Below are 72,089 nucleotides of genomic sequence, written 5' to 3'. Positions count from 1 at the left end.
CGTGTTGGTCATCTGATACGGAAATACCACGGCGTATTGAAACAAAGAGATCCGGCGGGCGGATCACCAAGGACTCACCAAAAGAGACCCGCGGACGAACCTGTGAGGCGAATCTCCATAAACACTCAATCCGCCATTAGAACGGCTGGGCCGATCCGGCAATAAAGACCATTAATGAGCTATCAATTAGCTAACCGCCAACTTAAAGGTAACCAGTAACCGCCATTAATGGAACATTAATGGAGACTTTCTAGTTACTGAAAGTTACAACTTCATGACTATATATAGCCTATGTCTCAGGCTATCAAGGGACACATTCACTTACCCTTTGTCAATTCAGTTTGCTCTCTTGTTCTTCCTTACTGACTTTGGCATCGGAGCTTCCTCCCGTCGAACCCAACGACGCCCCCACAGAGACGGAAGTTAATCGGAAATTCTCCACAAGTCATCAATTGGTGCGGTGACGGTTACTGGTTACCTTTAAGTTGGCGGTTAGCTAATTGATAGCTCATTAATGGTCTTTATTGCCGGATCGGCCCAGCCGTTCTAATGGCGGATTGAGTGTTTATGGAGATTCGCCTCACAGGTTCCCCCTTCGGGTCTCTTTTGGTGAGTCCTTGGTGATCCGCCCGCCGGATCTCTTTGTTTCAATACGCCGTGGTATTCCCGTATCAGGTGACCAACACGTGGCGTTCTTAGGCGAATTTCTCTTTTGATCCTTGGGATAATATCACAATGTTATCAATATCACACATTTATAGTTGGTTTTAAAAACCTATTACACACATATAGTTGACATTAAAAACCTATTACACGCATAAAGGTGGCCCATTCGGACCTCCTACACACAAAATCACCAATCTGTCATCATAGACATATGAGGTGACATATATAACGAACTAATACGCTTTTCTTTTTTCTATAGCACTCACATGCGACCTCGTTTGTCAAAGATGACAGATCAACGATTTTGTGTGAAAGATGTCTGAATGAGCCAATTTTAGGTGTGTGATAGATTTTTAATATCAACTATAGGTGTGTAATAAGTTTTTAAAACCAACTATAAGTGTGTGATAAATTATTTAAAAAATTTAGGGTGCCAATAGGCAAAACATGCCAACTTTAAAGGTGTAAATATGCATTAAGCCTTAAAGGTCGTTTCCTAAATCACATGACTAATGATTTGTTCAACATTTTTATTAACCAAAAAACTATCAGCGTAGTTTGGATCTTGTAACAACCTCATCCAATATTATGTAGATAGTATAGGATTTGATCCAAATTTAATATATTGGAACTTACAACTTTAAAATATATCTGCATTTATTAAATTTACATCTTACTAATAAGCCTCACTCATCGTCATCCCTTAGGACCATTCCTTACGCAGACCTTCTATCCCGACGTCATTCATTCTGCATCGAGTCGTTACATACCCACTAGCTTCCACCTGGTTCATCCCCGAACCATACATCATACATGGAGAATCGGTTCTGATACCAATTATAACATCCTGACCCAATATCATTGGAGCTCACAGCTTTAAAACGCGTCTAATCAATACCATTGGGCCTCACAACTTTAAAACGTATCTCTATGTATTAGATTCCCACCTTACTAATAAGCTTAATCTCTCTCTCCATCTCCGATGTGAAATTTAGTTTCTTCGTGCCCCATTGTCATTGCTTAGGACCGCTCCTTGCACAGATCTTCACCCAGGCGCCACCCTCTCAGGACCGGGTCGTTATAGGCCCGCCAGCTTCCACCTGGTTCGTCCCCAAACCACACGTCGTACATGGAGAGTCGGCTTTGATACCAATTGTAACCCATGGCTAATATCATGTAGATATTGTCCACTTTGTCCCAAATCCAACACATTGGTTTCACGACTTTAAAACGTGTCTGCATGTATTGGATTCTTATCTTATTAATAAGCTTTGGCCACTCTTTCTACATTTCCAATGTGAAATTCAATTCATTCCTGCATTCATCGTCATCACTTAGCCATCCACCTTGAATTAACTTACTGAATTAAGCATTGAAAAAAGGAAAGTTCGACCTCTCTCACCGTTCGTTTATTCCATTCAGATGTTTTAAGTCCAACCTGGTCGTTGCATTCTGAAAATTAACCGACATCAATTATAAATATAGAATAGATCTTAGAGTGGAATAAGGAAAAGCTAAATAGAAATTTCCATTAAAGTTGTTTTCAAGTTGAAAGAGCAATTAAGAATCTAATATAATTGTCTGGATTGATAATCCTGGGCAAAGGACAATTAATAGTGAGTAGTCATGTCTATCAATTGTCCATCTCCATTGAAAACCATACATACCTTTGCCTTATTTTATGCAAACATCTTTACTACTGTTTTTGTAATTTTTCTAAATTCCAACTTTCCATGTCTCATACCTATTCTTGTCTACCATTAAAACTAAGATATGACATACCATATTCTTAACAATTACTAGCATTTTAATAATTTATATATAATTGTAACAAATTATTTTGGGCAATTAAATATAAATATTAATTCTTCGGTTTTAACTATTCTTTATTTTGTTTCATAAAAAAAAAAAAAAAAAAAAAAAAACTTTGCTTGTTTGACATTGGCGATTCAAACATAAGCCTTGACATCATTTCTTAACATCCTTTTAATAAAATTTATAAACGGTTTAAAGTTAATCACTTGCTAATTATTTATTCATTATAATTATGTCACGCATTCTAAATAAAGGTTGTTAATCCAGTAAACTATCCCTTCCCTTTCGATTAGTTATTTTAATTATACTTTGGAATATGATAGAATAAGATATTTTTAGATGACTCAGTTTTTTTAAAATCGGATTGAGGAATCAGATTGATTATTGGATCAGTAATGATTGACTCGGATGTAATTATTGAACCGAAAGATGTCATAAAAAAAATATAAATAAATATATACAATAAAATTCTTTCTAATTAAATATAAAAATTCATATATTAAAAAATAATAATTAGTTTGATATAATAGTTAAGATTAAAATTAAATTCAAACAAAATTCAACACCATATAGCGGGTAACTTCAAATGTGATTTACAGTAGAAGTACGGATCACTACGACCTTCGTATTGCCGGTAACACTTCAACTACTTCGAAAATTAATTAGAAGAGGAAACAATTGATCCACGGACTAAAAATAGTTGTAGTTTTGTGTGTGTGTGAGAGGGAGAGGCATCATAGGGTTTTAGAGAGAGGCAATCTTTATATATATTAGGGTTAGACAACTTACTGTGTATTTATATGGCATAACCTCTCTATCTCTCTTTCTGATGAGTAAATCTGAGCAATATCAATACAGAGGAATAACAGAAGAAGGAAGAAGATGATTGCCTCTAAAATATTCCCTTTATTTCATCATAATGAACAGAGACACGCACACAACAATATAAGGCCGCAGCCACCATAACAGAAAAAAAAACAAATACCCAATTAACAAAGGACACAAAGAGTAATGGTACTATTTAGAGGCAAATAACAGAAACTACAAACTTAATAACAAATAACTAGGATAGTCCTCAATACTCCCCCTCAAGCTAGCGAGGTAGACGAAGGAGAAGCTCCCATCTTGTGAATATGCTTGAGGTGAGTCTTAATAGGAAGAGCCTTGGTTAGAAGATCTGCAATTTGGTCTGAGGAAGAGACATGTGTGGGAATAATATTGCCTGCCTTGACTTGATCACGCATATAGTGACAGTCGATTTCAATGTGCTTCGTGCGCTCATGAAGAACTGGATTAGCAGCAATACACAAGGCGGCTTGATTGTCACAATGTAGAGTTGTAGGCGCCAAGTGTTTGATACCGAGGTCTTTAAGAAGCGCAGATAGCCAGGTTACCTCACATGTTGTCAGTGCCATTGCACGATATTCTGCTTCAACAGAGGATCGAGCAACAACAGATTGTTTCTTAGCTTTCCAGGAGACCGGTGAGTGACCAAGAAAAATACAGAAACCAGTAGTTGACCTCCTTGTAGTTGGACAACTTGCCTAATCACTATCACAGTAAGTTGTTAATTTAGCTACAGAAGAGGAAGCCAACAAGATTCCCTGAGAAATAGTTCCAAGTAAGTATCGCACAACACGCTTTGCAGCTTGAAGATGAGTGGTTCGTGGCTGATGTAAAAACTGAGTAAGTAACTGAACAGGGAAGGCAATGTCTGGCCTGGTGATAGTTAAGTAAATCAGTTTGCCAAGCAACCGCTGATAAGAGGTGGGATCGGCTAAAACATCGCCTTTGTCAGCAGAGAGTTTGTGCTGACTGTCCAGTGGCAGCTGCAATGGCTTGCAATGTTGCATACCAAATTCTTTGACAATATCATAGGCATATTTCTTTTGAGAAACAAAAAATCCAGAATTAGATCTGTCAATCTCAAGACTAAGAAAGTACCTCAAGGAACCGAGATCTTTCATATGAAAAACAATTGAGAGCATGGACTTGAGATGTTCTATAGAATGAAAGGAATTCCCTGCAATAAGCAGGTCATCAACGTACACAAGGATCACAGTTATAGTTGTTGCAGTTTGAAGGACAAATAAACTATAATTAGATTTAGATTGAAGGTAGCCCAAAGAGACAAGAGTGGTAGATAGCTTGCAAAACCATTGTCTTGGTGCCTGTTTAAGGCCATACAAGGACTTCTTAAGTCTGCATACTTGAGGTGAATTAGCCTTAAGAGAGGACTCTGCCCAATCAGTTTGAATTCGACATCCATAGTGGTTGTAACCCCGTGGCATTTTCATGTAGACATTTTCATTCAGTTCACCATGTAAAAACGCATTGGTAACATCCATTTGAAAACAAACCCAGTCTTCCATAGTTGCAACAGCCAGGATAGTCCTCACAGTTGTCATTTTGGCAACCGGAGCAAATGTCTTTGTGTAATCTTCACCATATTTCTGTCGGCAGCCCAAAATGACAAGTCGGGATTTATATCGTTCTACCGTGCCATCAGGATTATATTTGGTCTTATATAACCATTTACAACCAATAGCAACTTTCCCATGAGGTAACTCTGTAACTTCCCAAGTATCATTAAGCTCTAAGGCATTGAGCTCAGTGTTCATAGCCTCGACCCAATGTGAATGTTTGACAGCATCTTTAAAGTGAATTGGATCAGAATGAGAGGTAATAGAAGCAAGGAAACAAGTAAAATAGGGATGAACAGTAGCATCTGCCATATGGGAAACATGAGAGGTGGAAAAATCTTTGAGCCAAAAAGGGGCAACATGATGTCTAGTAGATCTGTGCACGGGAAGGGAAGGCATTATTTGAGTGGAAATAGGAGAATTAGGAGATGTTGGACTAGATAATGATGAAGGAGAGGGAGAGGTAGGTTCTGGTGAAGAACTAGCATCAGGAGAAGATAACGATGGTGATGTAGGGGATTGAGGACATGAGGATGTTGAAGTGTCATGATCAACAGGAGAAAATAAAGATAGTTCATCAAAGAGATCAGAATGTGGGGTGTGTGATTGAAAAGAAGGCAGCGGATGCATATAAGATTTAGCAGATTCAGGATAAAAAGGAAATATATGCTTATGAAACAAGACATCTCGAGAAACAAAAATTTGATTAGTAGTGAGGTTTAACAGTCTGTAGCCTTTTTGTGTGGGTGGATAACCCAAGAAGACACATGGGACTCCCCGAGAAGAAAGTTTATCAGAAGGAAAGGTAGGATTATAGGCAAATGCAAGACAACCAAAGACCTTAAGATGATCATAAGAGGCAGATTGTTGATATAACATTTCATAGGGTGTTTTATTTTGAATAATAGGAGATGGCAACCTATTGATAATGTGTACAGCTGTAAGAACACAATCGCCCAAAAAAGATAAAGGAAGGCTTGCCTGGAAGCGAAGTGCTCGAGCAATTTCAAGAATATGCTGATGCTTTCGTTCCACACGAGCATTTTGTTGGGACCTTTTGACACAAGAAGTTTGATGTATGATGCCATGTGTGGAAAAGAAGTTTTGACAATGAACAGCATCAAACTCTAGTGCATTATCAGATCTCAGGTACTTGACAAGTTTAGTGAAATGAGTTTTGACATAGTTCACAAAAGTTTCCAACACAGATAATGACTCAGACTTCTGCTTTAGCAAGTAAACCCAAGTATTCCTAGAATGATCATCAAATATGGTCAAGAAATATCTGTATTTGTCCCTGGTCAACACTTTATATGGTCCCCAAATATCAATGTGGATAAGGTCAAATGGTGCAAGAGCATGAGATTGACTCAATTGGAATGGTTGTTTTGTGAATTTGGACAAAGGACAAGTTATGCACATTTTGACTAGTTGTGAAATGTGAGGTTTTACACAAGGGATGTATTGTAATTTTCCCAAAGGTGCATGACCCAGTCGATGATGCCACATTTCTAAGGCAGTGTGTGTAGTCTCAACATCAACAGCTAAGCATATATGTCTATCCACAGCATGTAACCATTCAGCAGGCCAGGGTGTAGTGAGATGATTAATCAAATAGTATAAGCCATTTTTGGCTCTGCCCACTCCCATCAGTTTCTTTCTAATAGAATCAATAATTATGCCATAGGAAGGATAGAAAGATACCTCACACTTATTGTCAGTAATTAGTTTCTGCACAGACAAAAGATTGTGCTTGAAATGAGGCACGTATAGCACATTTTGTAGTTTCAATCCAGTGGGCAAGATGACACTTCCTATGTGAGAGATTGTTGTTGTATGACCATTAGGGAGATGAACAGGAGGTGTGGTAGGGGATAAAATGGGTTGTATGAGATTTTGAAGCAAAGGGGTCATGTGGTCTGAGGCTCCAGAGTCCAAAATCCATTCAGTTGGTGAAACAATTACAGATTGACAAGATATCATTCCAGAGAAATGATGTTCAATCTCCTCGTCTGTTTCAAATCCGCGTTGTTATTGACACTGGAGCTGTGGCATCAGTCTTGCCAATTGATTCAGCTGCTGAGGAGTGAAAAGAAGCCATGCTGAGGCATCTTCATTTTTCTGGCTTTGGACAGTTGCAGCCAGCTTAGGTGTAAATTGAGTTTTTGAATCGGAAGACCCAGAGTTCCATCTCGGCGAGAATGAACAATTTGTATTTTGGTTCGAAGCATTTTGATTTCGAGGTTTGTTTTTGGATTTGGAGTGCCACTTTGGATATCCGACTATTGTCCAGCATCTATCAATGCCATGTCCCTTCCCCCACATGTTGTGCAAACCTGAGATTTGTCTGATTGCACCTTACTAAACATTGCAGACATTTCTGCATCAAATTTCTGAGGATTGAGGACCTTTCTCTGAGCTTCTTCCTGTTGCAGTGCTGCAGATGCAACTTCCACTGTAGGCAATGGAGTTTGCAAAAGGAGTTGGCTTCGCTGGGCATTATAGGTATCACTTAATCCGTTCAGAAATTGAAAAAGTTTCGCCTCTTCTCTCTGTAAATCTATTGCACTGAGCAAGTTTTTTACTTCTTCTGAGGGATCAGTCACAACAGGCAACAAATTTATAGAATCTAATTCTTCCCACAAAGTTCGCATGGCAGTGTAATACTCATTAACAGATAGGTGATTTTGTTTTTCCTCAAACAACTCTTTACTGAGTTTATATTTTCTAGATCCATTGGTAAGAGAAAACCTTTTTTCTAGGTTTTTCCAGATTTCAGAGGCAGAGTTCATAAACATCACAGACTTTTTAATGGTCGGAGAAACATTAAACGTTAACCAGGCAATTACCATGTTGTCGCAGGTGTCCCACATCTCTGCTTTGGTTTCATCGTCAGTTGGTTTCTTCACTGTGCCATTAGTAAATCCAAGCTTGCGTTTTGAAGCAAGATTAATTTCCATATTTCGACGCCATGCTCGGTAGTCAGATGAACCTTGCAGCTTATCAACATAAATTGTGTTTGTACCATCAGATGGATGCAAAAAGAGAGGATTTAACATCTCTTGGTAGGTGATTTTGGTGTTAGCCATGGTGAGAACTAACAGAGCAAGAGAAAAAGAAGAAGAAAGACAAGAAGAAAAAAAGGAAGTATATGAGAACAGAGATTCAGATCTAAGATTGATGATGGGAAAAAATGAAGCAACAGCAAATTTCTTATTCCCCTTCGTATTGCCTGTGCTCTAATACCATGATGAGTAAATCTGAGCAATATCAATACAGAGGAATAACAGAAGAAGGAAGAAGATGATTGCCTCTAAAATATTCCCTTTATTTCATCATAATGAACAGAGACACGCACACAACAATATAAGGCCGCAGCCACTATAACAGACAAAAAAACAAATACCCAATTAACAAAGGACACGGAGAGTAATGGTACTATTTAGAGGCAAATAACAAAAACACTAAAAACTTAATAACAAATAACTAGGATAGTCATCAATACTTTCGGGTCTGTTTGATTCCATCTATGGGCAAGGGCATTTATTCGACCCAAACCTGACTAATTCCAAGATCTCTCACTCGCATGTAATAGAACGCAACCCAAGTTCTTTCTTAATCTCATTTAATACTTGCAAATAGTTCGTGCAACCGACATACACTCAAGAACACTAGTGTTATATACTCGTTGAAGATATATAGCATCTCGATGAGCATGTTTTAAAGTAAATGATATATACTCATTAGAGATATATATCCTTTTGATTTGAATATGTATAGTGACAAGTGGTACGCCTTATCCCAGAATTCATCTCACATTCATATGTGATACTTTGATCTCTATTACAATTTTCTATTTTCAAAAGTATTTACATATGTATAAGTGTCCGGATAATGATAAACTTAAATATTTAGGCGTGATCAAATGTAATTTTTTTCTCACTTATATTGTTCTTTCCATCATGATCCAATTCGCTTAAATGGTCGGCTTCTTTTATGGTCCACATTATCTCATGACCTTTAGAAATTTCTTCCAAAATAAGTTAAATTAGATCATACTTCCAGAAAAAGTTCATGGTCTTAAGGATAATGTAATCAAGAAATCATAGTTTAATGATATGAGCCTCACACTAGAAAAAGTTGAGATGCATTATACTTCATGTTTTTTCATCTCATGGTCGTTAAGAACACATGGTATGAAAAATATATGTTATATGTTATAGTAGAGGGTAACTTCTCTTTCTATCTCGTACGCATAGGAATCAGTGCATGTCTTTGTGGGCAATCCCTATTCCATAACCAGTTCATTCGAACCATTTTTTTCATATTTTTTCCGGTGCGGACAAACCTTCAATCAATAGGATTTTTCTAAATTTGGTCCGGTGCAGTCTAAAAACCGAACCGGACCAAATTGGATCGAACCGAATTACCTGTATTTGTTAGGATCCAATCAAACTAAATTATAATTTGGTCCGAAGCAAACCGAATTATTTTAGAGTGGTTTATGTTTGGACCGAACATAGCATTAAAGACCTATTGCTACTTCAATGCGTATTTCATATTAATATTTCACATATTTTTATTTTTAACACTAGATATCTTTTTATTATATTAATATAAAAATAGGGGAAAAAATGAATTTGAAGACGATATGACGAGAAATTAAGTGTAAGCCTTGAGGTGGAAAATTTGGCAGTTTGTAATACATCTTTGCTGCAGCCTGCTCAAACTTTTTTAGAGCAGCTTCATTTTCTTCTAAACTCGTCTGGAGATGAGATCCTCAATTTAGGCTGCATTTCATTTTGAAACATTAAAGAGTTCCATTTATGTAACAACGAAATAATGACATAATAAATATTATGTGTCGTTCACTTTGCGACGTTTTATGAAAACGTAGTGGAAATTTCTGAAATTGAAAATAAATAATATAAACAAGTCACGACGCTAAAAAATGTAAGCGTTGGAAACATGACGACGCTTGTATGCGGTATGTCGTCGGATTAAATTTACCGACACAATGTTGTATGTGTCGTTAAAATTAACGACACGCGATTTAACGACATTTGTGACGACACTTTGAAAAGCGTGGGTAAGCATTTAGGGACGCCGAAAAGCGTCGTTAAACATTAAATTTTTGCGTCGTAATAGACCCTTTTTTTTTGTAGTGAACTCATGTTGGGTAATTGTAATGTGAAATCAACATGAACATCAATATCAGCTATTCTAACTCAACAGGGGGAAGGCGGAGGCAAGACGCGACCGCAGAATGATCGGTCGGATTCGTATGTGGTATGACTAAGAAAAGAATAGGATTCCAAAATAATGAATTCGTATTTGGGAGTGAGATAGCTCCCTCAACTTGTATAAAATGTTTAGTTAACTCTCTAAATTTGTGTAAAATGTAATCAACTGATCACTCAGTTAATTAATTGATCACTCAGTTTTCTTTTGGATATATATTTACTTAATTAATTTAAAACCCTAAAACTAAAAGTAATATATTGTATTTCGGTTCATTTTGTTCGGATTTAGACCGAACCGAACCGAATTAAAAACCAAACTATCTTAAAAATGAGAACCGAACCAAAACAAAATACAATTCGGTCTGTTATGATTTGGTTGTTTCGGTCTTTGGGTTTTCTATGTTATGGTGTTCTATCTTTTTGTTTAAAATGGAGAGCATTTCTTATCAGGAAACACCATATGGAAGTCTTAGTTCAACACAATAATTTTCACCTAGCCAGTGATTGACCAAGTGAATTTGGCCTATCACCGTTAGATTTAAGCTTATTAAAATCCTATGGTGGAAATTAAAATCATCGTAAGGTTTAGATTCACACCTCCTAGATCTAATGGTAACTGACCAAATTCACTTGGTCAGTCACTAAGCAGGTGAAAACCACTGCTTAGTTCAGATGTTCCAAAACATCTAACTTCAGTCTACAACATAGAGACTACTTCCGGCTTTGAAAACACGGTATCTCAAGTTATTAACTTGTTATCGTTAATACCATACAACTCCCTTATATGTCTATATGTTATATCACACATATATATTTACGTCTTGCATTTTAAATGAAACTAATTTCATTCTTTATGCAAGGCGGCTGACGTTTATTGCTCTAGTTCTCGTTTTACTAAAAAAAATCTTCATCTTTACTGCTTTTGTCACTGTTATGATAAAATAAGGGTAAATGCTTGCATGAGTGAGCTACTTCTCTATTTCACATGCATAAGAATATATAACAACAAATATCAATATATACTATTCGCACTCGTATATTGAAAAAGTTTCCAAAAACTTTATGGACAATTATACTTTTACAAGTACATGAAGAAAGGAAACATGTTTAGATCCTACGCAAACCGTGGATCTAATATGTTTCACATAAACATATCTCTTGATAGGTTTAGTAAGGGGATTAGGTAACATATCATGACTAGAAACATATTTCCCACTAACTTCTTTACGTGCAATTAACAAAATGATATTTGCTATATAGGTTCTTTGTCTTTACATGGAACTATGATTTTTGGCAAATTGAAAAGTAGATTGACTACCACAATTTCTCACTACTGGAGTATTAAAGGTAGTAAGATTTAGATGGTTCATGAATCATTGAGTCATGTTACCTCTTGTGCTGCACATAATTATGACACATACTCCACTTTCACGGTGGAAAATTCTACACATGTTTGTTTCTTGTTACTCCATAATATTGCCTCATTTCCTAGTAATAAAATTTAGCATGACATGGACTTCCTCTTATTCAGGTCTCCCTCCCAATCAGTGTCTGTGTATCCTTTCAGTTAGAGGCTTTTGGCTTGATAACATAGAGAATATTCCACAATCTTTTTGAGATACCTTAGTATTCTCTTAATAGCTGACCAATATGCTTGTTTAGGGTTGACTTATATCTACTTACCATTCAAACATTGTGACAAAAATCGAGTCTTATACATAGTATCGTATACATTAGACTGCTTATGACACTTGCATATGGAACCCTTTTCATAAAGGCCTTTTTCTTGTGGTGTTTGGGGGGACACAAGGTAGTAGTAAGGATCAAATCCTTTGACATAAGGTTATCAATGCGTTTGTAGTTTCGCATAATATGTCGGTCAAGAATCCTATTGACATAAGTTTATTGTTACAGTGCCAAAAAGTTCTTTGAACGATTTCTCAAAATCTTAACTCCGAGAATATACATTGCTTCTCCCACATATCTTTCATTTCAAACTTGAGCTTAACCAAGCTTTGACTTGGTTCACATATTCAACGTCGTTTCCTATAATAAGGTTATCATCTGCATGTAGTGAGAATATGACAAATTATCTATTAGAGCTCTTTACACAGACATAATGGTCTTCTTCAATTAACTTAAAGTTACTCGATATCATTTCATTGTGAAATCGAATGTAAATTGTCTCGGATACTGTTTCAGACTATAAATTGATTTAATCAATTTACAAACCTTTTGTTCACAGCCTTACCTATAAGTTGTTCGGTATATATTTCTTCGTCCAATTATCTATTGGCATTGACTAATGTAGTCTTCATATCCATTTGATGCAGCTCTAGTTTTAAACTTGCTAATATAGCTAGGATCAGTCTTATCAATATAAACCTTACAACAAGAGAGAAGGTTTCCTCAAACTCAATTCGTTTTTGTTGAGTATAACCTTTAGTGACCAGACAAGCTTTGTATCTTTCGATACTTCCATCCACCTTTCTATTAACTTTGAGAACCCATTTGTTCCTAACATTTTTGCATCCTTCTAGTAGATCAAGCAACGGTTAAACATGGTTTGATCTCATTAGAATTAGGAATCACATTCCACTTATGGTTGGATCTAGATCCATCATCGCTTTTTGAGGTATTGAATCTTGCTCTTGTTCCTCAAAATTTCTCCTATTCGTATGAGGAGATCCGTTTGATTCTAGTTCCTCAAATAAAGTGAGGTCCTGGTCCACTTCTCCTAATTTTGGAAACTCGTCCTAAAGAAAGACAATTTCACGTGATTCTATTTCTGTCACATATCTATCTTCTTTTTCTCCCACTAAGACATCCTTTTGATACATCTAAGTGTCTTATAAAGATACAATTTTTACCTTTTGGACCAAAATTTTCCAAATTTACTTAAGGTATCATGGGCGAACAAAGTAAAACCCCAAGGGTTGAGCATAGTTAAATCACTTATGCAGATTTACATGAAGCAGCCAGGGGGCTTAAGGTTGAAGGAAAATAATACCACATATGCTTGTGGAAGAAATCTTTATATAGGCTAAAGCACTCGTCGATGCAATGGTATAAGAAGTTTGATTCTTTTATATTGTTACCCAAGATAGTCTTATGATAGTTGTGTCTATCTAAAGAAGGTTGAAGATTTCTTCATCTATCGATTACTATATGTTAATGATATGCTGATTACTTGCAAAGATAATTTGGAATTTGTAAGGTGAACTATTGAATGGTGAATTTGAGATGAAAGATTTTGGTGGAACCAAGAGAATCTTAGGTATATAGATTGTCAGGGACAGGGAAGTTAGGAAGTTATACCGTAGCCAAGAAAAATATATTGAGAAAGTCCTTGAACAGTTTGGCAATGACGAACACAAAATCGATGTCTACTCCATTGGCAGCTCATTTCAAACTTTATGCTAAATTGTCACCACATACTCAAGAAGGTAAGTACATGGCATGTATCCTCTAATGTAACGCGATTAGTACCATGGTGTATGCTATAATATGTATTCATTCAGATCTGGCTCAAGCGGTTAGTAAACATGTAACATCTACTAAGTTCGAGTTGTGTAATGACTTGGTAGGACATAGGTCCTGTTTGGCAAATAGCTGTTAGCGGTTAGCTATTAGCTGATTACATAATCTGTTAGTTGATTACCTTTTTTGTTAGTTGATTTGACTAGCTAATTACATAAATTTGTTTGATAAAACTTAGTTGATTACTAATAATTGTTTGTATAAAATGACAAATAAGGATAAGGTAAAACCTTTATTTGAGGTCAAGAGTAGTAGTTAGGGGTAAAAATGTCCTTCAAAACAGATAGAACAATAAACTAATTAAAAAAACTCATAAGCTCATCTTTTTTAAAATTAGCGTTTTGAACCAAATGAGTTCTTTCAAACATCTCTTCATCAAACACAACTATTAAAAGTTGGACTAGTTAAAACATCTAATCAACCCTTTCAAGTGAGTTAAAACTCTAATTTTATCTCAAAAAAACTATTTACCAAACAGGGTCCTAGAACACGATAATTACGGACTAAATGTTAGGTGGAAAGAATGAAGTTTAAGTTGGGTTAAGAGTTAAAAAGCCAGATATCATTAGAGCTAGGTCTAAACTTATTTCTTTTTTAACACAAACATAAGCCTTGGCTTGACATCATTTCTTATCCTCCAATAATTAGCATGATTATCTAAAGGGACAATTACAAAACTAGCACCTTTTAAGGTGTTAGTTTTCTTTTCTAACTCCTTTTGAAAAACTCACCAAAATTAACACATTTCAACAAGTAACTTCCAAGTTTACCCTCATCTTCTTCCTTAACATAACTATGTCTTTGTCTTTCCTCCTCTATCTCTTTCTCACGCTTTCTCTCTTTAAAGAACAGAATAATCTACAGAATGACTTGAATACTACAACAATCAATCCAACCCACAGTTTATATAACAAAATTTCTACAATCATATAAGTTTTTCATTGGGTTTTAGTTTTATTGAAAAGATTTAAAGCTTAGTCCATTCATCGTTATGGTGAACGGCGAACGGAAGAGGAGGAAGAAGCGACCATTTTTTTCCGGCAATCTCGTCCCAATATATATTGTTTCTCTTCCCTTTTCATGTTTTTTCCGGTCGTGCGAATCCAAAAAACAGTGGCATTGTTATCTGAAAATGGATTTGAGTTGGAATATCAATTTCAGATTTTTTTCCCGGACAGTGTTGATATCTGTAGATATTTGTAGATATCTGTAGATATTTGTAGATATTTGTCGATATGTGTAGATATCTGTAGATATGTGTAGATATTTGTCGATATGTGTCGATATCTGCAGATATCAACAACACATATCTACAGATATCTACACATATCTACACATATCTACACATATCTATAAATATCTACAAATATCGACAAATATCTACAGATATCGACACTGTCGGGGAAAAAATATGAAATTGATATTCCAACTCAAATCCATTTTCAGATAACAATGCCACTGTTTTTTGGATTCGCACGACCAGGAAAAACATGAAAAGGGAAGAGAAACAATATATATTGGGACGAGATTGCCGGAAAAAAATGGTCGCTTCTTCCTCCTCTTCCGTTCGCCGTTCACCATAATGATGAATGGACTAAACTTTAAATCTTTTCAATAAAACTAAAACCCAATGAAAAACTTATATGATTGTAGAAATTTTGTTATGTAAACTGTGGGTTGGATTGATTGTTGTAGTATTCAAGTCGTTCTGTAGATTATTCTGTTCTTTAGAGAGAGAAAGCGTGAGAAAGAGATAGAGGAGGAAAGACAAAGACACAGTTATGTTAAGGAAGAAGATGATGGTAAACTTGAAAGTTATTTGTTGAAATGTGTTAGTTTTGGTGAGTTTTTCAAAAGGAGTTAGAAAAGAAAACTAACCCCCTAAAATGTGTTAGTTTTATAATTCTCCCTTATCTAAATGGTTTCTAAAGTTAATCAATGGCTAATTATATATTCGTTATAATTATGTCACACATTCTAGATACGTTAATCCACTAAACTATCCCTTTCATCTCTTATTTTAATTACTTTGGAATATGATAGAATAATTTATTTTTTTGGAGGGTGACTCATTGTTTGTTTTTCTCTTACTTCCAAATAGAAAGATTCCACATTTTAAAGTCGTCTACAAACCATTAATTAATTGATTTCATATTACTGAAACTGTTAAATAACATTTTAAAATAACCAATCTCAATCTGTTTTAGCTATCTAAACTATATATCCGCATGAGTACTATTCAAATTCTCAAGTTTATTTAAATAATTAATTATAACTGTTCGTTAAGGCATTACAAATTATTAGCACTTTGTTATATAATACATGAAAAAAGAATCTGCTAATTAATAAGTACCACAAAAAGTCACTAAAAAAATTGGGCAACAAACCAATAGCTAATGTTTGAGGGATTAAAATAGTTAAAGTCACTATTTTAATTATTAAGCATCCCGTTTTCTATATCATTTGAAGAATCTTCAATTTACATTTGGACATATGCATTGTGATTCCACGTAATAATTAAAATAGTGGAGCCTTCAATAATACGTGTGGATCCATGTTACACATGACAAATATATGTATAGAAAGTCATTCATTCGACATTAAGAACCGAGTGCTTCTATTAATTTCTCCAAATACAAGAGTTTCATGACAAATTATAACTCGCTTCATATATGTAGCACTGGATTCTATCCAAAGAATCTACGATGATTATATTGTCTTTTGATACTGATCTATCAACCTCAAACCGCACGTCTCTAAATTTTTTCTCTGCAATCATATTAACGTAACTTTGATTGCAATCAAGATGGAGAAAATTTGGAAGAGAATTTCAACTTGAAGGAGAAGAGAAAGAAATCTCAGCAATAAAAAAGCAAAATGAGAAAAGAAATAAACCGGTGATCGGAAGAGAATGAAATCGGTAATCGGAATCGAAAGAAATCACGATTTGAAGAGGAAGAACTCATTGGTCAGAAGAGAAAATGCAACAAAAAAAACATGAAGAGACGCGTTGGTGCTGAAGGAAGGAGAAACGTTGTTGGTGCAACAAATTAAGCGAGTTGGATTAGAGTTAATTAAGAGTTAAGAGAGTTGAAATTACAATTAAGTGTTGATTAGAATTATTGACACATAGATCTGGGACATCCAAATAGGGACAACCGATTTTAATCCAATTTCGAGTAAATATATAAAAATTGTACGATACTCTTCGCTTTTGTAATAGGCAGGACATTAAGATTATGATGAATTCAAGATTCACTAATAAACAGTGTTTAAGAATTTCTAATAAGTTATGGTATGCTTACTTTGTTTTTTACCAGGGGAAGATCCAGAGGAGGCGAGGAGGGTCGGCCGACCTCCGACCTTCCGAAACACCCTTGAGGAACAGTGGTTCAACCCGAGCAGCCCCCAAGATAGTTAAAATTAATACTTATAATATAGAACGTGATTATATAACATAAAATTAAGTTTGCATAGTTGGTCTTAGTGGTAATTAAAGGAATCTCCACGTCTAATTAGTCTCATGTTCAAATCTCCCTCTTGTTATTTTTTAGGAAAAATTACACAGAAATTCATGTTTTAACAACTATTTACAATATGTCAAGTCATAATTTTGGATTATGTCAAATCAGTACTTTTAATATATTTTAAGGATTAGAATTTATAAATTAGAAGTATAGAATATATTTTCTAGGGTTTATGATTTATGAATTGGAGTTTAGAATTTTTAAACTATGATGTAAAATCATAATATATAGAGAATAATGACATATTAAGAATTAAATTTGATGATATGCCTTAGTTATTAGTTATAATTTTGTACTTAATTATGATATTCATATATTTGACCCTATTTTTTTATCTCATTTTCATTTTTTCCCTTAAACCTCATTCTCCTTTATTATTTTTAATTGTATTTTTTTAGTTTAAATTGACTATTTGTATTAGTAATATTAATTTATAGGGATAAAGTATAGAAATATATCTAGCGTGTACATGCATGAGTAATTTTACCCCTAATGAGTGATAAAATACAGTATATTTTTTTTATTTTTTCACGTTTAATCATATATTTGTGATCTATTACTAATGGATGATAAAATAACACACATATGTGAACTGTAGATGACAAGATTCATGATCGAGAAGACAATTTGATCAATAATTTCTCCAATTGACCAAACTTATCAACGTTAGGGGCATATTGCTCTTGGCTGGCAACGTTCAGGGTAAAATTGCACTATTTTAGACGTTAAGGATAAAATTGTTCATAGGTGTAAACGTTAGGGTATTTTTGTACCTTATGCTTACTTTATACTGAAACTCAGTTGTTTGCACCTTAACATTTCCAATTAAGATCAAATTTACTCTTACATTATCAAAATTTGAAAATTTTGATTTGATTACTATGAATCAAAGTCTTAAGTCGTTATTAAGAAAAAAAATATTCATGCAGTGGAGCCCCACCGGACTTTGAGCTTTGGCTCCACCATTGTTTTTGATAAAGTATTATTTTGTTTTTTTCACCATTGGATAAAAACAACACACGATCATCTAAAGGTGAAAAACAAAATGATGCTTACTTTGTCAAAGCAAAGTACGCATAGAAGGCATTGTAAGTTATAAGTGTTAAGTTAGTATTTTTTAGGTTTTTTGTACATGAAAAAAGTTTAAAATTTTATACATAATTTTTATGAAAATTTCGACATTTATCATTAAACAATGAATGCTCAAACTACCCAAATCCTTTTAAAATGTCCATGAGGATTAGTATAGTTCAATCATTATGAATCCACAATGACATTATAAGAAATATATCAACGTAAGCCAAACAGTTCCAACGTAAACTCACATTCATAAGTTCTACTAGCAACTCTGACTCTGTTAAGGTCATAAATTCTAACATAGACCAAAGAGCTCCAAATTTGATGGTCAATTTTTCAAAAGCTTATAAAAAGATTTTTACTCTTTAACTTAGGGACACCATTAAACATATAGTAAGCAGTCAATAAAATTTCTCTCCACCAATGAAAAGTAGCATTAAACTAAACATAATACTAACAACGAATTTTGGCATTGTCTTATTTTTTTCTCTTAGCCTTTCTATTCATCTCAGGTGAATATGGTAGAATCATATTCCATGTATAATTCCATTTGAATTATAAAAATTAATAAACATGCTAGAATCATATTTTGTCTCTATCCCTACGAAGTCTCTTGATTTTTCTACTCCACTGATTTCCTATTTCAACAACAAATAACTTAAACATATGATGAACATAACTTTTGTTTTTATTTGTTTAACAATTTAATTATTTAATTATGTATTTTTTTATCAATTTATAGGTCCATAAATTGAATAATTAAATTGTTAACCATGTTACATCATATAGGTTCTCATGTTTCTACAAAAGTGGTTAACTCTCGAGGCACATCTAAATATGTGGGACACTTCAATATAAACACTTACAATAAGTTGTAAGTTTTTCATGTATAATTTTTTACGCTTTCTATATCCTTTGCCGACTAAAAATAAGATTTTAAAAGTTTTTTTATCACAGTTAAAAAAAAAAAAAAAGTTTTTTTATCTAAATGTGACAAATTCACATTTGACCAAGTCAAACAAATCATATGGTAAAAGGCACAGAATCCCTTTTCATAAGATAGACTGAAAAAATAAAATAAAAAGGAAAATACACTACTTGAATAAAGTCTTTCTGTAAACAACGAGTAATGCATCATTAACCTTTGAGCTTCTAGAAGTAGCACTCCTCTTGATTTCAGGTCTGAGTTTCTCTGATCCAGTTAACCAAATCTGGCATTCCATGAAATTGAATTAAAAGTCCGTACATCCCGCAATGTGAATAACCTATATAAATTTCAAGCCTACACATAAATCATGTAATTGGTAAATGTGGTTGCAATATGATATAAAATTAACAGAAAAGAGAAGTTGTAAGTGATATAATTAACAGTCAACGAAATTCTAGTATACTCCATATATAATATATAAAACATAGACCTAGTCTAAATTCTCTTTCAGATTAAATTGTTCATGTATAAATAAAATCTACTTCCATTTAAGGTCAAACCAGTTTTTCTCTAAAGAAATTTAAAAAAAAAAAAAAAAAAAAATTAAGTAGGAGAAGGCAACTCCTTTTGTATGGCCCACGTACCAAGATTCCAACAACAAGTCACATTCCTAACAATCATTCTGAAGTAGGTTTTCTATATATATATTCTTCATCTTCTCTCTTTTCTGATCTCTATATATTCATTCATCTTCTTTTCTTGCTTGGTTTTAATGGAAGATTCAATGAATGATGACAGAATATCAGGAAATGAAGAGAGTGGATGGACTTCTTATTTTGATGATTTCTTTGTTAACACTACTCAAAATAATGTTAATGTCGAAAATTATAGCTCTTTTTCTTCTGATGCTGCTTCTCTGGTTATGAACAATTCTGATGCTAATCACCGAATTAGTGTTGATAATTATAATTTTATTACTCTCAAGAAGAGAAAAACCAGAGGACCTCATCATAATTTCCCTGATGATGCTTTGGAGGACACTGCTACTTCTCCTGTTAATAGTCCTAAGGTCAGCTATATTCTTTTTTTCTTTAATTGACAATTCATTTTATTAATTTTTTTAAATGTCAACTCTATTAAATTTTGTTTCTTGATTTTGTCAACCTTATAGGTTTATGATCAGTTGAATAAGAACAGAAAACAGAGAGATCATGCCTTCAACATTAATTCTGAGGTTGTTAATTAAATTAGAGATTATAGTTTCATTTGATCATAGATTTGTTCTGACATTTATATATAATTTTGCAGGAAAAAGTAAATATGGGTTCGAGCAGAAGTGAAGATGATGATGATAATGTGGGTTTAATTATTGGAAGAGAAAGGGAGAGCAGTGAACTCCAGAAAAGGGGTCTTTGTTTAGTTCCTTTGTCTATGGTAGCCAATTATTTTGCTTGATTAATAAATAATATAAATATTACCCTCTTCTTCATTCATTTCTCTCCTTCTATCCATATATATATATATATATATATATGAACATATAAATGCTTAATTTTCTTTTTATTAACCCCTATGGATCGGTAAATTAAGGGGCTTTACATTTAGAATAAATTAAAAAATAATAATAATGGAGGGATCAACATGATTCATGACAAGATAACGGGGCTGCAACATTTGAGCATTCGTACCTACACCTATATGGCTATATTCTATATACTAGTATATCAAAATATGAGGAAGCATTCAATGTTTTAGCCAAGATAATATTTCCACATTTTGCATCAAGTGTATGTTGAATGTTTGTAGTATGAAATTTTATTTTTTTTTGTTGCTTCAAAATGTTAACTTTTTACTTAGTGATAATTAATATAAATTGTTTATTAATATTAGTGAAGCTATTAGCCTAGTGGTTGAGAGTTTACCTATATCTTGGAAGGTCATGGGTTCGATTCACATCCGGATATGGTCTTTCCTCTTTTATAATGTAAGTGCATTGTACGCAAATTTTTAAAATATTAGTGATAATATAAATTATTTAATAATTTGCCAACTAGTTTAAACTTTTGGCTTACTTACATATTTGATACCACAATTTGTAGAGTTGTAATCATGATAACAATTTTTATCAACAAACAGAAAGAAGTAATGATAACACTTATTAATTAAACATCAACACAAAATAAAATGAGTCACTTTAAAATTAAAGCTTACTTTTGTTCGGGAATATATAGAAATAATAAACAAAAATAATTTAAGGCTACATTTTAATTGATTGAAATAGAATATATATTAAGCAAATAAAATATGTATTTTTCAAGGAATATTAAGAACTATTTCAAAATTTGATTGATGGGATGAGATAAAATGGGACAAGTAGTTTTGTCTACAATTTTACATAAGTGTAATTTTGTATTTACTTTAAAATTTTAATTATTACCATCAATTATTCAAATATTCAATACGATAGTAAAAACATATAAAACGGTAAAAATTTGAAAATCAGAAGAAAATTTTTATGAAAAAAGGGAAAATGCAAAAAAAATGTGGAAATAGTAAAAACGCAAAAACCACGAAAATTGGAAAAAATTAAAAACTTAAAAATGGAAAAATGTGAAAAATGAAAAAACAAATGTGCTAATTTTTTTTTTTTTAAGAGGAATTGCATTAATGAGTCAAAGATCGACAAAAGTTCAATACAGATAAAGGAAAAGAGCTCGATAAACTATCAAAGAAAGAAGGACTGGCGTATTGTGTAGCCGCCCGAGCAATAGCATGGGCTAAGCTGTTCGCCTGTCTTTTGATGTAGATGACTGAGAAGCCAATATTGAGATTAGTAAAGGATCGACATTGCTTGGACAAATCCCCAAACTCGGAATCGTCGGGCTTTGGCGAGTAAATTGCTTGATAGGTGAGCATAGAATCTGTCTCAAAAATAACATCAGTAAAACCCGCCTGATGGACCCAAACCATGGCCTATAGCAGTGCCCACATCTCACCATCTCGCGCTGCCATTAAACCTTCAGAAGTAGCAGCCCGTCCTGCGATGAAAGTCCCATCCGCATTTCTGATAGCCGCTCCGCAACCCGATAAGCCGAGAATGGTAAAGCTGCTAAAGTCAGTGCAACACGACAGCTTCTGTGCCGGGGGACGATGCCAGGCTGATAAGCAAGGGCTGGGTTGGGTAAACGGCGCCACACACCGCCTGGTTTGAGCTTGCTGCCAATCTCCGAGAATCTGCAGACCGCCATTAACAATTGTCGTAGCAGGGACGTTAGTATGCCGCCAAAGGCGATCATTCCTCGACCGCCACCAAGACCAAAGGACAACACAAAATTTCTCCCTACTCCTTTCATCGGCCATCCTATAGAATTTGAAGAACAGGTCTGCGAAATTATCAGCATCAGCATCAGCAGCAATACGGTTTAGATCTCCACGCAGTCCCGCCACTCGCCAGACTTCCTGGACTTTGGGGCATAGCCAAAATAGGTGCCAGACATCCTCGACGTCCTGAGCACACATGACACACTCCTCCGCAATGTCCACCCCTCGCATACGAACCCGAACCCGAGTAGGAATGCAGTTCGGACAAGGCGCCAGCAGAAGTGTCGAATTTTATACGGTACTGAGGCGTCCCAGATAGCTTGCCATAATCCCTCCATTCGCAGCTCATAGTTGTCAACCAGAACTCCCGTAGCCAGTCCATACGCGCTTTTGACAGAATATATTCCATTCAGAGTTCCATGCCAAATGAGTTTGTCGACTTGACCAGCTACGCGGACTGCAGAACGGCATATTGCTGCAATATCCGTTTCAGAGAACAGCTCCTGTAGTAGTTCCTGATCCCACTCCAACGAGTTTGGAATAAAAAGGTCACTAACCTTCAGGTTTTCCAGTCCTTCCACAACATGGGTAGAAATTTTCTGATTCTGATCATCCCTCAGCCAAGGATCTGTCCACGCATTAATTAACTGTCCATCTCCAATCTTCCATCTAACCCCTTTTTCTAGCAAAATCTGAGAGCTCCAGATACTCCGCCAAATATAGCTAGGAGAATGACCCAGCCTAGCTTTTAAAAAATCCCTATCAGGATAGTATTTAGCTTTGAAGACCCTGCTGACCAGAGAATCTGGGGATGACTGAAAACGCCACCCTTATTTACCCAATAATGCTAAATTGAAGGCAGTAAGATCGCGGAAGCCCAGGCCTCCATCATCTTTGGAAACACACAGCTTATCCCATGACATCCAATTTATGCCCCTTGACCCATCTTTTTTGTTGCCCCACCAGAATGAGTTAAGCATTCGCTGCAGCTCCTCAGCTGATGAAATAGGAAGAAGAAAGACGCTCATGTAGTACACAAGGATAGCCTGACCCACAGTACGTATCAGAGTTGCCTTCCCAGCCTTAGATAATGGTTTATCTCTCCAACCTTGAACTTTCTTCCACAGCTTATCTTTTAGATGAGCAAAAATAGCCCTCTTCTTTCGACCTACCAGTGACGGAAGCCTCAGATATCTCCCAGTATTCAGAGGTTGCCAGACACCCAATATGTTTGTAATACTATCCGCTAGCATTGTGTCGACATTACTACTACAAATGTGTTAATTGTTAACTATTAATTTTTAGGATAAATTCCAAAAACAACCCCTGTAGTTTGATGTTGTTCCCAAAAAACTCATGTGGTTTGTTTTTACAAAAAAAAAAGGACTGTGGTTTGCGCCGTTAACCAAAAAACGGAAAATGGCTTAACGGTGTTAAAATGCTGACGTGGCATAGGGATAAGGTTGGAAATTCGATTTTTTTTATTTTTTATTTTTTCTTTTTCTTTTTTCTTTTTCTTTTTCTTCTTCTTCCTCTCCTCCTTCTTCTTCTCTCTCCTCCTTCATCTTCTTCCTTCTCCCTTCTCCCTTCTTCTTATTCCTTCTTCTTCTTCTTCCTTCTCTCCTCCTCTTTCTTCCTTCTCTCCTCCTCCTTCTTTCTTCTTCATTTTTCTTCTTCCTCCTTCTTCTTCTTCTTTTTTTCTATTCTTTTTTTTTTAAATTCCCTTACTCGAAGAAATCTGGAATTTTCCCGAAATCTGGAAATTTTCCAGATTTCATACGGAAATCTGAAATTTCCGTCGGAAATCTGGAAATTTCCAGATTTCTGGAATTTTCCAGATTTCCGAAGAAATCTGGAAATTTCCGAAACTTAAAAAAAAAGAAAAAAAAGGAAGAAGAAGAGGGATGAAGAAGAAGAAGAATGGAGGAGGGGAGAAGAAGGAAGAAGAAGAAGAAGGAAGAAGAAGAAGAAGAAGAAGGGAAGAAAAAGGAGGAGAAGAAGGAGGAGGAGGAGGAGGAGGAGAAGAAGAAGAAGAAGAAGAAGAAGAAGGAGGAAAAGGAAAAGAAGAAAAATAAAAAGAAAAATTTAAAAAATTTCAGAAATTTAAAAAAAGAAGAAGAAGAAGAAGAAGAAGAAGAAGAAGAAGAAGAAGAATTAAAAAATAAATAAATTTTTTTTTCTAACTCTACCCCTTGCCACGTCAGCATTTATAACGGTGTTAAGCCCTTTTCCGTTTTTCGGGTAACGGCGTAAACCACAGTCCTTTTTTTTTGTAAAAAAAAACCACATGAGTTTTTTTGGAACAACATCAAACCACAGGGGTTGTTTTTGGAATTTACCCTAATTTTTAAGTTGGATATATAGTATAAAGTTTGCAAGCCTGAATATTTATTGGTGACAACTATTTGACTAAATAGCTCTTGTAATATATTGAATTTTTTTTTGGCGTAACTCACATCCAAAATGTAAATATTAAGAGTGGATATTGTGTAACATTTACGGAGTTTTTCTTGTGGGGTTTCAGAAACGTAAAGGAAAAAGGAGATTTTATTTCTTTTTTTGTTCGTGTTTGTTTTCCTAATACAATCATTTCCTTTTGCTGCTTTTGAGTTTTGGGTTTATCCCAAACTCTTCAAATCTCATTACCTAATCCTCTAAGGTTTTTCATTCCTTTTTTCTTCCTTTACTATCATATACATCTATCATCCTCATAAAATTCTACTTAGTTTCTATTCGGTTGATAACATTAAAAAACTATCTCTATATTGGAACAGGAATCCCCTAATTGGTATTTGATCCACTTTGTTATTTCTTGAGGTCGAAGTTTCTTATTAGCATGATGACATTCTATTCGGACAACCAAAGTATATTCAAGCATATAGTTATCAAATCGAGATTCGACTCGTGAATCGAAATCTCATTTTATAAATCGTGACTCGTGAATCGAATCGAATCGTAAGATTCGGGTTCCAATCTTAATATTATAAAAAATAAAATATTTACCATATTGAACTTAGAATATTAGTCTAGAAATGCAATTTTAATTTAAAAGTCATATAAAGTAATTACTTAAAATTCAAATTCAAATCTAATGTAATTCTAAATAGAATTAATTCACAAATTATTCACCATCGTCCACGGATGTAAGTGTACTTTGTAAGTTCTTGACGTCCACTATGGAAAAGAAAGAAGAAAGTTTGGAAAGAAAATAAAGAAAGGTGGAAAATGGTCATATTTGTGTATGTAAATGGAATTTGGAAAGTTGTGTGAGTTTTAACTTTCAATATAATTATTTGACTTTGAATTTGAATTGTTGAGTTTTATAATTTTTTGTTCATTTACTTTAATTTTTCTTGGTTGTATCGGGGTGACACAAAAGTCATTCATGAATCTTATATTAATGGAACGGTAGAGATTCCAAAAGACTTGATTGCTGCCATTTTTTACTTCACATTCGAGAGAATCGTTAGAATCGGACGATTCGGCCCATTCACCATCGAATCGTCCGATTCACCACCGAATCGTCCGATTCACCACCGATTCTGGATATTTTTGATTCTATCTAGAAATGGAACCGACTCGACTCGAATCGTACGATTCGAATCGTGAATTGATTCTAACAACCATGTATTCAAGACTTTCTTCATCAGACCGATATGGAATTGAGTACCGTAAGATCATGATATATTTATCCATGACAAGACTTGACATTACATTTTCTGTTAACAAACTTTGTCAATTTATGCATCAATCCATTACTGTTCACTAGCAAGTTATTAAATATGTGTTACATTATCTCAAAGCCATGACGAATTATGGTGTGTTCTTGTTTAAAGTTTCGACGTTCTCTCACAATGGTTACTCAAATGCTAACTAAGAAAGTTGTTAGGTAAAAAACAACAACTTGTTATTGATCGTTCTAGCTTGGAAAATGAGTATAAAGTTCTTGTGATTGTTGAATTTCTCTAGTTACAATCTTTATTGTGTTATATTAGTCTGCCATTACTTAACCGGTTATATTATGATGTGATAATATTGATGTCGTCTATCTCTCTGAAAACCCTATATTCTAGACTTCGAAAAAACAAATTGATCTTCACTTTCATTACATACGCAATTTGGTTCAAAAGGGTACCGTGGATTGGTGGTTTCTTAAAATAGAAAATCAATTGGCTAACATTTTTACTAAAAGGTGTTTGTTTACTTTTTTTTCTCTTTGCCTTTTTATTTGAAAATTGAGATTTTTAGGTGTTTGGTTAAGGATCTTCTTTTTGTCTTTATACATGAAAAGTAGTTTTTTACAAAAGTAGAGAATCTCTGCTTTTCGGAAAAGCAATTTTCTCTAACAGCAAACAACAACAACAAACAGTAGATAAACCAAACGGTCCTAAGCTAGTTTGAATTTCATCTCTTTCATAATCCCAACTAATCTGAATTTCATTTCTCTTTTATAATTCCAAATTTTTTGGTCTTTCTAGATCATAGAATTTAATTATGATACAGGATTTTGTAACACAATTTGGCTCACTAAATGATTTGAGAAATAGATAGAAGTTGAGGTCGTTTTTCTAGGGATTAGTGAAGAATACATTGATGAAGTTTAAAAAAGGGATGAAATTTGAGTAGAAGGGATCTACTTTAGAAAAAAAAAAAGAGATATGTTTTTTATTTTATTTTTTGCTTTAAAATGCAACCTTTGTCATTGATGTTGATTTAGGGAATATCGGTTTTTTTTTTGTTTTGTTTTGAAGAGACAAATGAGATTCAAATTAGCAATTACAAGAGAGTTGAGGAAGGACCGCAGCACCACCACATACAAGGAAAGGAACGTGGAATATGAAAAATAACATTTAAATTTAGATTCTTTTTAGTTATCTTTTTAGTACGTGTCATAATTTCATTGGTTGTGGCATACCACCTGAGAAATCTAAGGTGGGATGTCTAGCATATAATAAATTTTCTCCATGACATAACCTTTGATACCTGACATATACACTTAGCAATTATGTTAAAAAAAATCATATAGACTTAATATGTTGATATATAAGGAATTAATTTTTTTTCTTATTTATTCACATATTAAGTAAATAAGGAAAAAATAAATTAAAAAATTATCATGTGTATATATCACGTGTAAAAAAATGTGTTATGTGCCAATAATTAACAAATCAGCTAACTTTTCATCCAAAACGGATTAAATATCACGTATGGATTAAATAACATCGTAGGGAGCAAAGGATAAGATTTTGGATACTACTAGAGACAAATATGCCTTTATTACACCTATAATTTTAAATTTTTAGATCAATTAATTACTTGTTAAGTTATGGTATTCGAGTTTTTTTAGACCTAGAGCTAGAGGATTCAAATCCTAACTGTGAATTTATCATTTAAATTTCAACTTGATCTTCTGAGTTTGTAACAAGCACAATGAATACTTATATTTTTTTACTTGAAAGCGTGGTGAGTGGGAGGGAGGGAGATAGACATCCCAACTATGTTGGTACTGTGTTATCGGACCCAAACCAATATTATTAAGATTAAAAACAAATGAGTTACAAATTATCAAAGCGGAAAAAAGAAGGAAAAGAATCAAGCAAAACGATAAACACATTGTTTGCTCAAGTTACAAAAATAAGCTGAAGCACAAAAGTCAGCAACTGTATCCCATCAAATCATTTCTGAACTTGTTCGACCAAAATTCGCCAAAAGGTCTGCAACCTGATTACCATCTCTGTAGATATGTGTAACAATAAACGTCATGGAGGAGAGCTGGTGTAGACATTGAATCCAATCCGCGCGGATTGACTTGGGAACTAATTTGGAGTGATTAGGCATCAACCCAACCACGTAAGTCGAGTCACTTTCTAACCATAACTGTTGTCAACCGTTATTAAATGCCACTTTAATTGCATGAATTGCTGCTGAGTTCCGCAATGTATGAGAAGGAGAGCTGAATCGGAAAAGCAAATGCCCATAAAAACAAACTGTGTTATGATTGGAATACACCCCCGCAACCCGCAGAACCTGGGCTACCCATCACGGAAGTGTCTGTATTTATTTTAGTCCATTCTAAAGGGGGAGGTTCCCAACATACCTGAATTGTTCGTGGAGCTAAGTGCGGCCGTCTATGAATTCCAAGTTCCTGAATAATATGAAGTTCCACCTCTGAGTTCCACAATCCGCCCGTAGCTAGACTATCTGCCTCACGAATGGAGCCTCAGAGAGGCCGCAGCGCAAGCACTACACAATCGACCGACACAATTTTCCGTCGGTGATACTGATTTTTCATATAGTGAAGGAATAGACAAGGTGGTCATTTTCAAAGAGTGCTTGGTTACAGGACTGCCAGATTACCCAAACGACATTTACAATTGTCGAGGCCCAAAGTGCTACAATCTGAGGGCTAAAACCTTGTTTCAAGGCTGCGCTTACCAGTACCGTGAGTGACAAATCGCTGCAGATCCTTCGGCCAGAAAGCATTTCTATCCCATTCCAGATTTGATGCGAAAATCGATAGGCGATGAACAAGTGATTGGCAGTTTCTTGTGAATTTCCGCAGAGGCCACACTTGGAAACAATCGATAAACCTCGACGACACATTCGATCATGCATAGGAAGATAGCCGAGGAATTCACGCCAGCAAACTATTGAATGCGAGGGAGGAATGGTATTCTGCTAGATAATCAGAAAAAAAAGGTAAGAATCAATTGTCTCTAAAATTATTTAAAAAGTTAATTTTTGCTTTCATTGTAGGAAACATCTCAAATTTTCCATAAAGGAATTCTAACTCTATTTTATTTTATTTTTCTAAGGAATTCTTTCACTAATTTTTGTCGGTATTTATTTGGAAAATTTATATTAAGTTTTCTATCATAAAAGTATAATAATTGAATTAAAACTTCTACAAATAAAAGTAAAATTGAACTTTTTGATATGATGAAGGTACAATTAAACTTCCCCGTGAACCTTAGGGCAAATTTGACCCTAGTAATTTATAAAATATATAATTCATGATTATTGTTTTAAGTTTGTATTAATTAAAGAGAAATATTCCAACTAAATTGATCATATGCAATGTTTCAAAGCTTATATTAAAAAAGAATAAGCTAATTAAACACGAATAAGGTAACATTTATCAAAAATACCTACCAAATACAGAATATTTTCAAGGGTCAGAAGTACATGTTCCACCCAATTAATATTCCAAACCACGATTATATATTGTAATAGAATAGTATGATGTTTTTAATAGAAAGGAATGATCCAACATTCACTGTAAATCTAATACCAAAAAGTGTTCATTTATATTATTTAAATCCATGGAAACTTTATACTATATTAATAGGCTGAAAAGGCAATAACAAATGATAGAAATTAGAACATGAAATAGGGTCAGCAACAGCAAGCACATGGATAAAGATACACAGCAATCCTAATTTATCCATGCCTGCCCATTTCGGTATTTTATGCTATCCTCCCTTCCTCAAGTTTTAATTTTTTTTTTTAACACCGCTATCAATTTCTAACTCAAAAACACGATTTAATAGAAATGTTTCATCTGATTACATGATCTGTTGGAAATAGTTATTGTTTTTGTTGGATTTACATATCATATAATCAAGTGAAATATCATTTACATAATATAGTTATAATTACGGTTGCACAGGGATTTTTCTCTATGCAAATGGAAAAAAAATAAGTGTTTAAAAAATCTTCGTGTGACTGTTTAAACGTTCAAAATAGAAAATCTTCAACCCAACACTCTGAACCAACTCATTAATAGATCTCATAGCTTGTTGGAAAATGATGAAATTCCTAGTCTTCCAAAGCACCGAACAAGTTACCACAAAAACAATATTGTGACAACACTTCATTTTTCACATTGCACAAAAACTTTTCATGAAAGAACAAAATATATTGACATTGATTATCATATGATTCGAGAAATGCTTCAAAATGGTTTAAAAATATTGATGCCTATATCCTCAAGTTTATAAAAAAAATAAATAAATTTTACTAAAAAAAATTCTAATTATAGAATTTGAGTTAATGAGTGAAGAACCTTACAGAGATCCAAGCAAAAATGGAGACTATTTTTCATGTTGAAATATTTTTTTTTTAAGTTGTGCGCAATGCACTTATATTAAACAAAAGAAAATTACATTAAAGAGAAAAAAAAACCCTCAACCCGTCTTGCCCATGTGATTCGAACTCATGACCTCTACTCATATTAGGTTTAAATTCCAAACAAAATTGAAAAGGTTCGTCATGCGACAAATGATCCAAAGTGGTTTAATGATATTGATGCCTATATTCTCCATTCTATATGAAAATGAAATTTTACTTAAGGAATTAGCATTTGAAATTTGAGTAAATAAAAAATAAGTAATGAATGAATGACATTTTTTTTTTTTCATTTCATAATAGGCTTAAATTCGAGAAATAGTCCACTTCGCTTATATCTTTAGTTCTATATGAAAAAAAATTAAATTTCACTACAAATAAATGCTATTTAAAAAATTTAGTAAATGAAAATTATGCAATGAATAACAAATTTTCCCTGGTTTCAGGTAAATTCCTAATATAATATAGGGAATCGAAAGTTCCTAATAAAACATAAACTAAAAAAAAATACATTGCGCATCCAAAAAAACCGAAAGTTCCTAATAAAACAAAAAGTAAAATAGTGCGCATCCAGGGAATCGAACCCTGGTCAGTACCGTGGGAGGGTACTATGATACCACTACACCAGATGCGCTTGCTTGGGTTTTATACTCTATTCATATTTAATGTCTTATAATTCAAAAACGTTGGCATCCTTACTCCACAATCAACAATTTATGATCATTTATTTCAATTTATCATGCAAAAACAAATTATTTGGCTCTTTATTGCTTTATAATAATTGAGTTTGTCCTTTCAATTTTTACTGAACAAATTATGTTTGCACGTATGTATATCATTTACGTTAAGCTGTACATGTTCACGCATAATTCATCACTCAACAATACTACCTCCTCTAGTTTAAACATATAATTAAAACCTTTTGAACTTATAATTAAACAATTAAATTTTTAGGATTGAGTTTTTTATTATTTATTTTTTTATAAATTTACTTCTGAATCTTAATTTTCATATACATTAAGCTCTCATTAAAAGGTCCGTCTTATATTTTTAGAGACCATATGCTAAATTTGTATTAAGCTCCTAATATTTAATATAATTTTATAAAAGAAAATATTTATTTATTAGAATTTTCAATTAAAGAATCAAAATTCACCCACTCTTCAATATCAAAACAAATCATTTATTCATTAAAGTTTTCAACTTAGGATGCAACTAATAACTTTTTGGGACTCTCGTAATTTTGAGGCCTTAGCCATGTGCAAAGGGGTTTTTTGCACGTGCTTATCTACTACCCTGTGTTTTTTTCTACAATCCTGTTTTTTTTAAGGAAAAGGGAAATTTTATTAAGAACGTCTCATTAGAGTATGCGCTACACGATTCGCTGATTGACTAACAAAACTAATACGACAGTTAATGATATCCGAACAAAGAGATTTACAATCAGCGAGAATAAAATCAAATACAGAATCTATCTCATCTATACTATGAAACACATTAAAAAAATGTTTGAGAATCAAATTCCAATATAATATCTTTGAAAATCTAAGTCTTGATCTTTAATTTTCACACACATTAAGCCCTTATTAAGGGCTAAGCCGTTAACGAGGGACTTAATGTGTGTAAAAATTAAAAATCATAAATTTAATTTGAAAAAATCAATGATCAAAAGCTCAATTCATAAATTCTAAAAGTTTAAGAATAATTATATGTTTAGGCTATTAAATATATATTCTATGTTTAGGCTATTAAATATATATTACCCCACTCGTCTCATCTCATGAATAACTTATGTACAAATTTTAGCTTATAGTTTTCTACTATAGTCCCTAAAATTTGATGAATATATGATACCAAAAAGAATTAATCTACTTTATAAAAATATTAATAACAAATATATGTTTGGTAGAAGCATATTGAGAAAGAAAATAATCTCTAATCTACTATATTTACTTGCTGAAAAATATTGTATTTTGCAAAATATTGAATAAGGAAAAAAAATTGTAATCGAAAATATTGAGTAAGAAAAAAACTTGTTGAAAAATAAAATATTTTCCAACGTTTGGCTACAACACAAACATAAAGAAATGGTGGGTGATTAAAGGTAAAAAGAAATAAAATAGGGTTTAAGAAACTTTAAAAAATGTTTTATTCTTTTAAAAAAAAATGTTATTACGACAAAATTCCCGTAAACAATCAAAGCCTAAAAAGATGAACTAATATAGATTTTCCTTTTATATTTTCTTTAATCATTGAAGCAAGATGATATAGACGGCAGCGCAAGCCACACTGTTACTCTCTTCTTCTATCCCTTGTGCAATCTTTGTTTGTTTGTTCTTTTTGGCGTCTCGTTTTCTTTTTCTTGGTTTGGTTGTAATAAATGTAAAACTCTTTCCCTTAATTAAACAGTTTTGAGTGGAATTTTTTTTTTGAAGTGTAAGCTAGTTCATGTAGTATTGTTTATAATTTCAGACGAGACATATTCTTCTTATAAGAATTCGCTTATTCTTATATTAAAGATTACATACTAGAAGCATGCTGCTCTGTTACATTGAACTTTTATGACAATTGAACATTATTCAATCTGAATTATGAGGTTGGAAGACTAAATCCCTTGACCATTCTGACTAATTTTGAGCAAGTGCACATGCACCATCCAACTACCAATTCTCCTCCTGATAACAAATAATGCAAAATGTATTGGGTCCATGAGCATATGCAATGTAAAAGTTTATCTTTTTTCTTCTCCAAAAGATTAGTGAAACATGCTATCCAATTTCCTTACATTATTAACATTATCTTTTTGAATGAAGAAAGTATACCCCAGTAAGTATCATTGGAAGACACGTCTAGTGTTGTTTCTCGGGAAGTTTTTCTAACAACTCTGGTATCACCTCAAATAGATCACCAACAAGCCCATAATCAGCTACCTGCACCCAAATAGTTTATCCTTTCAGGAAACATTCAATTGCAAACAAAACAAGTGCCAATCTATTAAGTTCGTCTTACAAGTGATACACTCACATTTTAACAAGAAAAAAAAATACTTCTTTCCTTATAACTCAATCCTATATGTGATTTGGATGTTATAATGATTATTAATACAAGTACAGCATCCAAGAAGAAGACCAACATAGAAAGTGTTCACCTGGGATTCTTTAACCTTCTGCTCTGAATTACTTTTCAAGGGAAATTCATTAAAAATTTAATATGTGGAACCAATGTTTGAGAATTCATGCACAACTTATAATATGTAGATATGGAATGAGAGATGCATCCAGCAGGTTATAGAATTGATGGAGGTTCTTATATCTCTACCAGCAGCCATAAAAGGTTGTTTATCGTGGTCTAATATTTAAAAAATAAATAAGGGGTTAAGGTGCAAAAATACCCCTAACGTTTTGGGTTAGGAGCAATTTTACCCCTAACGTCTAAAATGGTGCAATTTTACCCCTAACGTTAGTAGCCAAGTGCAATTTTACCCCTAACGTTAATAAATTGGGTCAATTTGAGAAATAATTCATCAAACTGTCTTCTCGATCGTGAATCTTGTTATCTACACTTCATACGTGTGCCATTTTATCAATAACAAATCACAAACATTCGTTGGGATGTGAAAAAAAATAAAAATAATAAAAAAATACTATCTTTTTGTACGGATTAGACAAAAAAAAATTCAAAAAATCCATCGAATTTATAAATATTAATCTCAAATTCTATTATTAAATTGTAAAAAATATGAAATCCTTTTTTTAAGAACGAATTATTATGCAATTGGTACAGAATAATGAATAAATATCTGTGTTTTATAATAGTGTATGAAATTAACCTAATTTATCAACGTTAGGGGTAAAATTGCTCTTGGCTTCCAACGTTAGGGGGTAAAATTGCACCATTTTAGACGTTAAGGGTAAAATTGCTCCTGACCCAAAATGTTAGGGGTATTTTTGCACCTTAACCCATAAATAAGGCTTCAACTTCCATTATGCAACAGCTGTTATCCTATGAATACAGAGAGCAGCACTAAATGGTTTTTTTTACAAACATGGTCATGTCAAGGAGTAAGAGAGAGATTATCAATCACCACCTGGAATATAGGTGCATCTGCGTCTTTATTTACAGCAACAATGACTCTGGAATCTCTCATGCCAGCTATGTGTTGAATGGCTCCTGAAACACCAAAAGCCATGTACAATTCTGGGGCAACAATTTTACCAGTCTGACCAACCTGACAAGTGACAAGAGAAGTTTTTACATTCTAACCAGGGAAATAAGGTAGACATGCTGGAAATAGCCCAAATTGCAAATTATGATATGGCCTGCACAAGTGGCTTCATGGGTTTATCCAAATTTGTGCCAAAGGTTCTTCAACTAGGTCTCACTGAGAGACATATATATGGGGGTTTTTTCCTTTTTTTCTTTTGACAGCACAATACTTGTTCAAATGTGAAATTCTTCATGAAAGGTTTGGTACAGAGACATCCATTACAATTCAGAATGTTTAATGAACTATCGTTATGCTATTAACAAGTGGAAACAATAAATGACTCATGCTGCAGTTCCATGCCAACAAAAAGAATTCTGATATTGAAGTTATATTGATATGCATGGATTGACAAGAAACACCTAGAGATGTAGATTTTACCTGAAGCTCATTTGGAACATATCCTGCATCAACAGCAGCACGGGTAGCACCAACTAAACAAAAACAGGAAAGCATGTCAAGAAAAAGCACCGAGAAAATAGCTAACAAACTTTTACATCACTTGTTTCATAAGAAAATGAAAGGCCATCTCAAATATTGCAAACTGCTATCTACATTAAGGCCATCACAGTACACATATTATATCTGAAAAACATAGGACAAATGCCCTCAAAATATAATTTCAAAAATAATGGAAGGTGTTTTCGGGAACTACCAGCTGCACCAATCTTTTCTGCAAGCTTCTCAATCATTTTGAAGTTCTCTGCATTTTTTAACCCCCGACCTCCAGTGACGACAATTCTTGCACTTCCAAGGTCCGGGCGCTCTGTATTCTGAGATGTGCGCGTTACATATCGAGATTTACCAATAGAATCTACAAGACAATGGCAAAAACTATAAGGCATGTTTCCTTAGGCAAAGGAAAACATCTGTAAAAAAAATATCAAAAAGGAAAAAGAAAAGGAAACATAGCACAAACAACAATGACAATCATGCCTCATCATGAGGTAGAAAATAGCCAACAAACTTCTGGATAAAGGTAAACAGACCTTCAACAAAGGTTGAGAGATCAACCTGGGAAATAGGAGCTTCAGTAAATTTTGAATCAGCTGAGCCAACAGACACAGGAAAAGATGTTGATCTAATTGTCAACATACAAGGTTCGGTGCCAGTGTATCGTACAGTGCAAAGTGCATTTCCAGCATAAATTGGTCTGCGACATAAACGCACAGCCTTAATTGGTTACCAAAGAATTTAAGCTTACATTGTCAACATACGAGGTTTGGTGCCAGCGTATCGAACACTGCTAAGTGCATTTTCAATATAATGAAAATCTTTTTATTTTTTCAATTTATTTACCCTAGGAGATAACTGGAAATTGCAGCACTTCATCACTTGATACACACCATTTTTCTGTCAATGTGAACTATTAATTTCCAATTGCATTTTTAGAAGCTGATTTCTATGACTGGAGCATCACATCAATATTCTCCAACTTCCAAAAGTATTTTGATGTGTAGATAAGCATGTTAAAAGATGCAAACTTTTGTTGAAAAGGATGCGGTATTTTGTTGAAAAGGATGCGGTATTTCAATGTTACCTCAAAATATATGCAAAGAGTAGTGTTAAAGCCGGATGGAAAGCATGGAGCATGATAATTAAATTTGTGTAGGCATTTAAGTACCAGTAAGAACAGTATAAAACAGTAACTCTTCAAGTTCGATTACCAAATGTACAAATCTTTCAGTGCTTCGAAACTACAACTCAGCAAATTTTATTCCTTTGTCATGATTTTTAACCTTCGCACACAAATGACACATCAACATGTTATATGGATAATACAATACCTTTTCAAACTCCAAGCCTCAAATTATAGCATATAATGTTAGTTTCCTCTCCATATAGGTTGCTCAGAGTCAGAGATCAAGACTTGCAAAGTCAAATTCTCATACCAGGTCTGCAAACAATAGGTCTTGCTGATTTTCAAACTCAAAAACTAAAACCAGGAGTTGCAGCAGTTGCTATTTAATTATAAAAACAGAAATTCATCGATGCAGAGTGATTAACTTCACATACTTGATATCAACACCCATACACTCTGTAATTATAGAAGTAGCAATAAGAAATTAAGTACATAAAAGCAAAGATTATTTATTATGAGATGATCTAAGTATGCTCAAAGCACGAGACAAGAAGCAGGAAAACCAAAGTTTTCAACCAACCAAAGAAGAAAAAATTCATTGTCATGACAGTACATACCTGATAAATTGGTTAGAACCAGAAATATCAGTAACATCAGTAATTGGGGAAACATCTAACAGAGCAGCTGCACGTGGCAGTATGTTCTTCCCAAAGGAATTCGAAGCAGTAATTATGTGTGAGTAGCCACCTTTTTGCTGAAGTAAATGAACCAATTTCGCCCAAGGTTCTGCTAAAGGATATGCAAATTTATCTGAATCAGCTACAAGTACCTAAACAAACACGCATCAGTGACTTTAAAAAATCTCACACAAAAATCATCGTTTCTTATTAAACTGGGGCATGACACTAATAATCACGATAACAATGATATCTGCCAATAATCAAGAAAACTTACGAGCTAATAGTGCACATATGCATTAGAACACAAAAGAGGCAATAAATGAATAGAATACCTGTGAGATTGAGGAATGACATGAGGCAGCATGAACAGCAGCTTCTTGAAGAGAAGGACCCGATCCAGCTAGCAGAACAGAAACGGAATTGTCATTGCCCAAAGACTTCGCAGCCTCTACTGCACTAATACATGGAGCCGTAATAGCACCACCTTCATGTTCGGCTAGAACCAGTGTGCTCACCTAATAATAATTAACCAAATACTAATAATAAATAACAACCCTCAATTCTAAAATCAAAAAGAAAAAGATCAACTCAGCAATATTAAGTGTACTTCAACCCACAATTAATCGAAGAACTGAATTAACCTAAAAAAGAAGAAGGAAGATAATAAAAGGTTCAAGGGCTTCGTTTCGTTTTGTGTTAGGTTTAAGAGTGGAAGCTTGAACGTGAATACGCAGGTATACAGAGAAAAGATAGAGAGCTTACGGATCTAAAAGTGGAGATTAAAGAGGAATATCGAAGGGGTGCAGTTGTTCTAACAGCTCTGAGCATTGCCATCTCTGTTTATGATGATCTAAATTGTTCTTTCTGGATTATTATGTGAAAAATAAGGGAGTTGAAGATGAAGATGATAATATTGATTATATTCAGATGCTGAAACGACGTTGGAGTGCTTTGGTTAAAACGGTGTGTTTTATGGACAAAGCAATAATAAATCGACGTCAGCGAGTGTTGTTAATCCTATCCTTATCCTAAGATAATTTGAGGCTTCATACATCGCTTGCCCCTGAACTTGTCTAAAATAATTAATTGGCCCCTGAATTTTCAAAGTGTTTCGATAGCCTCCTGAACTTGCATAAAATGGTCAGTTAGCCCCCTGAACTTGTATAAATGTAATTAATTAATCACTCAGTTGTAAAAAAGTAAGTCAAATGCGGAATATATGTTACACGTGCCTTAGAATATTATTACATACTTCACAAAATAGATTAAAACATGTTAAAAAAGAATTTCTTACTTATTCAACTATAAAACATTTTCTTCTTTAATATTATAATCGCATACCCCGATCTTAGTCGTTTTACTTTTTTAAGATGTGTGCAATATATCTTTCGCATTTAACTTATTTTTTTTACAACCGAGTGATTAATTGATTACATTTTACGCTAATTCAGGAGGCTAACTGAACATTTTATGCAAGTTCAGAGGGACTATCGAAACCTTTTAAAAATTCAGGGGGCCAATCAACCATTTTGAATAAGTTCAAAGGGTAAATGATGTATTAAGCCATAATTTGACGAGTACAACTTACGAATACGTGAGAACATTTGATTCCATCCTTTAAAAATTAAAGGCTTAATCCATTAAAAGCCCTTGATTTCTCCGGAAAGGTTTGATAGACTTCGTGAATTTATATGATGTTTTGTTGACACTCTTCATTTATTAAAAATAATTTATTGGTCATTTGAACTTGTTTAAAGCGATTTATTGGTCTTTTAAATTTGCTTACAATGATCTATTTATTCATGAATTTGTTTAAAGTGATATATACTGTAAGTTGTCTAAATTTATAAAAAAAAAAAAAAATCAAAACTTAAAAGGTAAATGCTTATTTCGTGATTCTAAGTCTTTCAAATAAATTAATTTTTTTTTTATATATCTTTATAATGCTTTTATGGATTTAGGGATTTAATCATGACACTTTAAGTAAGTTTAGGGAGCGAATGAAACAACATGTAAATTTAGAAGACCAGTCAAGTGTTTTAGACAATTTCATGATTAAGTAAATATTAAAATAAGAATAATTTCATCATTTATCATTTAAAGAGGTGCATCCATCCATTTTTTATTATTATTATGGTGTGACTAATACTCTATTTATAAAGGAGGATAGGGATTAAATCTAATCATAATTAGATACGGTAAACCTTAATCAATTATAATTATAACTCTTGGTTAGAATATGATGATATATTTTTAGATAGTTAGGATTCCTATTTAGTTTAATTTAATAACTTAATTAGATAAGAAGGTTGCGTACTTGGATACTATCACTTTCTGATCATCTGGATGATAGAAGTAATATCTCATAGTTTCCTTAGGGTATCCAATAAATAAACATTTATCAGATTTAGAATCTAGTTTGTCAAACGCAATGCGTTTGACAAATGCTGAACAACCCCATACTCTCATGAATGAGAATACGGGTTTCCTACCAACGAACAATTCATATGGTGTGGAACTAGCGGATTTAGTTGGTACTCGATTTAGGGTGAAGAGGGCGGTTTCTAAGGCGTAGCCCCAGAATGTCTTTGGAAGTAATGTTATGCTCATAATGGATCGTACCATATCTAGTAAGGTATGGTTTCCCCTCTCGGATACACCATTGTGTTGTGGTGTATAGGGAGGTGTCCATTGTGAGCATATCCCACATTCAGTTAGATAATTCAGAAAATCATCTGAAAGATATTCGCCACCTCGATCAAATCGAAGTGTCTTTATTTTCTTTCCTAATTGATTTTCTACTTCATTCTTGAAGCATTTGAATTTCTCAAAAGCTTCGGACTTGTGCTTCATCAAGCAGATATAACCATATCTAATATGGTCGTCTATGAAGCTTATGAAGTATCTGAATCCTCCTCTTGCTTGGACTGACATAGGACCGCATACATCTGAATGAATAAGTCCTAGAGTGTCTGATACATGCTCACCTTTATTGCTAAAGGGTGTCTTTGTCATTTTACCTTTTAAACATGATTCGCATGTTTTCAATGATTAAGGATCAATTGAATTTATAAGCCCATCTTGATGTAGCTTAAGCATGCGTCTTTTGTTTATATGGCCTAAACGACAATACCACAAGTAAGTTGAATTATCTAGCTTATGTCTTTTGGTATCAATTGCGAAAACAGAAATTTTGGCATCTAACACATAAATCCCATTTTGTGATATTCCTGAAAAATAGAAAATCGAATCTCTATAAAAAATCGCAACGTTTGTCTTTTATTGAAATATGAAAACCGTCGTTAACAAGACGGCTAATAGAAATAATGTTACGAGACATTTGCGGAACGTATAAACAGTTCCTTAATTCTATTACAAGCCCAGAGGGCAAATTTAAAACATAATCTCCAATTGCGAGGGCGACAACTCTTGCTCCATTTCCTACTCGCAAGTTTATGCTTCCTTTCTTCAATTCCTTAGTCTGATTTAGTTCCTGCATATTTGTACAAATATGAGATCCGCATCCAGTATCAAGTACCCAAGATTCAGATTGTGAAATTGTATTTATTTCAATATAAAACATACCAGATGTTGAAGTCCCGGCTTCTCCCTTCTTGAGGGTAGCTAGGTACAGCAAACAATTTCTCCTCCAATGCCCTACTTCACCACAATAGTGGCACTTGCCTTTGGGCTTCTTAACTTCCTTTCCCATCGTTTCGGTGAGCATGGCCTCCTTGCCTTTCTTAGGATGGTTTGGATCGGGAGAGATCCCTTTCCTCTTCTTTGATCCTTCAATAGCAAGGCCTGATATCTCCTTGTTTTCTTTTGTATTGGGTTCGATTGTCTCGAGCATATTTGCAAGCTCTTTAAGAGAGGTTTGCAAGCCACTCGCTTGGTAGTTCATGATGAACTGCGAGTAACTCTCGGGGAGGGACTGAAGAAGTAAGTTCTCACTTTTTTCACGGTCCATCGCATCTCCAATACTAGAAAACTTGGTGATAAGGTTAATCATCTTGGCGCAATGCGCCACAACAGATGTGCCCACCTGCATCTTGCATCTGTATAACTGTTTTGTTATTTCGAAGCGTTCGCACCGAGTTTGATTCACAAATAACTCTTTTAGGTGCTTGACCATGGAATATGCATCCATATCTGCATGTAGTTGCCTTTGTAATTCCGGTGTCATAGATGCAAGTATGATGTCTCCCGTTTGATCATCATCAGCCTTATGCTTCAAGTAAGCATAAAATTCTTGGCAGGGAGCATCATCCACTGGGTAAGGGGGTATCGGTGTATCAAGTACATACCCTTTCTTCTCGAACTTCAAAACAATTTTGAGGTTGCGAAACCAGTCAGTGAAGTTTGAACCATTCAATTTGTTATCGGTAAGAATGTTTTGCAGATTGGTTTTAGTCATGATTTTAAGAGTGATTATATAAACCTGAGAGTGAGAAAGAGTAAACGTATGTTATTCATTTGCTTTAAAGTATATCAATCTAAAATTATAGGCCTTTTGTTTATTTTAGATTGCTCCCACTATTTTTCCAAATTAATAGCCCTCCATATTAATTCGAAGAATTTCACAAATCCTTTAGTGAGCTAGGATCCTAACTCCTGAGATTTCGCATTGAGTTTACCCAACAAGCTAGTCTCATTCGTTAGGTAGATTCATATAATCAATCACATCTTAAATGTGATTCCTAGGTTATTGGGTTACTAACCACATTAGTAACTAATATGTTATTCATATTAATCCCAACCGTATTGCCCATTAGTTTATGAAAACATGAGTTTACCCATCCAATTATCATAATCTAATTTAAGTATTACCCCATATTCATGAAAAGTGATTTTCGATAATTCAGGTGTTACCGTAAGACCTCGAGCTTGAGTTTACCCAACAACCCAAAGGCCCTCAGTACTGCCGGCTAAATTATAATATTAGGGAGGGACAACCGATTTTAATAACTTGCTTATTTACTTAACTTTTTAATGAGGGATTTTATTTTAGGTCTCATAATCTAACTTAGTCTTGATTTTCTTTAGCATACATCAGACACATACATTGGCGTTATGGACATATCATCTAAATTATTCCGTCGAGCCAGAGACGGAATAAAAGGCCAAACCTAGGGAAATACTAACTATTACATATTTCTCTTTAGGTCCTCCGTCTTCTCCATGGCGCTTTGAAATTACAAATTAATTTCTATACTACTAAAGAAAACTTCAATTAAATTGAAGGGAATTAGATGAGAGGAGAAATTACAATAGATAGTAGAAAGATAGGACTCACATGCCCTATTTCAAAAATACCAAAAGACTAAAGAGGGTCCAAATATGTCCATAACTCCAAACATGCATAGACTCAATTAAATAAATTTAATTGGTTGATTACATAACTATTTTATGTAATATTTGGGTTAATCACATTAACGCATCATTTAACTTTCATCCAAATTTACTTCTAACAGTTTCGTGTCTTTTATGTTATCTTAACTACACAAAACTTTAATTATGCACGTCCCAATTATTTTGCTTTTAATTCATTTAAAATTTTGATTTACAAATAGGTAAAACAAACTTTTAAATAAATTTTCATTCGATAATCAAAACAGAAAACTATTAATTTCTGAAACATACATATATATATATTTTTTTTTAAAAATAGTTTTAAACAATTTAAAACTAGGTGGGAATCGGGCCGGGCCCGAGGTCGGGCTGCTGCCGTTTGGCAGCAGCCCTAGGCGTCAGACATGCCGCTGCCTTGCGGCAGCGGCAGCGGCAGCCAGACGCCGCGCGCGGTTGCTGCCGCGCGGCAGCAATCGCGCAACAGTAGTCAGGTCGCGCCGTATGGCGCGACACGAACTGCTGTTTATTTATTTTTTATATTTATAAAATATACATATATATATATATATATATCAGTTTTAAAACGGTTTTAAAACGATTTTCAGAAAATAGGAAAAACTATCATAGATTTTCCGTTTTATCTTTTAAAATAAATAAAACTGTTTTTATTCATCTAACCATAAAACTAATAGATTTTGTTATAATGATTATCAACCAAAATTATTAGGAACATGTGCACAATTTATTTTAATTAACAATTAATTAAAACTTATTTATCTTTTAGAACGAATTAATCAAAACAGTTTTGTTAATTAACCTAACTATAAATATTTATTCAATCTGATTGAAAAACTTCTAAATTTTCATATATGAAATAACGGATTTAACGATGGCTCTGATACCAATGTTGGAAAAATAGGCTAACGTATAGCAGCGGAAATATAAAAATTTTAACCTATTTCCATAAACCACAATATCCGTTAATCGTTATTTCATATAAAGAGGGATAAAAGAAATACCTTTCTGAAATTCTATCTACCGTTGCAAACGAAGTACCCACAACTCTTACTTCGAGTTCCCGAGCACAAAACAAAACAAATATAAGATCAAGTTAGAATCAACCGTTGAATAGCAACCAAAATAGATTGCCTCTAATTAATCAACACAAGATCAAGGATAAAGAGAGAAAGATGAAAATCAATTGAACGGAAGGAAGCGGTGAAATCTCGTCCTTGGCTAAAGGGGGTCGAATTCTCTCTCCTGGAATTCAATAGTGGATTTCGAAAATCCCTAACAGGGGGTATTTATAATCTCTTGTATCTAAACCCTAGTTAGATAGAATTAGGTTTCTTGAATAAGAATTCAATTCGGAATAGAATTCTTAAATATTATCTATAAATATATCTAAATATAAAAGATAATAATCAATAACCTTATTGGATAATAATAGGAGTAATATAATCTAATTAAAACTCCTAACTTATTTATCCTTTAATTAATTTAATTCATAATCCTAATCTAATTAGGATTAATAAAATCAAACTAATTATTTATGTATTTACATACATAAATCGCCCCCCCCCCCTCTATTACTGGGCCTTATTGGGCTCAGTTGGGCTTCCGTCAATTAATTAACATCTGTCTCTCTTTTGGGTTTCAAGTCTTATGTGTGACCCATTAGGTTCTTATTGCTTCTAGCCGTATGCAACTTATTAAAATTAATTTTCAAAGAATTATATTTTAATCTTTGCATAACGGAATGATGTACAGAGTATGTGATTAGCAAGTCCGTAATCATTCCCCTAGAGCTATAAGAAGACAGGTTGATTCTGTCGTTGACCTTTCAGTATTAGTTACGGTATAATTCGATCCTTTATCAACTACGTCCTTGAACTGAATCTTATGACTATGGGTAATCTCAAGTCACATATAGCGAGACGTTCGTTTTACTTGTTCTTGGCCGAGTCAACTCCAATTAGATAGGTTAAGAGAAATCTGTATTTCAATCTTAAGCTATCACCTTGCAAGGATTTAGAGTCAAGACTTCCACAAGCGATCCATGGACATATCTCCCATTTATCGGGAGTGATAAATGCTGAATCCAATATATAACGATCCCGCAATCACTTCCTGTGATACCCAACCTCTGCTGTTCACACCCCAGAGTCATCTCTGTCAAGGATCGTGTTATAACAGGATCAAAGCGTCACATTCCGTAATCCAGAATACCAATTAACATTCCTTTGAGTCTGAGGATTATTTATACCTATTAATACCAATGAGATGAACAGGTGACAAGGATGAATCTACCCATCCTGTTATCTCAAGTCGGGTCCCCAATCCTAATGAACTACTTTTCATCGGATCCATGTAACTGTCCAGATATCTATATATATGAAGCTTGTGAGATCAGCTTTCTGTCGGACAGAAGACATTGTTACATGCAAGTCTCAGCAGTGATATGTCAATCCTAAACATATTACTTGACTTGGGGTGGTTTTAAGTTTATTAGTTTATTATAAAGTTTTGTCTCACTTCATGCTTGTATGAACACTTTATAATCACTTTAAAACAAACTTACGGATTTCCTTTTATTAGACTTTATTTAGTGCTTAAAAGGGATTGCCTTTATATAGTTATAAAACATATATCTCATTAAAACAAATGATATAAAGAACACTTCATTTACATTAAGTTTGTATCCTAGAACAATTGTCTATAGGACACTAAACCCCAACAAGCGGCTCCTAGGTCAGACAGCCCGCATAAATCCATATTTTGCTTGTGATTAAGGCACCGGTTCACATAATGATTACCCCCCTTTCTGATCACTCATAAGGGCAATATCATTAAAGTCCCCAGCCACCATCCAAGCATCCACCATGTTTGTACTTATAGAATACAGGATCTCCCACAGCCTTTTTCGGTTAGTCAAAACAGGATCGGCATAAACAAAGGTGACAAAGAAAGGTTTATTACCAGGGTAACACACCTTACTATGAATGAATTGATTATCCATACTGATAATATCAATATTAACACGAACTGGCTTCCAAAAAAGCCAAATCCCCCCTGCCCGACCAGTAGCCTCCGATCTGACACAACTCCAATTCTTAAACTTTCTAACCACCTCATCTGCTTTGGAACCACTAACCTTGGTTTCCAGAAGAGCAAAACAAGAAGGATTAAATTGCTTAATTAGATCTTTAACATGGATGCGGGTAGCCTTGCTAGCCGCACCTCTAACATTCCAAACAAAAAAGTCCATCAGAAAGGAAGACTACTGACACAGGCCCACACCCTAGACCAGGTATTTATTCGGGGCTACTGAGAGCCTTGAAGAGGTGCCAGCAGGCCCCCTTTTATCCCAAGAATCCAAAGAACTATGGTTCTTTTTAGGGTTAGCCTTAGGTTTCTTTATATTCAACTTATTGACTCCCATAGTCTTTCCAATTGGGACATCAACAAGAGTTTTCAAATTACTAACCTCATTAGTCATCACTTTCCTGTTGAGCCAAAGATCTGGGAGCTCCCCTTGGCAACAGCTTTGGAGTCGAAAAGAGGATTAATAGAGTCACCTAGGATGGTGGCTGGCTCGGCAGGTTCAAGGCCTGGCATGCTTAACTCCATATGCTCATTAAAAAGCTCCGAATCCTGTCCATCCTCAATAGACAGGACTCCGAACCTTGACCCTGAACCGGATGCTGAATCAACACCAACACCAATCTTGATGTCAGGGGGCCTGACCTTGATCTCAGGAGCAATTTGGAGAGAATTCATCTCCTTACTGATATCTGGAGATTGATTCCGAGCAGCATTTGCTCGTGGCTTCCTTCTGACCGACCTTTTGGCCAGCATCCATGGGCCAAAATTCATCCCTTCACATTGACTCTCCTCAGCTTTACCTATGTTAGGCACCACCACCTCCTCAACCACCTTCCTTCTTTTAGGACAGCCATCATAAGTATGGCCAAACATACCACACTCATAGTAGATATTATGAATACCTTCGTATTCAATATGAAAGACCTTATTCTGAACGCAGAATTTAGACAGAAGAGGCTTAACAAAATCAATGTCGATACAAACCTTGGCAAATTTGCCTCTCACTGCCCCAACGGTAGTTTTGTCCACATGGCGGACTTTCCCAACCAGGCCTCCAATTTTATTAAGGAATCTTTCGCTATAGTATTCAATGGGTAAGCCTGGGAATCTAACCCAAGTAAGGATCCTGTTCACAGAGCAGTCATAAGGATTAAAATTTGGGACCCATGGCCTCAAAGCCAATACATGATTGGATATGATATAGGGGCCACCATTAACTACTGAATTAAAATCTTCTGCCCTTGTAAACTTAATGACATAGTAGTCATTATCCAGGTCCGTAATGGTAACCTTCCCTTTCTTCGCCCATTGTGCCTGGATCCTCTGAGCAAAGTAATTGAAGCTTATCCTTTTCCCAAGCATAGTGACAATTAAGGCAAGTTTCCATTTGGACCTGAGGACACGCTTATCTTCAGAAGAAAGTTGGATCACAGGACACAGCGGGTCCTCTTGTTCACCGTCCTCAATATCAGAGTCGGAGAAGACTTCCTCAGACTCCTCGATAATGTCATCCTCCATCATGGGTTCCTCTTCAACCACCCCCAACACCTTATCTCTCCAGGAAAATTCCTCCAGGCCTTTTCCAGAATTAAAATAATCCACCGGATTAGTATTAGAAAATGACACATTATGACCCGCAGCCCCTTGGGCCAACGCCCCACCCAAAGGGACTGCCTCGGCTTCCCTATCTGCCCTAGAAGCCATGGACGCTGCCGGTGCCCTAGCCAGGGCAGCCTCCATCACTGCCCGCACGCCTGCGGCACCGCTACCCTCTACCACAAGCGCCAGGCCCCATCCCACCAATCTCCCCAGCAGGAGCACTGCCAACCGCAGCAGAGGGCTCCTGCGCGCCAGGACCAGGAAGCCGTGCCTCCATCATCCCAGAATCGGAGCCCCTCTCCTGCCCTCCCGCAGCGGATGCCGGCGCCCCAAAGATCCCAGCAACATCCTGCCCGCCTCCCACTAAACCGAGCGCCGTAGCCCACACTTTCCGCTCCCGGCCCCGCTCCGTCCCAATCTCCCCTGCGCCCACCAAACTCCCCGCCAGATCCGGCACATCACCCCCATCCCATCCCGAGCCGACCGATCCTGCTCCCTCGATCTCTCCCTCACACGTTCACCACTCCTACGCCTGTCACGCGGCAAATCCACCGAACTCCCTTCACCATCCGCTGATCTCCCTTCACGCGGCGAATCCGCCGATCTCCCTTCACCATCCGCCACCAGCCCATCCGACACTGGATCCGCGTCCAGCTCCCTCTCCGCCGTCCGATCCATCAAACCCTGCACCGATCGGCCGCCCGCACCACCCCTCACCATAGCCGCCTTAGGTTTTGCTGCCGTCGCCTTAGGTTTCGCCATTTGTTTACCCTAGTTTTTTTTTGTTTAAAAAAGGATTAAGTTTTTTGCCATTAGCAAAACCAATTAATTTTAAGTTGACACTTTCAATTTGATCGATGTTGACCTCAAAATAAAAAGCCAAAGATTAATTTTTTAATACTATATTTATTAAGGAACCACATTTTCGATTTTTCAAAAAAATCATAATTTTCAGAGGTTTCTCTCCTTTAACCAAACAACACCTAAATGACATCAAAATTAAAAACTCAAGAATTAAAATTGGTTAGAACATCATAATAAGTTTTTGAAACTTTTTATTTTGAGATAATCAACGATAATATTTTTTTCCCCCAACAGCTTATTCTTTAACAACCGAGTTTGTAATAGTTTCACCTTTTTATCAATCTAAAAGTTATTGGTTTTACCAACGAGGAAGCCATATAAGACCCCATATGCAAACCTACAAAAATTATAATGATTATATTTCAAATTTATCCAAAAATATAACAATAATTATTTAAATTGTTTGATTCCAAGCACGATATAGCTGGGGCGGAGCCAGCCAAGAGCCGGGAGCCCGAGCCCCCCCGGCCACTGACTCCGCCTTTAAGTATCGATGGTTTACCCCTTCTAGTTCCTCTAATATTAGAGTATATTTAGTATTATATTAATTAGTAGTTTAAAATGGTTGAATTGGTTTAAAATCATTGTTTTATACTGCATGCGTTCAAACTATACCAATCTCATTTTATTTTTTTTGCCGCATTTATTTACACAAATCTCATTTTATTTTATGTTTTATTTATTTGAACTTTATTTTTCTAAATAATCAAAGACCCCGTGCGACCATTATTAATTACTTTCAAACTCTTTAATTTTTGTAACATTTTTGAACCCATTTTAATATATCTACCCTGTTTTAAAGAATTTATTATATATTTTTTTTCATAAAAAAACCAATTTTTTACTTTTTAAACCTCAAATAACTTAATTTTCGAATTAAATTTTAATTATAAAAACTATAAAAATTTCTAACTAAAAACCAAAAAAATGTAAAATATATAATTTTTCCAGAACACACCAAAACGATAAAATTTCAACATGTTGAAGGCTAAATTCTTTTTCCCAACCCGAGTCCTAATCACATGACTAAAATTAGCCCCAAAGTATAGATTTTTGGTTCCGCCACTGCGATATAGATTGAGAAAATAACAATAACAACAATAAGAATTTATTTAAGTAAAATTCATAATCCTATTTCATGAAGCTCTCACATTTTAATTATAAATCACATTAAAATCCTTAAGCTCTTATTTTTACTTATATGAAACCCTCAAAATGTAATTTCAAATGAATCATTTGTTGTAAAGAATGACATATCAAATTTAAGTCAAATAGAATCTAGAAACACGCAATATAGTAATATACATAACGATTAACGATTTTTTGCCTATTATATGATATTATTCTTTAATTTCTTAGCAAATTTGCAGAGTGCAGACACAGTCGGAAATGAAAAAAATAATAAAAAGAAAATGAAATAAAATCCCGAACCGAACGCAGAGTCAGAGGCGGAGAGGGGAGAGAAAGGTGTGCAAATTACAATACCAACAAACAAAAGCGAAAGCAGAAGAAGGCCATTTCAGCGTCTCAACAGATCTATTTTCATTCCTGCCTACTTAATTTCCCACACCACTACTCACCCTTTCTCTGGATCTTGCTTCACTCGTATCTCAACAGCCGCCATGATTTCATCCACCAAACTCAAATCTGTAGATTTTTACAGGTCTGATCTCCATTTCTGTGTGTTTTTCCATTCCTTGTTCTGTTTTTTGTTTTAGTTTTTTTTTGTGTTATCATAACAATTGGACGTAATTTTTAGTACTGTGTGGATCTGAAACTGAATTCGAATTGCACTTATTATTTCTTTGCATAGAGATTCAGTTGAAAACGTCTTGCGCTTGAATCATTGGGAGCTTATGAGTTATTATTATTGTTGTTTGTTAGATGGATGTGATTGTTGACATTCGGGTAAAGTAAGTAGGTATCAGGCCAGTAGGAGTAAGCTACAGTTGCAACTGCAAATGGTGCAGTCAGTCGCGTGTTTGCTGAAATGGCTTTCGTTATATGTAATGAACTGTGGCTATATTGTTCGTTTGAAATGTTTTCCATTTCAATCTTGATCAATGGTATTTGATGAAGGAACAACTACGGGCAATGACATTATATGTTATGAGTGTAGATAATGATTTACAGTATAAAAAATACTTTGGTTACTAGAGAGAAGGAGCTTTGCACTTAGTGTGCAAGTCTTGACCCTTACTTCCCCTTTGAATGCATGTAAATGAAGTTAGAAACTCGAGTGGTTTCTTTAAGGTTAGCATTATATCTTCGGGATATTCTAGTTTTCACTTTTTTCAGTATCAAATGAGGTCCAATGAGCTAACAAAAAAGGCAAACCACAATCTTTTGATTTCTCAAGACTAATTGAGAATTAAATTTTAAGAGGAGAGATGGTGCCTCACTGCCTCCTATTAATAAAATATATTTCATACCCTTTTCCATCATAGATAGTGGGGATGAAGCAACATTTATATGCAGATCATGTATATTTTCTTGAGTGGGGCATACTGTTTTATTGTGTAAAGTTATGTTTCTCATTCATTTATGTCTTCAGGAAAATTCCAAGAGATTTGACTGAGGCATCATTATCAGGTGCAGGATTGTCCATAATAGCTGCACTGTCCATGGTTTTTTTGTTTGGAATGGTAGGTCTTCTTTGCCTCTCTTTTAGGATGGTCATGGGTTCAATATGTGAAACACTTACTAATAGAGATCTATTTGATTCCACTTTATCTGCTTTTCAGAAATGCTTTTCATTTTTTTTTTTGTGATATTGGGCTTCATGTTTTTGCCCAAGTTTATATATATATATTCCTTTTTATTGCTGTTGTTGTCTATTCGATCCCATAATCAATGCTTGTTGTTTTCTCTCATATAATGCATGTTCCGATATTAAAAAATCGATAGCGGATTTCATTTGTAATACCTGGACAATAATTCTGTTGTTTATGATCGGTGCAATGCTGTAAATTACAATGTTCATTTTGCAGGAATTAAATAATTATTTAACTGTTAGCACCACTACATCTGTTATTGTCGATGGAAGTTCTGATGGGGACTACTTACGTATTGATTTTAATATAAGGTAATCTTGGCATCAATTTTGCTTGATGTTTTCTTGAAAGATTGATGCATTTAGTTTTAGGTTTGCAGAGTTATTGCTGTTGGATTAAAATTATGTTGAGCTGCACATTTACTAGAATAAACACTCATGATATTCATGTAGTTGTTGCTGCTCCTATATGTCAATCAATTGGTCTCACATATATCACTATACTTTTTACATATATCACTAATGATATTTTCTCTGATGTGGTTGACTAATGATGTGCTGTTTCTTGAAGCTTTCCCGCCCTCTCATGTGAATTTGCATCAATCGACGTGAGCGACGTATTGGGAACTGTAAGTTCTAATTTGCTTCACTATGAAAATATGTTTGCTTTTCCATGGGGAAAGGAGATTGTGGCAATGATAAAATTGTATATAGCACGATAATGAAATCATTATATGCTTCACTGGGCTTCATGTGACACTATGCTATTCTTGCATTTGTGGTGCTTGTTCTCACAAGCTGTGTTCTGCTTGGTTCTCGTTATCTTTTTAGCATGTGATAGTACCCTGACGCTCTGGCATCAGAAGAGCATGTGGATTTATATATTATGTATTCTGCATGATTTTTTTTTTTTTTTGTCTTCTCTACCATATTTTTTGCCTCATGTTTCACATTTACTCTTTTGATTACTAACCTCAACTATTGAGAATAAAATGAGGGAAAACCGACTAAGGTGGTTTGGCCATGTAAGACGAAGAGCGCTTGATGCGCCGGTTAGGAGGACTGAAGAGTGGCAAAGGGATGTAGTGGTGAGGGGTAGGGGAAGACCTAAGCAAACTTGGAGGAGGGTGATCGAGAGTGATATGAGTTTATTGGGGATTGAGGAAAATATGGTAGTGGATAGGAAAGAGTGGAGGGAGAGAATTTGTGTCGCTGACACGATCTGATTTCACGGTTTTATCTGATGGTTCATGTTAGCCGACCCCGAATCATTTCGGGACTAAGGCTTTGTTGTTGTTGTTGTTGTTGTTGTATTACTAACCTCAACAATATATAATTGCAGACAAGCTAAATTCTTGTGCTTCTGTTTTCAGAACAGGTTGAATATAAGCAAAACGGTTCGCAAATTTTCAATTGATCAACACTTGAATCCCACTGGTGCTGAGTTCCGTTCAGGACCAGATTTGCATCATATTAAGCATGGAGACGAGTTCAATGGAGAAGTTATTCAAGGATCTGTGCCACTAGATTCTCGCAATTTTGATCAATACTCCCATCTGTACGTTGGCCAATTTTAACTTAAAAAAGTATTTCTATCTGATTTGTGGTTTGTACATTGGTTTATTTTCTCATCGGTGAATGTAGTATTATGTTCATATTAGGCATGCAAGATGTGTAATGGATGGATCAATATAATAACCTTCAGTATTTTCCTTTGTAAAATGCAATTATATTTATGTCCAAGCACTATCTTTTCCGTAGCTTCTATGCCTATCAAAAGCATTTTTATACCATTGCAAAATCCTTGCCTTAACAGAATTTTAAAGAATGGAAAAAGCTTTTAATGTGTTACTGAAGTTATATAGGAATTCTTGAACCCAAGAATTAAGAAAAAAAGTTCTTCATTACTGAGAATAGAATAACCACTTAGAATAACAAATCTACGAAAGATTGTGTAACGATTAGGGATTTCTGGTAGTAGTAATTAGGACAGAATTGAATTAGAGAAGAGAAGGATAGAAGAAAAGAGAAGAACAAAGATTAGAAGAAGAGAATAGTAGAGTTTAGAGAAGAGAGGAAGAAGGAGAGAGAGAGTAAGATTTCATTAATTTTCCTCTGATACTCTATAAGTTCCTAAGGAAGAGACTAAATAGGGAAAGCTATGCTGACGTGGCAGCAGTTACCATAGCACACAGATGTGCTATTTTACAGTTATCGTGTAACAAACTGCTAAAAGGAAATAACCACTAAATAAGCGATAACAAGCAAATAATAAGACAAGTCGTGACAGATGGAACTGATATGTGAATAAGTTCTATGATATGATAAATGTTTAGCAAATTAAAAACTTCAAAAACATAAGTGAGAATTGCTAATAGTTGTTCAACCATTGAAATCCAACTGAATATATAACAGTTCTTAACCAAATCAATGACTCATCAAAAGCAATATAAATTTAAAATTCATTGCTTACTATTTTGGGCTACCAACCAATTGATATTCATTATTCAATTGTAAGTTATTCGGATAAAATGACTTTTAATGATTTTCAAGTGACATGGATCCAGTTATATACAATTTACAAACTTTAGATATAGCTGTAAGTAGTTGAATGATGTCATGGAGCTTTTAGTTCCAGTGGTTCCATGACATGGTATTAGAGCTTCTTTGATCAAGTGATCAAGGGTTTGATTCTTGGCAACTCCATTTGTTGATTTAATTTCAACACATGGTAAGATGGGCCTGTGTCGTTCACGCTTCAAGCCCAGTTGGCATTCGCGTGCGGGGTGTGTCAGATATTAATATGAATTGGGCCTTCAACTATAAGCTTAAGCTTTTAGTTTAATTGGTTTCATGACAAATGACAAATAATATACTAGATTCTAGGGGCATGTATGATAAGAAAGAAAATTCTTTTTCTTTTTCTAATATAGATTTTTCTGTTACTAATGTTTTACGTCATTCTTACTTAAATATGTAACTGCTAGAACATTTCTTTTTCAGATTTCCAGTTTTGGTCATCAACTTTTTTGCTCCTTGGTGCTACTGGAGTAACCGTCTAGTAATTCTCTTTTGCCATCTATTACTCAATGTTATACTTGATCTTTTTTAATGTGCTTTATTTCTGTTAGATTCTCAATTTTTTTGCACCTACAGTAATGGTTACATGGATGTAGTACCTGAAAATGTATTTTTTTTAATATTGAAGTAGTCAAAATATGCCAGTGGCATTGCTGTTTTTAATTTATTATTGTTATTATTATTATTATTTTTTTTTTCTATATTAGGTGTTTTACCTGGACACAGAAATGTCATTGCTTGAGGACTGACACTTTGCCAATAATAATGAGCCCAGTATTGTTATAGTTTTGAGCATCCTAACCCTTCTCTTCTTTCTCCAAGTTATTTATCATGAACAAGGACATACCGTGTTTTTTTTGCGATCCATGACTTTGCATATACTTATTTTGGATCATGAGTTGTAATTTTGATTGTTCTGAAAAATAATGTGGCATTTAGAAAAATAATCATAGAAATGTTGACCATACCATTTCCCTCCAACGGGACTTCTAACAGTAACTGATATAACCTTAGGTTGGGTGAACTAAACTTCTTAGTAAGGCCATGTGAATGATTGCTGCTGTATATCCAAACTTTAGATGGCAGCTTTTACCAATTCTGACTGGCCTATCTTTGGTTTAATTGCTTAAGATTGAGTGCTTTGTGATTTATATCTTTAAACCATGAAATAAATGGATCTTGAATATTCCTTTTGAGTAGATTTCAAATGGAACTCTATAAAGCTTCTTATCTCCTATGTGCTGCATATATGCATGTTAGATGTTTTGCGTGAATGCAAGCAGTAGTTTGACATTGTTAAGAGAGTGGACTAGTTGAATAACTACTTAATATTATTAATCATTTAAATCTAATCCTATTAGTTTAAAACTATTGTAAATTTAAGTAGTGTTGTCCTTACATTTTTATGCTTATTATTTCAGAAACCTTCATGGGAAACTGCTGCTAAAATGCTGAGAGAAAGGTAGTTTTCCTTTTTGATTTCCTGCTTGAAATATACGTGGTGTATTCTCTTATTTTGTTATATATTATAACCCTTAACTTTCACAATTCTCTACAAGTTTTAACATGCCAATTGATCTCTAACAGATATGATCCACAAATGGATGGGCGAATTCTTTTAGGTAGTGTTGACTGCACACAAGAGGCTGACTTGTGTAAGAGGTATTTTCTCTTTCTTTGCTTTAAGTATTGAACTAAATAAGTATGACAATTTTATTGTATGAGAAAGCATTGAATCGTGTGGAAGTATTCCATTGCTTCAGTGTATGCATCTTGCATTTCATTTGTGAGTCATTGTTTGGCCATTTCTAATCAATATTGTTTTGCCTGTTTTGCCTTGAATATTGATTTGTGATAATCTATGAAGCACCAACACTTCTAAAAGGTCAACGTATGAGTTCCGGACACTCCGGGGATACGGATACGCCGGGGATATGCAGGGATACATAAAATAAGTATTCCCTCTTTTTGTTTAACTAAAAATTTGGGGACACAGGGTAGACTTCGGGGATCGGATTCAGAGTTAATTAGGTAAAATTCAGGGTTTTTTTCTAAATGACTTTACAAAAGAGGGGTTGATATGTAAAAAAATAAATATAAATCCCTAATACAAATAATAAATTAAACCTAACCTAGCAGCCCCCACCCATCCCTTTTATCTGTAAAAAAAAAAGACCAGAAATTAAAAATCTAGTCAGCCCTCGCCTTTTATTTGTAAGAAACGAAAAAATCAGTATCAAAAAATTAAAACCTAACCTAATTACACAGTTGCAAAACAAGAACCCAAATCAGCCACCCCTATTTTGTGAATGACGAACACCCTTTGATTCAAGAACTCAAATCAGCCACCTCTATTTTGCGAACTCGAATCTAATTCAAGTCCTTACCAACCATGACTTATGAATGTTATCTGTGGTTTATAATGACTTTATTATGTATCTTTTAAAATTTTCATATTGGATGTATCCTCTCCGTACCCGTATTTCATATTTTTTTAAAAAATGTTGTTTGCCGTACGAGTACCCGTATATGGGTGCTTCATAGGTGATATTTTTAACTTTACTGGAGGTTTTAAGGTATATCTTGTCCCGTTAATTTTTGTCCATAACATGAAAGCTTCTTGATCTTGTGTCATGTGTTTTTATTTATGCTGTAATGTATTTTCAGGCATCACGTACAAGGTTATCCCTCCATTCGCATCTTTCGTAAAGGAAGTGATCTCAAGTGAGTGTATTTTGTGTCATCTGTAGTTTCTTATTCTTCTTGACTATTTATCATGGCTCTCCCCCCAAAGTATGTGGTTTATATTCTTTGCCCACTTTATGCCAAGGAAGTTCTGAATAATTCTGTTTCATTCTTTACCGAGGAATGTGAGAAAACTCTCATGTTTTTGCTGTTTATTGTGGCTGTATGGAACTGAATGAATTATCATGCAATTTCTTATATGGCATTTTTGCTTATGATGTATATCAACATGTTTTGCCATTATGATTGCATGTGTGGTATGGTAAATGTTTGTGTTATATCATATATGTAATAGGCAGGTTTTGCTTTTCTTGTTGATGTTATTATAATTATTATTGTTATTATTTTGTTTTTTCTTCTGATGATATAAATTAGGTTTTTGTATATGGTGCTACTGTCTTATTGTGTTTTTCAAAGTTTCTGCCTTCACCGGTTGTCAAGATTATTTATTTTTTGGAACCTCTGTATATATATAATTGTCTTTTTAGGATCACGTGCATATGTGCCTGTTCGTTGTTGAAGTGATTTTATGTTTTGCAATTTGAACCCCCTTATTTTCTTTTTCCTTTGTGGACCTGTTAGTTGAAATTTCCAGTTTAGTTTTCTGTTTTTATCAAGGTACTACTTAATGCTGCTTAAATTGAAGCCCACAGCATTGAAATAAATAAATGAATGAAAAGATACATTACCTGTAGGTGAAGAATTCGATACGTCATGTTTGCTATAGCCTGCTTAGCATTGTTATGGCTGCTGTATATCTGGTACCCTAAATTAGGAATTTGTACGCCGATAAATTACTGGTTTTTGTTTTAAGGATTGATTCTGGTTTAGATATAAATTATTGTAGGACAGTATATAGTTGTCCTCCCCTTTCCCTGACTCGAAATAAATTTGTCTTCTTTTCCTCATTTTTTTAATTATAAATTGCTGTTTTCATCAGTACACATTTGTAATTGATGCTTTTAACTGTCACAGGGAAGAACGTGGACACCATGATCATGAAGCTTATTATGGAGATCGAGATACAGAGAGCCTGTTTAAGGTGTGAACAATTGCTTTTCCCAACTTAATGTAACTGTCAACTGATTTATTGGTGGCTGCACATTTTGGCTTCTATATTCGAAGTCCAATTGATTGGTAGAAGTTGAATGTGGTCTAGCTTAATGTTGTTATTTCTTGCAGGCAATGGAAGCTTTAGTTGCATCTCTTCATCTGGAACCTCATATATCTGATAATCAGACGTTTACTGACAAAGGACCAGCACCTTTGACTGGAGGATGTAGAGTTGAAGGTTATGTGCGTGTAAAGAAGGTGAGTTTCCATTTCATTTGGAATCAGTTAGGCTATACACATTCTGCACTTCATAGCATTGTTCAGAGTTAATATGCTTCATGGTTGTTAACAGTTAGTAAAATAGATTCAGCTCTACTATGAAATCAAGAGTGATGCTTCCATTTTTACAAAATGCTGGTCATATTTTTGAACCTTACTATTTGTCGCAGTAGGAAATACTCGCATTGTCTTAATTTAGCTTATTCTAATCCAGAATTGTCTACCTATTTATTTCTCTTATTATGTAGGTTCCAGGCAACCTCATCATTGCAGCTCGTTCTGGGGCCCACTCATTTGATCCTTCTAAAATGAATATGTCACATGTGGTATCCCACTTTTCGTTTGGCTTGAAGGCTGAAATGAAGATCTTGAATGATGCAAAGCGAGTGATACCGTATTTTGGTGGAAGTCATGACAAGTTGAAGGGGAAGTCATTCATTAATCACCATGCTGCGGATGCCAATGTGACTGTAAGTTCCTTTTTTGCATGGTGTATCCTTTATTTCTCCAGTACAACTTTTGATGTTCTAATGTTCACATTCTTGGTCATTTTAGGGAAAAAAACTGTTTTTTTTGGCCCCTGTACTTGCTAAATTTCAACTTTTGGCCCCTGGACTTTGTTTGGTGAGATTTAGCTCACTAACGTTGATTTTTGTTAAAAATGTAGCCCTTATAGATGAAATAGTCATGCTTGATCTTCATGAAAATATGTACTCCTTAATGGACAAAACACTGATTTTCTTCTTTCCGAACATGGAGGTTCACGACACATGACAATTCCATCCATTAAGAGTTGCCTTTTAACAAAAATCAAAATTTGGGGGCATAACCTCATCAAATTTGGCCAAGTACAGGGCCAAAAATATTGTTTTGCCGTCATTTTAGTTAGGGGTAAATAATTTATTAGTCCCCTAGTTTTACCTAACACACTGTTTAGTCCTCCTATTTTGAAAAACACATTTTAAGGTCCCTATCTTTTGCCAATATTAACCCTTTGGTCCTTTTGTCTAGTTTTTTTAGACTTGTAACCGTTATATTTTAGCATAAATAAACATATATAAAATAACAGAGTAACATGGTCAACTTGTATTGTACTGTGGTTGTCCTAAAAGCTAAGATATGTTCGGTTAAAAATATAAAAAAATAGATAAAAGGACCACAGGGTTAATATTGGTAAAAGATAGGGATCTTAAAATGTGTTTTTCAAAATAGGGGGACTAAACAGTGTGTTAAGTAAAAACTAGGGGACTAATAAATTATTTACCCTTTTAGTTATAGCCATATTTTTCTAAATAGGGTAAAAGGGAGTACATGAAAATCTTTTCTTTGTTAAGATCATTTGCATTCCTTTCTGTGTTGGATAGTTGGAAGTTAACTATAGACGATTATTATAATCATTTTGATGAACCTGTTATTTTCAGATATTATAATATCATTTGTTTTATTTACAGATAGAACATTATCTTCAAGTAGTTAAAACTGAGGTGCACACAAGACGAGCCTCAAATGATCATCCGTTGATCGAGTATGAGTACACAGCACATAGTAGTTTGGTGGAGAGTGTTTATGTACCTGTCACAAAATTCCATTTTGAGCTCTCTCCCATGCAGGTTTTAGCATATATAACCTCAACTTGTTTGGTTGCTGTAATTTTCTTCTAATTATGGAAGTAACATAACGTTGATAAATTTCTTCGGATGCTTTTGGGTTCTCTCACCTTAATTCATTTCTGCTATAGGTTCTCATCGCAGAAAAGCCGAAGTCATTTTCGCATTTTCTGACAAATGTCTGTGCCATCATTGGGGGAGTTTTCACGGTTGGTATTCATGGCTGGCATTCTGATTTGACCTGCAGTAGATGCGCTTCTAATATTTACTTTTTTCTCTTTGCGTTTCAGGTTGCTGGAATATTGGATTCAATTTTGCATAACACAGTTAGACTTATCAAAAAAGTTGAATTAGGCAAAAATTTTTGATAGGAAAATAAAGTTTGTAGTTGTACAAAGAAACTGATATTTCCATTTGTTGCGGAGGATTGTTAAGAACAGTGGCAGTCTATCCCTGCTTTTGATATATTAAAAGCATGATAAGTAATTCTAATTTTGCCTACACAGCTTTTCATATCAATTCCTATCGTTGCCTTTTGCTTTTATATTGCAGGAACTGTTGTCCAAACTTACATGGGTAATGTATTTCCTGAACATTATTTCTTTCAATAAAATCACTAAACGTGCTTCACGTTTGATTTTAGCAAAGCCATTTCGGTCAATTTGGAAACAAAACTTTCCAGAATGTTGATGTGGTATAGGAAACAATCGATTATGTATCAACTAAGCGTAATATAGGACAATGGTTTTTTTTTTTTTTTTTTTTTTCCTGTGTGCTTAGGTTGTTCGATCTGGCTGTCACGTTAGTTGTAAAAGTTGAACATGTCTTATTTTAGTTGGTATGTAGTCAACTGTTTCTCTGTCATGTTAATTTTTGTGAAATTTTTATACATCAGTAGAATGATTTTATTGAAATCAAATGTGAAATTCACAGATTTTATTGAGAGAATATAAGGGTTAGTGCCATTTGTGAAATTTTATGATTTTTATCCAATCTTACATCCATTTCTGGACATTTTTTAGCACCAAAATGGCATAAGCATGATCTGTGAATCTTCTGTTTATTACTCAGTGAATCTTCTGTTTATTACTCAGTGACGGCCATAACAAGGAATCCAAACAGAGGAAGGGTTTAGCCTAACAAAAAGGGATGAAATACTTTAATTTGCTCACGGTGTAAAATTATTTATTTATTTTCTTGTATACAATACAATGTTTACATGAAGTCACTACAAACACACCCAACAGTACATAAATCGTCAGCTTATTTCTCATCAGTAGAAAAACAAATCTCCAAATATCAATAATACCCAGTTGAAGAAGCCACTGAGTTCAAGTGTGGGAAAATCATGGAAAAAGCAAGAGTAATTTAAAAAAAGAAAAAAGAAAAATCAAGCGATTCACTCAAAGTGGTAAAATAAGAGATGAAGCAAAGAATGCTCCAATAAAACCAGTGAAACTGATGATGAACATAGAGGAAGAAGAAGCTCCATTATGTTGCTGATCGGAAGATGGAGGCGGAGTTGGGGTAATCTCAACAGTTCCTGAAGGCGGAGATTCCTCGCCGGCAGGTGCAGGGGATGGGGATGGTAGTACCCCATTATCACCTGAAGGAGGAGGTGAAGGTGAAACAGTGGCATTAGTAGCAGAAGAATGATTGCTTCTGTCTGCTAATACTATAATAGATAATTTCTCATTGTTGAGACAATTATCTTTGTTTCCACTTATGAAGTAATGAGGACCAGATCTATTGAATGTGAACACACTGTGTCCATCTGCAAGAGGAGGTGATACAGGAGCTGTTGTACTGCAATTCTCATAGTCTTGTTTGTTTACTTCAACTACTGAATCTTGGTCTGCCTTGTACACAAACACTGTATTTTCAAAGAAATTTCTGTCAATATGAATTATATATATATAAAATCAACTTATATAACCACCAAGCATGTGATCTAGGTTGTTAAGGTATGAGAACCTTATGTTGCATGAAACAGATACAAAAACAGATACTGAACGTAGATAAATATGTAAATATTAAAAGGTATAATGATGTTTGAATTTTTTTAATATTATTATATTTAAAACAAAGATTAATATGGGTTTTTTATGCAGTGGATACTATCATCACCAATTATTATGTATAATGGCCAGGAGCAACTCTTATCATGAGCACAACTATAATAAAAATATAGAATGTAATTACCAAGAAAACAATAAAAGTGAATAATAAAAAATTGATATTTATAATCTACAGATGATTATTATAATAGTGAGTAAAGAATAGAAGTAATTAGAAATTGTGAAATATGAATTAGCATCCTTTAAGAAGTTCGTTAGAATTGGAATTGGATCGTATTTGCCAATGAAAACGGTTTTCTAAACCAAAAACACATCCTATACAATATTTACAGAAATATCCCTAAAAAAAGTGTCCCAATCCCGGACATGAAATGCGGAAACTTTGGTGAGGAGGAGTTTCCATGCAACATAACCTTGATCATTCAATCAAGGTTTGAATTTTGAAGATAAGAATACAATTGTGATTAAAATACACGACCGGGTTCAAATCTAGATAAGGGATGGTTAGAAAAAAAAGTAACTTACATAGTGAATCTCCAATCTGAAATCTGGTGTTTTCTGCCCATTGATTGTAGGAGTAAGTAGAAGAATTCTCAGGGACAGTCCAACCTTTGGCACCTCCAACAGTGAATTGAGTTGCACTACCTTTCTGCAACAACAACATCAAACTAAACAACCCCAAAAAATAATCTGATGTAGAAATATTAGCCATTAAAGAGGGTTGTTTATTTTCCTGATGAAAATTGAAGATGAGAAAGAATGAATGACAAAGATGAAGAGGAGGGAATTATGCATATGTAGGGAAGTTTGGGAGGAGCTTTACAAGCTGTGGGATTGAAGCCTCTGCTACTTTTATTCATTGGATTTCTTAGATGTTAGTGCAAAGTATTTATCTTTATCTTTTTAGAATTAATGCAGGCAGGGAGGATCTTTGTAATTTAAGTTGGGTTAATACTTTTCTTTGAATATTAATATTATGAAGTATAGCATATTCATATCTTCTTCTGTAGGTTAAGCTAGTGACACCTCATGCTCTAAATCATATTAGACTGATTATTAATTTGATTAATCTCATTGTCAAATCAATAAACAAATGGAAATGAAATGGTCCAATTTCTAAAAGGAACAATTGATGTTGCCATGTCGGGATGGCCCCTTTTTTTTATTTAGCATCATTAATTTCAATACTTTATGTTCTTATGATCAAATGTAGGATTACGTACTTAAACTTTTATATTTTCAAGGACTAAACTCCTAGTCATTTATTTTTTGGTAAAGTTGTTAAATAAGTATTTGTGATTTTTTTTTTTTCCGATCAGGAGTCCACCGGTGTTTTTCGCTTTGCTAAAAACAAGAAGTGCAAAATTAAAATGAGCACTGATGATCTCAAAATTGAAAAATTCAAACACTTAAACTTTAATTCTTCAACCTTTTCATTTTGAGGTCATTTAAGTGTTGTTTAATGAGGAGAAAGAAATTGAATGTTTAGAGAGAAGACATCTGGTTCCATAGTAAATGTGATTATAATAAAGGGAGTCGGAAGGGGAACGAAGCACGGATGATCAAGCGAGAAAATGGATAAAACAGTCCCACACAACGTGCCAATCATTCCGCACGTCATGTGGAGTAGGGTCTGATTAGAGGGAGCTGACACGAAGAAAATACACTCATAGAGTCAGAAACTGATCCACACGGCGTGCCACTTAAGTGACATGACGTGTGGGCATCCCCCTGCCCAAAATGGCTGAGCTCTCTGCATTAGTAGCTCCATCTTTGGCAATGACGAGATTCGTTTTGGCGACGAAATGTTGATTTTCAACTACATAATATTAATCTTTAGCGACGACGGATCAGCTTTTCAGACCAAGAGAAAAGACACCCAAGGTTAGGGGACAAGGAGGCCAAAACTGACACAACTTCTTACATCATTTAATTATCATTGTGTCATTTTAACTCTATTATTTGTACTCTTCTTTTAATTGCTTGAATGCCATTTTGGTATTCTTTTCTCATTCTACCCCTTGTCACTCTTGCTTATTAGTAACCCTACTTAGGTTTTTTAATCTTTTGGCTTTTATTTTGTTATGCATATAAGCTCCTGTTATTGTAAGGATATAAAACTTTATCAATACAAATTATATCATATTCTTCGTTGAAGATTTGTTAAGGTTTTAATCTTCAACAATAGAGAATCTTTGATTTTCTATAGATTTAGACCGTAAAACCCGGGATTCACTCATTTTGTTTAAATAGAGAAAAATATCTTTGTTAGTTTACGATTAAAACTAACACGTCCCGATTTAATATGTATAAAAAAGATATATCTAGTCAAATCCCTAAACTTTTAGGGTTTTAAAATTAAATCAATAATTATTTATTTTTCCATATTAAATCCTTAATTATTGTATTTTTATTTTAAATATTAAGCTCCTTATCATTTGTTTGTGTTGTTTTATTATTATTATTATTATTATTTTTTTTTTTTGATGAAAATGCTTATAACTTCATTAGATAAAAACACAACAAGTACAGCAAGCAAACAACAGTAAGAAATCAATTCTTACAAGATCTACAAAGAGACTAAAACGACTACAGATAGGAAAAAAGGCCATAAAGGCATAAAAAAACACAAAACAACAATAAAACATATATTTATCGTAAATCGAAATCTGCAAAAAAGTAGATGCGATCCATTCTTCAGAATTTAGGCCATTCCGAACATTCGGATCTGAGTCCTTTCTTTTGATGCAACCACGTAGATATATTGATCCACGTACAAGATAAACCGTTTCCGCACTTGCTAAATTCGAAAATGATATAAATGAAAGAATAATAGAGAGCAGATACAATTCAAACGGATGAAGAAATCCGATAAAATATATGGAAACTGACTAGAAAGAAAAAAACAATAAAGTAAAACACATAAAAGCTAACCCGGTGTGGTAGGAAGAAGGAAGACAAACTTCCTTCCTTCTTCCTACTCAAAGTAGATCTTTAAAAGAGGACAATTTGAAACTCAACGGATGATGAAATTTGGAAAGAAAATGAGAAAAGAATGGTGGAAAACAGAGAAGATTTGAGAGAAAGATTTGAGAGAATGATGAAATTTTCTTATAATAAATTTATTAATTTCTTGTTAAGAAAAAATTAATAAATTTAACAAAATCATTTCAATAAAAAATAAATTTAAATAAAAGCATGATTAAAGAATTGAATTATTTTTTTTTTAATTTTATGTAATTTTCCCAAATTTTATAAAGGAGTTAAACACGAAGGGCTTTGCTGGGCCATCAAAAGTTTATCATTGAAAAAACAAAAGATCAAGAGTTTAATTCTTGAAATCGTTAGAGCTTAATTATGTGTGGTAGAATTCCTATTGAAGTTAAAAATGGTAAGTTAAAGTATAAATATAATGATAGGTTTAATATATAAGAAATAAATAAGAAGGACTTTAATCTTTAATTAATTGGTTCCTACCAAAAAAAAATAATCTTGAATTAATTTGATATACGAAGAAAATCAGTTATGCGTTTTATTCATATAGAGTTGCGTTTTTGTTGTTATTTACTCTTGTGGTCTTGCGTGACACGTGTTGTCTTTATTCCTTTCCTGTAAGGTGTGCAACGGCTATATACAGCCTTGATTCATCACTGTACTTTTTATGCTTTTGAAATAGAATCTATCTTCTCCCTCAAGAATTTTTTCTTCTTCTTCCCTTTTCCAAATCTGGAAATGTGCCAGATATCATTTGGTATCAGAGCACTTTCCTTACATGTGATTTCATTCCCGCCATATCCAAAAAGAAAAAAAATTAGCAACCATGGCCGAAACTCGGTCTCAGGAGCTCAAGAAAATAGAAGACAACCTCAAAACCATGGTGAAGGGGTTGTTCACTGAGTACTCTAAGAAGCAAGAGCAGTTGATGGGGGAAATGATGCATCAGCAGCAGCAGGGCACCATTGTTGCTGAGTTAAAAACATTATTAGAAGCACACTCTTCTAATTCATCTTCTATGCATCAACACAGTCCGTATCATACACTTAATTTGGAACCGAACTCAGAACACCCATATCAACTATCAACTCGCTTCGCCAAGGTCGATTTCCCGCGATTTGATGGAACCGATCTAGAGAGCTGGGTATTTAAGAGCGAACGTGTTAGACAAGGTGCCGCGGCCTAATCTCCCGGGCGGACCGGGGGGTGGACACCTCATGGCGACGTAAGCGGTGATTGGCGCCGAAAGCAACCAATCGTGGAATCAAGCTGCTCGGCAGGACCGGAGCTCGGAGTATGGAAGAGTCGCCACCCACGAATGGGAAAATGAACACCGATCCCTTGCGGGAGACCAGTGAGGGTTCGGAAAACTTAGGTACGAGCCGAGAAGGCTAGCTCCTTTCCGGAGAAAGGCTACTAGGCACCCCGACATCGCCCGGTTATGAACCACTGGCCTCCTACTCAGCGTGTTAGGCAATAACGGACTAATCGCATATTTCTTTAGGTTTAAAATTCATTTGAAACCTTTTCTTTCTCGTTTTGAAAACCGTTTTGAGCATATATTATTGAAAGCCACTTTGGTAAAGAATCACCCATTTACATTGATGCCAAATATATAAAAGAGAGAGGGGGAGAAGGAAGAATCGATTTGTTTACAATGTGATTTATGCTTCGTGTTACACACTAACTCTAAACTAAACTCACTTCCCAAAAACGAGTTTATTTACATGGTTCGTACCTTAATCGCCGTTGGAACGATTTAGGTACGTTTTAAAACCCCGTTTAACGACGTTCACTCGAATCGCCGTTGGAACGACTTGAGCGTTTGAAAATGTTGAGATAAAAGCTTTAACGAGAAAACGTGATTAAACATACAAGTCAATTTATTTTGTACAAAAACCATTTAGGAAAACGATTCAAAAACTCTATTATTTACAATTAAAAGCAATTTTAATTACAAGGTTCGCCTAATCCGTCGTTGGAACGGATTAAGGTTTCAACACGTGATATTTTGGAAATAGTTTAAAAAGGTCAAGAAAACGTTATTTACACTTTAAGAATATCTAGAAAACTTAAGTTTAAATAAACGAATTAAAGTCTCTTTTTGTGATTTTATTTTCCCTTTTTCACTCAATCAACTCTTTATTCACACATAATTACACCAATGAACCAATTAAACCCAAAATTCACCAAGTAAAACTCATTTGGAATATATACATATATACCAAAAATAAAATAGAAATACATATATATATATATATATATATATATATATGATTTTATCTAAAAATAAGGATATATTTATATCCTCATTTGGTTCGGGTCTTTTTTGGGTCTGTGGTGGGGGTGCCAGCATAGCTGGGATGTCCGCCGCTTACCCTTCCTCGCTAACCAATCTTTAATCAAAAAAAGGATATATTTATATATAAAAATAAGTGAGAAATACTATATGATATAATAAAGAATATGAAAAAGAATACAAAATATAATACATTTTCATCCTAACTAAAACTATGTAAAAGTAATGGAAGACCATAAATGCAAAAAAATTGATATAATAAGTATATAGAAAACCCCTCCCCGAATAATAGCTAAACCCCACATTTTTGATAACCGAAAATATATATATATATATATATGTACAAATAATGAATCAAAACACATTAAACTTTACATATAGAATAAATAACTACATAATAAATAATTAATGGTTATATGACCCCAAAAATAATTTTTATAATCATATTACATAATATAATTATGTAAGAATCAAATATCAAAAAGTTGAGAAAATGGGTTAAAAGATGAATTTTCGGTTTCCAGCAGATTACCGACGGAAAATCCGTCGCCAATCTGCTGTTAGTGACAGAAAATGGAGAATTACAGAAACAGTCCACAACTTTCCAGATTTATTCAAACACCTTAAATTAGATCTATTCTATCATTTTGGAACTCCGAACTACCAAAAATGGATCATAGTCTATAACGGAGGTTCTTGAACGATGTTTTTATTTAAAACGTTATTTAGAAAAATTTTCTAAAACTTATAATTACAACGTTTTTAATACCCGAACTACCTTTGAATCGGATCACGGTTCGTATTGGGATATTAAAACGAGGTTTTTATTTTAACAACAAAACCGAACGTTTATCTAATACGAGATGAAAATTAAATAAATACGAAAAATTAAATAAAACGTGATAAATAAATAAATAACTAAATAAATAAGATTATAACATAAAAATAAATAAATAAAAGAAATAAATAAATAAAATAAAATAAAACGAGTCTAGTCCTCGGATAATACCTCAAGTTCGGTATCTGACAGTCGAAGTCGTTCGATTCCACGAGTTGCGATTTTCCGATGTTTTTTGTGTTTTTCGTCTTTTTAGTAAAAATTTAACTTTTGGGAAATTCGGACTTTTTGAGAAAAAAAAATATTTTTCTAAAAAAAAATCACTTTCTCTCTCTAAAAATGTATAGAGTGAGAAAGTCTCCAAAAATCCTCCTCCCCTTTTTTTTGCATTGGGATCCGTGCCTTAAATAGGCACTGGATCCCGGAAGCTTTGGGCGACGCCCAAATAAAATTGGTCGTCGCCCAAAGCCGGTTGGGCGAACGCCCAACTATCGTTGGGCGTACGCCCAACTGACGTTGGGCGTTCGCCCAACGACCGTTGGGCGTCCGTCCAATGTCGCTGGGCGCTCGCCCAGCGGCTGCCGGGTGCGCTCGCCCAGCGGCCATCGGGCGTGTGCCTCGCGCCCCACGGTCGTCGAGCGCGTGCTCCGCGCTGCCGGGCCTGCGCGCCCAACGGACGTCGAGCGTGCGCCCCGCGCTGCCGGGCGTGCGTCCAACTGTCGTCGGACACGCGTCGGCTGCCGCTAGGCGCTCGCACCACGTCGCTGAGCACTCGCGAGCCGTCCACTTGACGGCCGCGACTCACATTAACTTTTCTTTTCTTATTATATGTTTTTGTTTTAAAACTTCCGGAATCAACCGCTTCGACCGTCTTGTTTACAGGTTTTCATCACAGGTCCTCCGACTCGGTGTCTACAGTTGCCCCTACTTTCCTATTTTGACAGTGATGTGTGTGTTTTAAAAACGTTTTTTTGCTAACGCAACACATGCAATGTAAAACATATAAAAGTAAGAGACACGTAAAGAGTAGGAGGAAGAATACCTGACCTTTGTGCTGCGCGTTCCGGCGTCGTTCTCGATTCTTTCCGTCATTGCCTTTGAATTGGCTGCTGGCGGATGTTCTTCTTACGGACCCTAGCCTAAGTCGACTGCGGGTAAAAATGGCTCAAAAGCAACCTTGGTGCACGACCGCGAGTAAAATGGCTCAAAAGCGACCCCGGCCTACGACCGGGGGGGGGGGGGGGAATGGCTCAAAAGCAACCCTGGTTTACGACCGTGGGTAAAATGGCTCAAAAGCAACCCCCGGTCTACGACCGGGGGTAAAATGTCTCAAAAGCAACCTGGTCCACGACCGCGGGTAAAAATGGCTCAAAAGCAACCCTGGTCCACGACCGCGGGTAAAATGGCTCAAAAGCGACCCCGGTCGTGAAACCGGGGTAAAATGGCTCAAAAGCGACCCCGGTTCACGACCGGGGTAAAATGGCTCAAAAGCAACCCTAGTCCACGACCACGAGTAAAATGGCTCAAAAGCGACCATAGTCTACGACTGTGGGTAAAATGGCTCAAAAGCAACCCTGGTCCACGACCGCGGGCAAAACGGCTCAAAAGCAAAGGTTCTTTCTAACAATTCTGAATTCTTTTAAAACACCGTTGTCGGTATTTTCTCACTAGAGCTAGTGTCTTGGAGGTTTGAATGGTTTGATAGGAACGTCTTTTTAGTCCGGAATGATTCAAACTAACAATTATTTTTCTGTTGACTGTCGTCTATATTTTGACTGGTGCCGCTATTCTGTAAAAATTGGTTGTCGTCTAGAGTTCCATCTTGATATTATCGCTCACTATCTGGCAGAAACGCAGGCTGAAACGGACTGCAAATCGGAGGTCTGTGCACCTGGTAAATAATTATTTACTTTTTACCTTTATGTCACATCGTACCTTTTTCACTATTTACGGGAATGCCATTCCCTTTCCTTATATAAGGTGGTGGGGTTTCATTCCAACCCCACACCTTCTCTCTATTCTCTCTCTCTCTCTAACTTCTGTTTTGGATTATTCTCGGGATGGATTTGGATCAACATGATGGCACGAAGGGCATGGAGGAGGGTTTCGTGAACCTTACTACAGTGGACCCTTTTCAGGACCCCACATCTCATCTGAGCTGGACCCGCTGTAACCAGGTAAGTACTTTCTTACTTCCTCGTCTTTTGACTAAATTTCTAGGCTTTAGTAACCCTACTTCGAACACGATTTGCATGCTAAACTTTAGGTTGCTTTAGAAGACTTGAACTAGAAAACATGAATTTCTTTGCCCGCAAGTAACACTTTATTTATCTTTTGAAGGAATGTGAATTATATGCACGTGAATAGTAAACATTCGAACAATGCATGCCAACAGTAAAAACGTGAATAGCACGTGAATAGTGAAAACGTGAATAGTGCACGTGAATAGTGCACGTGAATAGTAAAAACGTGAATAATGCACGTGAATAGTAAAAACATGAATAGTGCACGTGAATAGTAAAACTTGACTAATGCATGTGAATAGAAAAAACTTGACTAATGCACGTGAATAGTAAAAACTTGACTAATGCACGTGAATAGTAAAAACATGAATAATGCGCATGAATAGTAAAAACTTGACTAATGCAAGTGAATAGTAAAAACTTGACTAATGCTCTTTGCCAATGCGGACAAGAGTAGATCAAAGAATAATGAATTAATCAAATCCTATGCAAACAACCCTAAGGGAGAGATTTCACAAAATGACGGTCCAAATTGACAAGATGTCTCTAGGTTAGATTTGACCGAAAGAATAGCTAGATTAACGTGCTTTCATCAGATGCAAGCCTAGGAACAACATTTAAACTTACCTGTTCTGTTCTTTCCAGCTCATCGACATTTCCGGGACTACGGCAGATATTCATGTGTGGTATTCCATGCTAGGCGCCGCGGCGAGAGCCCGTGTGCGAGAGTTGGGCTTTGAGCCCTTTATTTTAGCGCTGCCCCGCGCCAACGGGGTGTGCGACCGTTTTGGCCTACGGGCCTTATGCGAGAGATGGGTTGACTCGACCCACACCTTCCACCTCTCGTTCGGGGAGATGACGATCTCGCCCCGCGACTTCTCTTTACTAACCGGGCTGCGGGGGAGTGGTACTCCGGTTCTCTTCTCCTTTGATACGATGCGTCCACGGGTTGAGCGTGCTAGGTTGGCTGCTTTGATCGGGCCGGGAGTTTACACGGGTGTCAAATCCACCCCGGCGAAGTTCATCACTACCTCGAGGCTCTTGAGTCGTAGGGACTTTTGTGGGACCGACGACACTGATCTGGCTGTCCACAGCTTTCTGGTGTATGCTTTAGGCGAGACGATCTTCCGCACCAAGAGCGGGACGGTTCATGCGGGTCTTATTCAGGCCTTCAGTGATTTGGACGCGGTGGCATCTTACGATTGGGCAGGAGCGGGTCTAGCTTACCTGTACAAGTTTTTGGATCTGATTTGCCGGAAGCGCAAGGACTTTGGCGGTTACACTTTTGCTCTTCTGGTACGTGGTTCATCCTTAACTTGCCCCTTTTATCTTTTTCACGCCTTCTGTTCATAACCTTTGTTTTTACAAGCAGGTTTGGGCCTACGAGAGGCGGATTCTTCCCAGCGAGCGTCGACGCAGGCCACGGGTAGTGAAGCCCCCACTTATGGCTCGGTGGAGCGAGTTCGGTCTAGGTACCGGGGAGAGGCAGACGGTGGCGCAGCTCCTAGATTGGATTGATTCACGGACCTTGAGGCAGGTAAATATCTTCTAATCGCGCTAGATTTTTGTTTGATCAGTCCTGACTTTTTCTTTGTGCTTTCAGATTAGATTCAGGTGGGACGACCTTGACTTCGGTCCCGATTACGCGTACGTCACCCTGATCCAGGAGCAGCAGAGCGTGCTTACCGGCCCTTGCGTGTGGGCATGGTACTTGGGCGACCGGTGCATCACCGGGGTTAGTGCCTCGCATTGGACACCAGGCGAGATCCCCGTCTCCATGTTTGCGGTGCGGACTATGCCTTTATCGGTCATTCGTCGGGATTTGACTCGCCGCTTTGCTGGTAGAGATGTATGGGTTCATACCGGGGGCCGTGTTCCCTATTTATCGACATTATTGAGCGCGAGGGATGCCCCAGCGGTGGCGATGGAATGGACCCCATGGCGGACGTGTTTTCGAGGGAGGCTATTGCTGCAGTCTTTGGTCAGGAGGCGGTTCCGATGAGTGGTTCGGCCTATTTATTTTTATTTACGAGATGGTCAGGGGTGTTTATTGTGTCTCTACTTGCAGGAGGGTTCCTGGAGGAGTGCCCACACGTCAGACTTCTTCGATAATGCCCGAGCTCAGACGTCTGCGAGCGAGCCGCCTTATTATGTCGGCGAGTCCTCCGGCGCCGCTCGACCGGAGAGGTCCCCTTTGGGCGTACCCATCCCTGACTTTGGGAGGGATTTCGTGACAGTTTGCTATGACCAGTCCGGAGTGGCTTATGCAGGTGTCGAGATGGCCCCTCCTGCCTTTACGTCGAGGATACCGTTTGATCCCTCAGACGCTCTCCAGACTTCGAGGGAGACGTGCACCGACTATGTGGGGCTATCTGGTTTCTTTAGAGATCGACTCAGCTTGCGTTGCGCCAGCCACCTGGTATGTATCTTTATTTTATTTTAGTGTAGTGGAATGTATGCACATGTGTATGTATGACTTCTATTCTA

General features: G+C 35.2%; 4 protein-coding genes and 1 non-coding gene across 7 annotated transcripts; 2 read left to right on the top strand and 3 right to left on the bottom strand.

The window, feature by feature from the left end:
• The first annotated feature begins 19,963 nt into the window (after nucleotides 1-19,963).
• LOC136219020 (vascular-related unknown protein 4-like) lies at nucleotides 19,964-20,712 on the top strand. Its single transcript, XM_066006209.1, has 3 exons — nucleotides 19,964-20,288; nucleotides 20,391-20,453; nucleotides 20,528-20,712. Exons 1-3 carry the CDS (start codon nucleotides 19,992-19,994, stop codon nucleotides 20,672-20,674), a joined length of 507 nt encoding a protein of 168 aa, XP_065862281.1. The 5' UTR covers nucleotides 19,964-19,991; the 3' UTR covers nucleotides 20,675-20,712.
• A 10,518-nt stretch (nucleotides 20,713-31,230) lies between these two features.
• On the bottom strand, nucleotides 31,231-31,301 carry TRNAG-CCC (transfer RNA glycine (anticodon CCC)). Its single transcript has one exon. It is a non-coding gene; the product is annotated as a tRNA-Gly (tRNA).
• A 1,825-nt stretch (nucleotides 31,302-33,126) lies between these two features.
• LOC136219019 (electron transfer flavoprotein subunit alpha, mitochondrial) lies at nucleotides 33,127-38,111 on the bottom strand. Of its 3 annotated transcripts, none has more exons than XR_010684021.1 (9): nucleotides 37,956-38,111; nucleotides 37,526-37,708; nucleotides 37,131-37,342; nucleotides 35,921-36,084; nucleotides 35,587-35,745; nucleotides 35,313-35,365; nucleotides 34,755-34,895; nucleotides 33,453-33,597; nucleotides 33,127-33,342 (listed from the first exon to the last, which is right to left on the bottom strand). XR_010684021.1 is itself a non-coding variant. In XM_066006208.1 (9 exons), exons 1-8 carry the CDS (start codon nucleotides 38,025-38,027, stop codon nucleotides 33,517-33,519), a joined length of 1,065 nt encoding a protein of 354 aa, XP_065862280.1. In that variant the 5' UTR covers nucleotides 38,028-38,111; the 3' UTR covers nucleotides 33,128-33,342; nucleotides 33,490-33,516. The 3 variants fall into 3 exon arrangements, 2 of the variants coding, with proteins under 2 accessions (XP_065862280.1, XP_065862279.1); XM_066006208.1 differs by having other exon boundaries at nucleotides 33,128-33,342; nucleotides 33,490-33,597; XM_066006207.1 differs by lacking the exon at nucleotides 33,127-33,342 and having other exon boundaries at nucleotides 33,387-33,597.
• An 11,347-nt stretch (nucleotides 38,112-49,458) lies between these two features.
• On the top strand, nucleotides 49,459-59,651 carry LOC136219018 (protein disulfide-isomerase 5-3-like). Its single transcript, XM_066006206.1, has 15 exons — nucleotides 49,459-49,776; nucleotides 50,668-50,758; nucleotides 51,104-51,198; nucleotides 51,458-51,515; nucleotides 52,260-52,444; nucleotides 53,890-53,947; nucleotides 54,888-54,928; nucleotides 55,054-55,128; nucleotides 56,134-56,190; nucleotides 57,187-57,253; nucleotides 57,394-57,522; nucleotides 57,792-58,013; nucleotides 58,995-59,153; nucleotides 59,282-59,359; nucleotides 59,441-59,651. Exons 1-15 carry the CDS (start codon nucleotides 49,736-49,738, stop codon nucleotides 59,516-59,518), a joined length of 1,434 nt encoding a protein of 477 aa, XP_065862278.1. The 5' UTR covers nucleotides 49,459-49,735; the 3' UTR covers nucleotides 59,519-59,651.
• Nucleotides 59,652-60,305: 654 nt separating this feature from the next.
• On the bottom strand, nucleotides 60,306-62,085 carry LOC136219017 (early nodulin-like protein 9). Its single transcript, XM_066006205.1, has 2 exons — nucleotides 61,754-62,085; nucleotides 60,306-61,023 (listed from the first exon to the last, which is right to left on the bottom strand). The coding sequence occupies exons 1-2, from the start codon at nucleotides 61,938-61,940 to the stop codon at nucleotides 60,554-60,556; spliced, it is 657 nt and encodes a 218-aa protein (XP_065862277.1). The 5' UTR covers nucleotides 61,941-62,085; the 3' UTR covers nucleotides 60,306-60,553.
• Between the last annotated feature and the right edge of the window lie 10,004 nt (nucleotides 62,086-72,089).

Source organism: Euphorbia lathyris, chromosome 2 (genome assembly GCF_963576675.1).
Source record: "Euphorbia lathyris chromosome 2, ddEupLath1.1, whole genome shotgun sequence".
NCBI lineage: Eukaryota > Viridiplantae > Streptophyta > Magnoliopsida > Malpighiales > Euphorbiaceae > Euphorbia > Euphorbia lathyris.
The sequence above is the reverse complement of the archived record's forward strand: the minus strand, read 5'-3'. Positions and strand labels throughout refer to the sequence as shown.

Bases quoted from the DNA above. Each gene is read 5' to 3' on its own strand.
- LOC136219020 (XM_066006209.1), top strand. From the start codon at position 19,992: ATGGAAGATTCAATGAATGATGACAGAATATCAGGAAATGAAGAGAGT. The intron at 20,289-20,390 runs GTCAGCTATATT...TCAACCTTATAG, and splicing joins CTCCTGTTAATAGTCCTAAG to GTTTATGATCAGTTGAATAA. The intron at 20,454-20,527 runs GTTGTTAATTAA...ATAATTTTGCAG, and splicing joins CCTTCAACATTAATTCTGAG to GAAAAAGTAAATATGGGTTC.
- LOC136219017 (XM_066006205.1), bottom strand. From the start codon at position 61,940: ATGGCTAATATTTCTACATCAGATTATTTTTTGGGGTTGTTTAGTTTG. The intron at 61,024-61,753 runs GTAAGTTACTTT...TTGAAAATACAG, and splicing joins TCAGATTGGAGATTCACTAT to TGTTTGTGTACAAGGCAGAC.
- LOC136219019 (XM_066006208.1), bottom strand. From the start codon at position 38,027: ATGGCAATGCTCAGAGCTGTTAGAACAACTGCACCCCTTCGATATTCC. The intron at 36,085-37,130 runs GTATGTACTGTC...TTTATGTCGCAG, and splicing joins GGTTCTAACCAATTTATCAG to ACCAATTTATGCTGGAAATG. The intron at 33,598-34,754 runs GTGGTGATTGAT...ATTTGGGTGCAG, and splicing joins CAGATGCACCTATATTCCAG to GTAGCTGATTATGGGCTTGT.
- LOC136219018 (XM_066006206.1), top strand. From the start codon at position 49,736: ATGATTTCATCCACCAAACTCAAATCTGTAGATTTTTACAG. The intron at 50,759-51,103 runs GTAGGTCTTCTT...TTCATTTTGCAG, and splicing joins TGGTTTTTTTGTTTGGAATG to GAATTAAATAATTATTTAAC. The intron at 57,523-57,791 runs GTGAGTTTCCAT...CTTATTATGTAG, and splicing joins GTTATGTGCGTGTAAAGAAG to GTTCCAGGCAACCTCATCAT.